Below are 72,089 nucleotides of genomic sequence, written 5' to 3'. Positions count from 1 at the left end.
GGGATACAGAAAATCTGACTGCTGTTGTGGACACAGGTGGAATCTGAGCCTCAGAGTTAAGTAACTTTTGAAGGTCAATGTTAGTTTAGAATTCAGGCCCAGATTAATCTGGAAACATGCACATTTACATTATGGTGACCAATTGGGGCAGGGGGCAGGGTGTGGAATGTGCTTTGGGATAGATGGAGAAAGCCAGGTAAAACTCATCTCAATAAAAATAGGATCCTCTAACAGCTTCTTTGAAGGGAAGAGATTCTTACTGTCAGAGATTCAGTTCTGAGGCTGAAATAATTTTTTATTCGTTTTGAAATTCCATTATTCATTTTAATGGAACACTTATTATGTAGGAGGCATATGCTAGAGGCCAGCAATACAGAATAGAACAAGCACTATTCCTAACCCTGAAAAGATCATATTCTAGTTGGAGACATTACTAGGTTTGTGCATATTGGTTGGTATGATTTCAACCAGTTATTCGATTGTTGTGGTTCAAAGGTCTCTTGGAAGAAGTATGTAAGGTTCAAGTAACTCTGGGAGAGGTAGGGAGTCTTCACAGATATGATAAGATTATGATTTTCAAGTATGAGCAAATGGGCTTCATATAAAAAAGGGAAAAATATTCCAGGCAGAGGGAATAATATGAATAAAAACGCACAGGGAGACATTTAACTGCTTAAACGTAATTTACATCTGCTCTAAATAGGTAAGATTTTTTTCCCCCATGATTTTTCTCCAGAAAGAAAAAACTAATCCGTATGTGGCTGTTTAGATACATTTTTAAAATCTTTAAGATGACTCAGTTTTAAATGATTAAACATAACAGGAAGGGAAAAATTGTTGGGGACACTATACGAGACTGCAGGAAACTAATCTAGAATAAAATCAAGCTGATGAGTCCTCTTGTAGAATAAATTATGATTTTATCCTATAAGTATATAAAATACTATCCATGTATGGAAATCTCTCCTATATATATGGAAAAAAGGTCACTGGTGCATTTATAGCACAATCATTTAAATTATATTTATTACAACTGTTTTGTATGTTTCATAATTAAACTTGGCTGTCAATAAAAGCCACAATTAATCTAAAAGCAATATGGGTGGGAAAGTCTAGGTTCCATGATTGAGTGAAGTATGTAATCAAAGAAGATCAGTATAAATGTAAATTTCACTATTTAACTGATTACAGTGTCTCTGGTTTATGGTTGCAGCAGGAAACTTTACATATTTTATGTTATCTACTTTAAGATTTTGAAAAATCAAAGAGCAAATCACTGTTTTTGCAAATCTATAGCTTGTTAGGAGGAAAATAGCTGCTCCACTTTGCATAAACTCCAGGTTGGCTTCTCATCTGAAATGCTGATAGCTACTTTCTGTGAGAATTTGCTCAGAAAGTTTGTTAACAGGCTAGTATCAGACCAGAAGCTCTTTCCGATGGGAGGATGTGGAAGATGAAGCAGAAGAATCACAGCAGGATGAGAAAAGTAAAAACAAACAAACAAATAAAAACCTATATTTTTTGGTTGCAAAGGAATAGTCGTAATCATAATCGTAGTAGGAGATTGGAAGCAATTTTACAATCCATGCTCTCAGATCCCAAGAACTCCAATATGGGATAAAACAGGAAGACAAGATCACCTTAAATTTTTTTAAAGGATGATGATGTAATTCTTCAAAAATTAAAGAAGAATCCACTGATTTGCATTATTATAACAGACTGTTTCCTTTAACTTGTTTTTTTAAAAGATGTATTTATTCTTTATTTGGGGGGAAGGAGGAGGAGCAGAGAGAGAGGGGAGAGAAAATCTCAAGCAGATTCCCCACTGAGTGCAGAGCCCGATGTGGGGCTCTATCTCAGGACTCTTTGATCACCACCTGAGTTGAAATCATGAGTCAGATGCTTAACAGACTGAGCCACCCAGGGGCCCCTCTTTTGACTTGTTCCTGAGAACAAGAGACCTGAGAGGAGATCAAGAGTCGGACATTCAACCAACTGAGCCACCAAACTACCCCTGGTCAAGTTAAGATTTTGCTAATAATTCCAGTGAATGAATAGATAAATTTGAGAAGATTTGCCATCATCATGAAACTAGGTCATCTTATGAATGAGGCAAATCATTCTATTTATTTTGATCTTTCCTTACGGCTTCCAATAATTGTTTATTATACTCTCTGTAGACTAATGGCATCATTCTTCTTAGGTAGCCTTTAATTTTGTTATTATAAATGTCTTTTTAAAAATTCATCTTTAATAGTCATTTGTGGTATATAGGAACATAATTGATTCCTGTAGACTGATTTTAAATCAAATAAACTTGTACTCCTGTATTAGCTCTCATAGTTTTCCTATATATTTGATTGGATTTTCTGTATTGACAATGATATCGTATGTGAGTAGTGGAAGTTGTAATCTTTAGAACTTATTTATTTTGTTTTACTATATGGTCTAGGACCTTAAGAACATTTTGAACACACACAGTCATAAAACCCATTCTAGAAATACCCCTGATTATTTTTTTCCCTTACTCTAAAGCCAAGTTTGATACTAATTTAACTTACACAGCTTATTTGTAATTGTCCTGACCTAGGTTTTCTTTTCCTTTCTTTCTTTGACTTTTAATCTTTGGTATCCTTATATACCCTTACATGTGTTTCTTGTTAATAACGTATATCTGGAGTATGTTCTTTATCCAATTTGATTAATCACTGTCTTTTTTAAAGTTTTCTTGAGATATAATTTATATAACCATAAAATGCACCTCTTTAGGTGTACACCTCATTTTTTTGTCGTGAATATATAGAATTATGTAAGCATCCCCAAAGTCTTAGTTTTAGAGCATTTTCTTTCGCCCTAAAAGATCCCCATCAGCTGTTACTGGTAGTGCTGCAATGTACACTCACCTACAAAGCTTCTGTGGACATAGCTTTCGTTTCTTAGGAAAATGCAGAACAGTACAATTGCTGGGTCTGATGGCAAATTTGTTTCACTTTTTGAGAAACTGCAAATTGTCTTTTTTTTTTTAAGTGTCTTCTATTTCACTGTATTTTTTTTACCTTGCCACAATGGTAGAAAAATCTTTTGCTGAAATGATTTTGATGATTTTTGTTCTATCTTGTTTATAAAAGGAAAAGAAATATACATATTTCGAATTTTGTGACTTTGTGACGTTTCCTTTAAGATGTGCATTCCTTCCTGCTTGCTCTAGTAAATGTTTTACTACTGGGACCTGCGGATTGTTTGTCATTTGTGCTTCACAGTGAGTACATATTAAATATACAGTGCAGCACATGGTGTGAACACCCAAATGTCTTGAGTTAACACTCAGTGGGAACTAAAATGTCAGAAAAGACATTACCCTGGTTTTATTAAGATAACAGAAGGTCTTCCCCCTGCAGGGAAGACCCAAGAGGCCCACTTGCCCCAGAGTAGAGTGAATGCCACCCCAACACCGACCTTCCCATTAGGACTTACAAAAAGGTTTGTTTGACTGTTCTAGTCCTCCACAATCCTACTGGAAGAGCTCGGGGGTCTGTTACAGCACCAACAGGAGATGTCCGAGGCCTTGCTTCAGGCAGGCGAACATCTTCCCTTACCACTCAGGACCTCCATGAGCTTTTTACGCGCTGCCCCTGTCTTTCCAGCAGACTGATGCAAGCAAGTCTGTAGCTGGTAGTGGGAGGCCAGAATCACATCTCCGTGTCCTCACACGGTCTCCTCAGAGGCCCTTGGTGGCTCTGCTCACTTCCGTCTGTGTTTTTTCTTCTGTTCTCTCCTTTGCTGTGCTCTTTGGACCCTCTTCATCCTTGAGTCCACCACCTTGAAATGACCTCTGACCCCAGCTGGCCTGCGCACTTTGTGACCCATGCCTTTTTGGCTACTACATAGGTGACTTGGCGGAGCAACTGCAAATTGTCTTATGAAGTGACTGCCCTGAATTCCATTCCCACCAGCAACATAAGGTCTCCTTCTCCACGTTCTCCAACATTTGTTATTGTCTGCTTTGTGAATATAGCCATTCACCTATTTGTGAAATAATAACTCACTGTGGTTTTAACTGGAATTTCTCAGATGACTCATAATAGTGAACATCTTTTCATGTTTATTTACCATTCATATACCTTTGCTGGGATGTCTATTCAAATATATTCCCCATTTTAAAAATTGGTTTGTCTTATTTTGAGTTGTTAGTGTTTTATGTTTTAAAATAAGTCCTTTGTAGGGATCCCTGGGTGGCGCAGTGGTTTGGCGCCTGCCTTTGGCCCAGGGCGCGATCCTGGAGACCCGGGATCGAATCTCACATCGGGCTCCCGGTGCATGGAGCCTGCTTCTCCCTCTGCCTGTGTCTCTGCCTCTCTCTCTCTCTCTGTGACTATCATGAATAAATAAATAAAATCTTAAAAAAAAAAAAAAATAAGTCCTTTGTAAATTATATGATTTGCAAATATTTTATCAGAGTAGGTGGCTTTTTTTTTTTCATCTTAATGGTGCCTTTTGAAGAATATTGTACTTTTAATGTTATATATTCAAGAGCTCTTTGCCTAACTGAAGGTCACACAAGGTTCCAGAAGGTCCTATGTATTCCATTCCCTCTCTTTGGCTGATGACTTTAGTCCATATGTTTTTGTTTTTTCATGGTCAGATTAGTTTTTAGATCTACCTTTATCTTTTTTGTTCTTTAGTATCACCTTGTCAGCAGTGAGAGGATTCATGAGTTGAAAGGATGTTCATAATATTTTAAGAGGACAATAATACTATAGAAGGATAATAACATTATCCTTTTCCCTCTTGTTCTCTCACAAGTGGGCAGCGTGGGTTTTTCAGAGACCACATAACTGGCAACAAAGGCAGAACAAAATGTGAGGATCCATTTCTCTTAAATCTTTTTAAGGAGGTTTGTAGAAATGTGAAACAACGGCACTCTTAGTGGTTTTGGAAAATATATTTATTTTTCATATGAATGTTTGTGTTAATATGGACGAGGCTTATTTTATTTTCTCCAGGGAATTATAACACTGCAGAGTACTGAGGCCGAGGTGTTTGAGAATTGCTGCTCTGTATGGTGTTTGGTGCATCGTGGGCTGTGTGTGTGTATGTGTGTGTATGTGTGCACGGGTGTGCGTGTGTGTGTGTGTGTGTGTGTGTGTGTGTATTTGAGTTCTGCTCAGGACTACATGTTCCTTGGTATGAGGGCTCAGAGCTTCCTTCCCTTTCTGGAACATCAGCCATGGTCTCTTCCAATAGTGTCTTCGCCTTTCTCTTCATTCTAGTCTCCTGGCCTGTTTCCTAGACATATTTAAACTCTCACAAGCTATTGTTGGTACCTCTTTATCTCTGCTGTAGTTTTCACTTCTGGGTCTGTGTAACACATCTGGAGTGATTTCTTCACATCTGTTTTGAAATTTGTTAACTTATTTGTTTTTTTCATCATTTTTCTATCTTTGTTGAGGTATATTGGACAAATTAAAAAAGTGTATGTAGGGCGTATGCAGGATGGTTTGATATACATATACATCGTGAAAGAATTACCACAATCAAATCAATCCATCCATCACCTCACATAGTTATCTTTTATGTGTCCGTGTTGGGGGAGAATCACTCATCATTAGCAGAACTGTATTATCTATGCTGTTTAATTTTTTCCTCTTGATTTTTAATGACTGTAGATTCATTTCTAGAAATAATATTTGGTTCTAATGGAAATCTGGTTGTTTTGGTAGTGTCCTTTTTCGCCAATTATAAAAAGAACTATTGAGTGACTATCCCTCCTTTAAAAAGCTTTAATATTTTAATTATTAAAATTCTCAGAATATAATCTTTTAATATGTTGTATCTATAGATTGCCATTCATGATGGGCTGTTCCCTCACATTTGTTGCAATTTGAAACTGAGGCTCATCTTCCCTGGGACTTAATTTGGGAATATTGCATAGCTGGAATGAGGATTTAATTTGGGGGATGTGCTTCTGAATGAGGCTGTCTCCATCATTAGGAGCTTTGCATTTGCTTCTGTCAAGTCCTTTCCAGTTACATCCTTGTCTGAGGATTTCTACTGTAAACTTTTTGTGTGTATGTTTATTGCTGTCAAGTGAATTCATATCCTAGACCAAAACATAGTTAGGACTGTGGTTCTGAGTAAAAATCAGACATGCACACTCCTCTTGAGATGAGGGGAGAGCTTCTCCAGGCCATCTGAAAGTCAGTTTTATCTCCACAAGGTCTCTCTTTCCTTTGGTTCCTGGAAGGTTCTCTTACTTTTATATGAGCTCATATCCAATTAAAGGTATGATTGTTGTATTTTATCCAGAATTTGTAGGTGATTTTTAATAGAAGATTTTCTAGGTTGTCTTGATGTTTCTTAAATCAATAGTCCTCCATTACTCTTAATAATGGGAGTGACCTACAATTCATTGAGTTTACTATAACCCCAGTGGTCTGCAACTCTTCTGAATCTGCACACTTTTTTAAAGATTTTATTTTATTTTTAAAAGATTTTATTTATTTATTTATTGAGAAACAGAGAGAGAGAGAGAAAGAGACAGAGACAGAGGGAGAAGCAGGCTCCATGCAGGGAGCCTGATGTGGGACTCAATCCCAGGTCTCCGGGATCAGGCCCTGGGCTGAAGGCGGCACTAAACTGCTGAGCCACCCGGGCTGCCCTTAAGATTTTATTTTTAAGTAATCTCTACACCCAATATGGGGCTCGAACTCAGAACCCTGAGATCAAGAGGTGCATGCTCTACTGACAGAACTAGCCAGGCGCCCCTGAATCTGCACTCCTTCCTATGTGTCTCATCTCTTCAAGGTTACTAGATCCTGTTTCTTACACTTCAGGCCACCGGCTGGATTGCTACATAAAAGGACTGTTTGCCATCTTACCTCATCTATTTTGCTCAACTTCCTGTTATTAGATCTTCTCCCAATTATGCCTGTTTCCTAGAACAGCTCCATTAGTGCTACTTCTTGACTCCTGCAGTCTCTTGCCTTCACAGGCCACCACTGCTGATATTCTATTGATTGAGTACACTTTATAACAGAGAATTTAAAAATTAAAGTTTCCCTGAAAACAAAGAACATATTTTGATCTATTTTTTTTCTGTATGAAACAAACATTTTTCCTCAGTCGTTTATCTTGTTGGAATTAAAAGTACTACTAACAAAGAGAGATCCCTCCACATAAATATGGAAATAAAACTGATTTCTTATTGAATAAGCATAAGAGAGAACATGCATGTAGGTAGGCCATAAAGACTATAGAACTGGGATAAAATTCTACGCAATTTATATGGCAAAGCAGGTACAAAATTCACTTGGGAATTGAGATAGCTATTTGTTTAGTTAATTGACCTCCTCCAAAAGAATAATAAAACTTCTTTTATCTTTCTAAGAAATTAATGGTTATACCTGGCAATGTGCATCTAAATGATCAGAGGAGGGAATGAATAGCAACATTTTTTCATACACTTTCCTTATCATGCCTGAACCTCCCAATTACCCAGGCAAGGAGGAAATAACCACAGTTCACAGACTGTATAGACCCCAAAAGGTTGAAGTAACATGTTCCAGAATATGCAGTCACTTGGTATAGTACTATGACTCCTTTCCTTTCCTTCCTTCCTCCCTTCTTTTCCCCTTCCTTCCTTCCTTCAATTTTTTAAAGATTTTATTAATTTTTTAGAGAGAGAGAGAGAAACAGAGCACAAGCAGGGGAAACTGCTGGCAGAGGGAGAGGGAGAAGCAGGGTCCAGCTGAGCAGGGAGCCCAACAGGGGCTTCAGTCTCAGGACTCTGGGATCATGAGCGGAGGCAAAGGCAGATGTTAAACCCACTGAGAACCTAGGTGCCCCTCTTCTTTTCTTTTTAAACAATAAGTTGGAGTTTATTTTTTTCACAGCAAAGTAGCACATAGGGATGTAAGATTGTTAAAATATTGCATCTGGGCACTCTTCCACTCTTCAGTTCTCTTTTATATCTTTGTTCTCATTTTTATTCTATATAGTTGTTAAGTTCATTATAATGTTCTATACATGACTAAGCTTTTAAATTACTGCAACATTTTCAAGTCTTTCTCTCATTATTGGGGAATTTTCCCTTAGGGGAAATTATAATTAACTTGATTACCTTTTATCCAGAAAATAAAAGAAAATAATAGAGACTTGCTTTCTAAGTAAGATTTTTTTAAATAAAACTTTCCCACAATTGATTAAAGTAAGTGAGATGAAAAGTGTGCTTTGAGCTCTATATTACTTTTAGAAATATTCAAAATTGTTTGCTTTATGAATTTATCAGGATTTTTTGGGTGCTCATTGATTATTTACTTATCCTATTCTATGCATTATATACACACACATACATGTTGTATGCATTACATATACATATAATCTGGAATATGCCAAGCAGGGATTTTGAGTAATAAGGCTACAGCAACAAATAAAAGAAAGCTCGGCTTTCAAAAAACTTATATTTCTTTGGGGGAGGGAGATAGTAGTGCAATTAAATATATAATATTTTAGGTAGAATACTCTGCAGTGGTAACAAAGAAGAGTAAGCTACAGCTGTGCAACATTAAGAAAAATTTAGATAAATTCTCAAGTTTTGCACAACATTGCTGTAGGCATATTGGCTTATCACTCTTAAGAGAACCTGCAATGGAGTCCAGGACCTTCTCTAATAATAGCAATTATTAAGTGCTTTTTCTTATTACCACACACACTTGCAACTCTGAGAACTTGGAAACACCAATCTAATAATATCAATACCACCATAGACTCCACAATGGCTTCTTATATCCTAGAAAACTCTTAACAAGCATTTCCACCAAAGTACTTCAGTGAGTAAAGGATGCGATGAAGGGTACAATAACCAAGGCTCAGATGATTGTCAAAGACTGTCAAAGTGCTTAAACCTTGCATTTTGACAAAAATATACCAACATATTTATACTCTACATGTAATATGCTTACTTAAAAATAACATTTTATTTATAATTATATATTATATGGAGAAAACTTGCTGCCATCTCATTGATTTGTGGATGCAATACTGGTGAATTTCACCTATTCGTTTTAGAAAATGGAATGAGAAGTTGACATTTTATTTTCATTTCAGTTTAATTTTCTCAGATTTTGTATTGCAATATTGTATTACTCTTTATTATCCATATTGAGTAACATACATGATAAAGGAAGATATGTGTGACAAAGTGATCCTTCCAAATACCAACGTTTTACTTTATCCCCTTTCAGTTCTTAGCTGTTAGAAAAAAGACCTTCAAGATAATTTATATTTCTTTAGCATAGCGGTGTTGTTTGAACTAGCTTAGTAATAAAAAGGTAAAGAAAGAAAGGGGGTTGGAATAATACTGGAATAGTTCACAAAAGAAAGTGTTCTAGGAAACAGGGCCACTCTGCTGCTGAATGAAGTGGGGAGACACTGGGGCTGTGGGGCTGAGACCCAGCCAGACCCAAAAGAGTCACTGAAGGTTCTTGGTCTTGTCATGAGAAGGAATTCAAGAACAGACATGCAGCACAGCTAATGAATAACAGAAGCAAGAATGTTTATTAAAGCAAAAAATAAACTCTCAAAATAGGACAGCAGTGAGCTCAAGACTATGAGTGAGATGTACACCCTAAGGGTCAGGTTTCTTTTATTGACAGTTGGGCGTGGAATATTCATTACTTGGGGTAGGAAAACATTTTCGAGCTTTTCCTTCTTAATTTGGTCAGGGGTTTCTGGTCATGCCACCAGCCATCTTGGACCTGTCTGGTTTGATCCAGCTTCTTGTGGTGTGCTGCCAGGATAGGCCTTGGATTTTCCAGTAGCTGGCCATGACTTTCTCATTGCTGACCCTTGGGGTGTCTTGTTAGACCCTAACAAATTGCTTATACTAACAGTTCTAGAGTCCCTCAAGAAACTGAACTAGAGATTGGCTGGATCCAGAATTTGGTTTTTATGCCTGTTTTTTTACATTCCCTGATAATCAGTTTCATTCACTCTGTGGCAGAGAAAAAAGTTACCAGCAGTCTGGGGTCAGACACTGATATGTTAGTGAAGCAAAGAGGTCTTCAGCAGCTGCTTCAATTAGAAAATTCTTGGGGAAGAGCTCTGACTGTTCTAGCTTGGGTTACATGCTCAACCCTGGATGAATGATAATAGTCATAGGATGTGTGATTGATTGAGTCTTAGGGGATATGATTGGCCCTTCAGGACCTATGTGTTTGACATGAAGTGGAACAAAATATACCATCCCCAAATATGCCTCTTTTGTATACTGACTTTTTGAGGTTGATTATTTTTAAGGATGGGCAAACTCAGGAGAAGCTCTGAAAACTGGATAGAAGTTACTCTTTTGTAAAAGACATTTTATGTATAATGGATATCTCCATTTATAAAGGTGTCTCCATCTCTGTACCAGAAAAGGAAAGTGACTAAATCTTTAGGAACTCTTATCAATAAAGAAGGCAATGACTTAATCTGCATAACAACCGTAACTTTGCTTATTGTGCTTCCCTGGCAACCCCCGCATAACTGGTCTTAGCTCCCTGTACCCTCTAACATTTTCTTCTGTCTTTAGCTGGAGATGGTATTTGAGGTGATGAATTGGACCATTTGGGGGAACTACTCAGTTTCTCCTGGATAGCTCCCATTGTATATAGGGATATTATTAAACTTTTCATTTTTCTCCTATTAAGCTGTCTTTTATTATGAAAGTCTCAGCCAAGAACCTAGAAAGGAAGAGGGAATATTATTATTCCTCCCTGACTGATGCATCAATAAATGTCCTATGACTCAATCAATGCAGAAATATAAGTAACACTCACTGGCTATGGTTCGTAGGATTAGAAGAAAACAAGAGCAAAAAGAAGAAATTCAGTAAGGAAGCTACTGAGATATTGTTGGCAATTTAGAAGATGAATGAGGCAAAGATGTAATTAAAAGTTGACTCCTCAAAGTGAACCTTGATATGGCACATGCTGTTTCAATTCTAGGTCACATCTCTAGCACCTCATCTCTCTTAACAACTAATATTTAGTAATTAGGACTTTGATATAATTTAGAGGAAAAAAATCAAATACTATATTTAGTATTTATCCCAAGAGTTAAGAACATAGGTCTTATATTTTTTCTTTTGTAATAGAAAATATGGTATTCTTTCATTCTTATTCAATAATAATACAAAATATGAAGACGGTACTCTTGACACTTAACTTTCCCTGAATCAGGTTTATTTTTTGGTCGTCACACCAGAAGATCCAAGCTGAGCTGAAAGAACTTGATGAGGTTATTTAATTCACTTTAGTTAATACAAAATAACCATCTACTAAGTTCTGTACTGTGCACTAATCAATACAGACAGAGCTGAGTAAGACACAACGTGAAGAAGACACAATGCTAGTTTACTTCAAGGAACTGATAATGTAGTCAATGATGTAAAGTGTATATAAATAATTACAGTCCAAGATACTTGATAAGCACTTTAAAGTAAAAACAGAATAAAACTTAAAATAATCTATGTTTCTTTTTTTTTAAGATTTTATTTATTTATTCATGACAGACAGAGAGAGAGAGAGAGAGAGAGAGAGAGAGGCAGAGACACAGGCAGAGGGAGAAGCAGGCTCCATGCAGGGAGCCCGACATGGGACTCGATCCTGGGTCTCCAGGATCACACCCCAGGCCGAAGGCAGTGCTAAACTGCTGGGCCACCTGGGCTGCCCAAAATACTCTATGTTAATACTGAGGAAACAAATTTATTTCGCCTTAAGGTATTAAGAAGGACATATAGGAGTCCTGTAAAAATAAATAGGATTCAAATAATAAAGGAAATTTGGGGAAGGCATGCAAAACTGAGTCAGCAGTTGTAACAGATCTTAATCTTTAATTCATGCAAGTAAAGTTTCACAAGGAAGTAAATATATTTTGGACATATACACAAAACCCTATCATCTAGTATATATAGATCATGCAGCACACTAAGTGAATGAGGGTGAATTGGGTAGATAGAACTCTACCTCACTCCCAGAAAACTAGAGAGATGAGAGATAAATGTACTATCTTCTGCTCTTTCCTAGTGAATCATCACCATCTATATCAGTTTTAAAGTTTTCTAATGTGTAAACAAGACTCAAAATAATATCTCATTTTCAAATGGTGTTCAATTATGTAAATCTCTATCTTTCATCTTTGCTTTTATTAGCATAGCAGTGTCCAGTGATTATAATGAGAGCATTTTTTTCAACTATTCAAATGTCATTTATTTAAGGAGCAAAATTTTTGCATAATACACCTACAAAAGATCAAATAGATAAATAATTCAAGGAATATTTATGAGTCTATTCATTTGTTTTGCAAGCCTTCTATCTCAGTAGATGAATTAATGTGCAAATTAAATATTCATGAGCCAATTTGTGTTATTGGTTTATTTTGTGATATCCAGATGTTATTTTTTCCCTCTTTGCATTTAGTAATTATCATTTGAGATTCAAATGCAAACACTAGGCATAGTTGTCATACCTATACATCATTAAAAATGAATAATAAGGCACCATAAGATAAAGCATTTTGCTTATTGCTTTCTTTTCAGTAAGACAATACCATTGGGAATCTTATTTTCTACTTCAAAATAATTTTGTACCTACAACATCTCTGCTTATGAGAGTAGCATTTTATAATGTGGTAGTTTTAAAATTTTTTCTTCTCAGAATCCTTTTATATGCTTAAAATTATTGACAACCTCAAAGAAAACCAAAAGAGTTGTTTTTTGTCTGGGGTATAACTAGTAATTTTGGCTGTATTAGAAATATTATAAATTAAAATTGGTAAATTTAAAAATAATTTATCAATTTATTTTAAAATAATAGTTATATATTAACAATCATATATATTAACATTAATAACATTGTTTTATAAAATTAATTCTATTTTCAAAGACAAAAATAAAAATCATACCACCATTTGCTTGTCAAACCACCAGACTGGCTTCCATTCTTAATATTTCATTACAACTTGTTTTGGCAAGGACAACCAATATTCTGTATACTGCCAAATCCAGCAAGTACTCCTTGCCTTTATATTTTTATATTACTGGTTTTCTCTGTTGCATCTGAGGGGAAACAAAACAACAACAAAAACAACATATACATATGCTTTAAATAATGAATTGTTTTTTAAAAACCTTAAAATAAGAAAAATACTCTTACTCACACATTTATCATTTCCAACATTCTTCACTCCTTTGTGTAAAGCCAAATTTTTTTTAAAGCCAAATTTTTAAAAAACTTTTTATCATTTTTTTTAGCCCAGAGAACATCCTTAATGTGTCTTGTAATACTATCAACAAAGTCCTCTTTGTTTATGATGGAGAATACGACACAAAATTCTAGATAATGTTCACTTAGTGTCTGCTTGTTTTCTTTCAGTACTTTAAAGAAGTCTTATTTATTTATTTATTTATTTATTTATTTATTTATTTATTTAGAGTGCAAGTGTGGGGAGGGACAGAAGGGGAGAGAGAGAAAGAGAGAATCTCAAGCAGTCTCTGCTGCTCGAGGAGCCCGAACACAGAGCTCCATCTCACAGCCCAGAGATCATGACCTGAGCTGAAATCAAGAATCAGATCCTAAATGACTGAGCCACCCAGGCGCCCCTAAAGAAGTCTTTTCACTGCTTTCTGACACTATTTCTGATGAGAAGTCTGGTCCTTCTTAATATCAGTCCTCTGTTCACAATGAATCTTTTCTTGGCTGTCGTAAATTTTTTTAAGTAATCACTTTTAGCCTTTCAATATATGTATTCTGGTATAGTTTTCTTTCTGTTTATTCACCTTGAAGTTTGCAGAGCATTATGAGATCTGTGGGTTTATAATGTTGTCCAAATTTGGAAATTTTTTCAACCACTATTTCTTCAAATATTTTCCTCCATCTCTTCTCTTTCTGAAACTCCAGTTAAAGATATATTAAATTGCTTTATTTTGCTGCATGTATCACTAGATTCTGGTCAGATTGTTTTCAGCATCTTGTATCCTTGTGCTTCAGTTTGGATATTTTTTATTGCCCTTTCTTCAAATTCATTAGGCTTATCTTTTTTTCCTATAACTTCTAATCTCCTATTAGGCCAACCTAGTGAATTTTTCATTTCATAATTTTTTTTCAGCCCTAGAAATTCTATTTAATCTAGCTTTATTGCTTCTGTTTATCTTTTTTATTATATGCATATCTTCTTTAAATCCTTGAACATATTTGTAGCAGATGTTTCTTAAAGTCCTTACCTGCTAATTTCATCACTTCTGTCATTTCTGGTTCCTTTTCTATTTACTGATATTTTTCCTGGTTGCAAGTCACGTTTTTCCTACTTCTTTTTATATTTTGTAATTTTTATTGGATGGTGGACACTGTGAATTTTTTGTCACTTTGTATTTAGATGTCATCCCTCAGACAGTATTGAGTTTTGGTAGGTAGTTAACTTACTTGTGGGTCAGCCTTATCCTTTCAAGTCTTGTTTTTAAGAAGCATTGTTAGGTCTAAAGTAGCCTTTTATCCTAGGACTATTTTTTAAGTAAGTAAATCATTCTCTTTGTCCAATCTAATAAGCAACAATTTTATACTGTTAATTTTTAAAATACTAATGATGCATTATCTATTAATTTGTGAATTATTAAAATTTAAAGAATTTATTAAAGCCACATTTACATGCCATTCCCTGATTTCTTTTGAAACTGCCTCTTTTGAGTCTGCCTCTCTGCTTCTCCCTCTACTCCTCCCCCCACTCGTGTATACTCTCTGTGAAATACACAAATAAATCTTAAGAAAAATAATTCTTCATAATGCAGACTTTGAGGAAATGTGGGAACTTTTGAGAAAAATATTAATTACATGTATCAAGAAATAGAATGTGGAGATATAAATGACAATTCAATTCCCTCAATGTAGATATCCATTTAGAAATGCCTCAACTAACACAGATAAATGGAGAATTAATGTTGAAAATGAAGAAGCAATATTGCTTTACACATTAATAGTTTATGTTCAAGTAAAAACCTACATTACCTGAAAACAATTTCAAATTTTGGTAAGATCATAGGACCTATTTACTTAGTCACTAGATGGGCAGGAATAGTTAATATGTTATGTTGTTTTCATAAAATGAAGCGATTAAGGTTAGAAGATCTAGTTTTTGGTAGGGGATCAAAACTCTGCCCTGACAGTGGCTACTTGTACTTTGTTGAGCAACCTCTCTTAAATTTTATGAAGGTTTCTACACTGTGGATATTTGGTTAGAAATATATATCTATATAATGAATTATATATTTATATAATGCCAGTGGTGATTTACAAAAGCAAAACTGTTTTTCAACTTCAAAGATCAAGCTAATAAAAGAAAGATATCTTGTAGTTATCCACAATGAGTACAAAGAACAATATATGGTTTCAAGTATATTGTATAATTGTGATCTTTTCTCCTCTCAATATGCATAAACAATAAGTTTGCCAGTGCTTATGGGAAAATTAACGTGAAATGAAAGATGAAAGAATTACATGAATGTAAAAGACCAGAAAAAAGTATGAGTGATTTTCTCTGTCCTTTGTGTATTTAGAATATCATGCTTCATGGTATTGTCAAAAACAATATTTAAGAGATGAAAAGAAATGTTCCCAAAAGAGATCAGCGACTTACAAAAACAGATGAAGTCAAATCTTACAAAGTAAACACGTATCAATATATCTCTCGGTGTTTATTGAGTTATCGTGTCTTTTTGTTCCACAGCTTTAGCTGTTTACTCTATCTTCAAATTTATCTTTCTCTTTGAACCCATATAATCAGAAATTATACGGAAAGAAAGCTACTAAAGATGACCTAGGTGAACGGAATGATTTAACCCTTCTTTGAATTTTACAGTGTGACTACACATTATATAATTGTGTAAAACACTGAATAATATAAAGCACCATGAAAGTAGAATTCAAAGAAATTGAATTATACTTTTTCTCATTTTCAAATTTTATACATAAAATATCTACAGTATCAGCATAGGTAGGTTAAAAAATAATAAAATATTAGGTAACAATTGTCTCTAACTTACATGCTTAACATGTCAAAATTCCAAACATTTTTTATATCATGGTCCAAATATAATTGTTTTCAACTTTAATAGAATATATGCATAAATGTGGGCAAGGCACACATTTGTGCTTCCTTTTCCTTATCTGAAAATTAGTGCTACAGTATCTGCATGTGCCATAGATTGTCAGTGCTTCCTAATATCGATCTCATCTTTGTCTTAGTAATGGTAAACTTCCTCTTCTCTGCCTACTTCTTTACAAAGTGTTAGCAGGGAAGATGTCCATCCAGCAGAAGACTATGATTTCTATCCTAACCTCCTAGCAGCCCTATATGGCCCTGTCAACTCTCTGGTCACATGACTGAGTCCTGGCCATAAGGACGAGCACAAGGTCTAGATCACACCTTAAGCAATAGTCGAATTTCTCGTAATTACCTTTCCCTCATTGGTTTAGAATCTAGATACAGTGCTAACAGGCTAGCCTTGTGGATGAAAAGTGAGTGAGAGCAACAATTTTGACCTGTGCTGTCCAGATCAGTGGCTACCAGCTGCATGGGGCTGTTCAGTCCTTAAAATGTGGTTACCATGACTGATGAAATGAATTTTAAATTTATTTGGTTTTATTTATTTATTTTTTTAATGTTTTTTTTTTTAAAGATTTATTTATTTACTTATGATAGACAAAGAGAGAGAGAAAGGCAGAGACACAGGCAGAGGGAGAAGCAGGCTCCATGCTGGGAGCCCGAAGTGGGATTCAATCCTGGAACTCCAGGATCACATCCTGGGCCAAAGGCAGGCACCAAACTGCTGAGCCACCCAGGGATCCCCAATTTATTTGGTTTTAATTAATTTAAATTTAAAAATTGATACTCTGGTTATCAAAGAATTTTTAAGTATTTTTGAAACATACATAAATTAATCTATTTTTTAACTGAGACTTTTATGAAATCTAAAAATGGAACAAGTATTTCCCAATTAACATGTAATTAATTAAGCATCCACTTAACATCTAACTGAATTTTTTTTTTTTTCTAACTGAAATTCAATGCATGTTTGAATTATAACATTTTGGACATAATAGGATACGTTGAATCGATTTTAAAGTTAATATCATCTGTTTCTTTTTATTTTTTAAATGTGATTAATAGAATATTAAAAATTACATGTGTGCCTCACACATTTTTCTCAGAGAGCACTGGTCTAAGGGATGGAATGGACCACAAGACAGAAAGACCCCAGTCTTTGACCTCCTGGACAGAATAATACAACAGCCCTGAGCTATTTACCTGCTTAGATTTTTATGTAGGAGAGCAATAAAACTTCTAATTGTCTTAAGTCACCATTATTTTGGCTTCTGTTAAAGCAGCATATACTGTTTTAACTAATAAACTACTTCACAGAGTTTGGGGAAGACTAAATGAGTTAAGGCTCATTAAAGTTTAGAACAGATCATGCCTAAGACTATAGGCTCAATGCCTATAAATTATTATCATTATTATGTCTCTCAGTTTCAATGTAATTTTTTACCCCCTTATAATTCTATGTCATTTTATATATTTGTATAATATAATGCCATCATCTTTCAATCTCATGCATTTAAATTGGAACTCACTGTGGAAAATTCGTCAGAAGGGGTATGTTCATATTCTATAATTGTTAACCTCAAAGATGATAAGCAACTCTTGCTCAGAGTTTTACTAATATATTTATTACATTCAACCACCACCCCTTCACCATTGTTTCTACAACCATAAGGAAACCACAGTCCTATCACTGTGCATCTCAAACCCTTCTCTGGTTTTCTATTGCTCTACAAATAAGCACCAAACACATTAATGTGTCCTTCCCACCTCCCTAGGATTACTTCTCCCCGTTGGTTTCCTGGGATGTCCCATACTCTGGTTTTCTCTTATTTCTTCAATTGGCATCTCAACATCTTGTGTATTTGTTTCATTCTTCCTTGAATATGTTCTCTTCCCTCAACATGCAGGTAAGTGATACTTATCCTTCATTTAAGCTGACATATTGTCCTCTTCAGAAAGGCCTTCCCTGCTAGTCTCCTGCTTCATGTTTGCAGAGCACCTTTTCTGTACCATCCTGTCCCATGTCTCTTCTAGAATCTATGAATATCATCCTTATTATAGATGCAGCACATTTCCCATTATTAAAATGTGACACTGTTTTCTGTCCATTATTCACTTTTCTGCTAAGCCATAACTTCCTTAAGGGCAATATTGAATGTATACTTTGACTTCCCCTCCCACATCAAGACAGAGCTTTTTTTCTCTCTTTCTCTCTCTTTTTTTTTTTCTTTACTGTAAGCTCTATGCCCAACATGGGGTTTGAACTCACAACCCGGGAATCAAGAGTTGTATGCTCTACTGACTGAGCCAGCCGGGTGCCCCAAGACACAACTTCTAATAAATGCATCGAACTACCAAATAAACTATACAAAAATTGACTGATATTTGATGTGATACTTTAGAGAAAAATAAGGAACACGTCATCTCAGTGATGGAGATGAGAAAATATTTATAGAGCTACTAAGATGTGAGTTGGACCTTCTAAGATAGAATTCAGGATGGGTTAAGAGAGTGGATTCTGGAACCAGAATGGCTAGGGATTGAATCCTGGATCTTCCAGTTAGTAGCTATATGATTCTTGGCAAATAACATGAATCCTTGGTGCTTTAGCTTCTTCATCTGTAAAATAGAGAAAACAAACAGCTGTGTCATAAGCTTGCAGGGAGAATGAAATGAATTAATACAGATTTAGCGTGGAAGAGTGGCACACAGGAAGTACTTGATATATGTGTTAAATGTGACCTTTGGGGTGGGAGAAAGGAGGAAGGAAGGCATTTAAAATAGATGAAATTGGGGATCCCTGGGTGGCTCAGCGGTTTGGTGCCTGCCTTTGGCCCAGGGTTCAATCCTGGGGTCCCGGGATGGAGTCCCACGTCGGGCTCCCAGCATGGAGCCTGCTTCTCTCTCTGCCTCTCTTTCTCTCTCTCTCTTTCTATCATGAATAAATAAATAAATAAATCTTAAAAAAATAAAATAGATGAAATTTCACAAAATATAATGAGGGGAAGTAATAAAAAGAGTGAATGAACTTACTTTTGAGATGCAGAAAATGTCTGTAAATGAGTGGTAGGTGGTAACACAAGGAAATGGTCAATAAAAGACTTCATCATATAGTTGTTGGGAAGTCAGTGTAAACTTTTGGTCAGAGCAAGTGGCATTCTCAAAATATTTTTTGTTTTTGTCTGTCAGGATTGCTAAGGGGGAAAATAGTGACATAGAGAATTACTTGTTAAGGCATTTAAGAGGCATTTTCTCTTTTGATAACACAAAGCCATGAGTAGGTATTACTAAAATGCCCGCTTTATTGATAGTGGAACGGAAGTAAGGAGAGATGTGAAACAAAAAGACAATGATAATACCAAAATAATAGAACTTCTAAGAGGATTCAAGGTATGAAAAAATATTTAGCACTGTATGCAATACAGCAAGGGTTCAGTAAAAGAAATCCATAGGCGTTAATGTTAGTATTACTATCCATCATAAGAGGGGAGTATTATCCTTTTATCCCCCTTTTTAATCCTATATAATGTAGTAAAATATAAGAAAGCTTTCACATGCTTTGTAGAGACAAATGGTGAGTTTTAATTTCTAATTTATATGTGTTTTACAAATGCATAAAATTAGGGTAAGGTGAAACAACAATATTAATTTCTCCTTGGGCTGAGGAGGGTCAGTTCTGTCCTGAGCATGTCTATAAATACAGATCTAATTGCCCACAGAGAGGACATGAAAGGAAAAAAATGAGTGATAGCTACAGGGTACTTCACGGCTCCAAATCCATTTCCTCAGAATTGAGATTGTTTGAATCTTTTTGAACAGAGTGCTGGTGGTTATTATGTGTGAGAAAGAAAGGGGCTTCAGGGGGATGAACTTGGCATGTGAGGGATGACTCATGGCACAAGCAGTGGGTGAACGTGGGTGGGCTTATTGACAGATGAGAGGGAGTCTAGTAGACATGGGAAGGGTTCAACTTTACAGAATGAAGATAATAGGACAATCTTCCTTAGTGGATGTCACGACACTATTAGAGTAAAGAAGTTCTGCTGATTGTTGAAAGAAATGGAAAGACAGCTGTGGACTCCTTGGAGTTCATTTATTCTATTTTCCCACTTTTCTGCTACTTCTATCATATCAGTCAATCCCAATGAAAGCAATGAAAGGGGGAAATGATTTTCAAATCATTAAATATATATATTTTTGTTTGTTATGGGCTCTAAGTGAACTCCTTAATGAAGAAGTTGAAGTAACTGTCTCAAATTGGGTTGGAAGTTGTAAATGGCTTTTGGTAAACCACAATGTTTTTTCCATTATTATTAGAATGAATTAAGAGTTACTTAATCTTTTTGTAAATTGCACCCAAATGCCTAGAATAGTGGATAATGTATTCCAGGTGATTTTATGATGTGAATCATCAGTGTTTTCCTGCTCGTTCATTAACATGCTTAAACTTGCTTAATAAAGAAAAATAACGTTGACAGCACATTATTCAATAGCTGTAAATCCCAAGGGATAAGTGGACATTTGATTAATTCTGGAGAAAATGGGTAGTTGGAAATGAGGCTCAGAAGTGATGACCATTATGTATTTTCAAATTATTTAAAATGTTAAGGGTTTTCAATCCAAAGGCAAAAAGTAATAACTGTTACAAAGGTGTGAATTGTATCATTAACCTGCCCCCGTGCATTTTTTTCATATCTACGCTAGAATGTTAAGTACCTAACACTTCACCCTGCAGATAAGAGTTGTAACTGTCAAAAGGGAAGTTGAAACCCATTCGTTTTTCGACATGAAGTCATACTTTTAAAAATCCATAACGTTTAAATACAAATACATTACAATCATCTTTCATTTAATTCTCTAAACAAATAAAAGTATCCCTGCCCTTTTTACAAATAATGGAATTGCTTCAGATTTCTGTGCCACCAATCAAAAGGACTTTGAGAGTCTATGTCATAAGTTACAGCAGCTACACACCTTTCCTGGTCAGGTTCTTTTCCATTACATAAAAGCACACCCTGGCTCTGGGTCTTCTTTTAAAGCAGATACTACTTTTTCACAGAACATGGATGTCAAGGAGTGTGGATACAGCCTGGCAAGTAAGTTGAAATTCTGTGAGAAGAAGTGGGATTTTGAGTATCACTTGTCAAAAAGTACAGAATGTCAAAAAGTCTTATTTTATGTGATTATTAATCACATATATTTATCATATATCACATATTTTGGCAAAAACATATTAATAATCTTTGTCTTATATATTTAAAACAATAATTTTGTTATTAAATATAAATGTAATATAGTTTTAGGTTGTAGGTTCAATGTGTAGTTGAACTGTTAATGGAGGATAATTCTTATGCCAATATATCAAATCTTTTGGTTTTTATATAATTTCTTCATCAACATTTATAATAGTGTTCCATGTGTAGGATTTTTTAAATTTTATTTTTTCTTGTAATTGTTGTGTCCACTAATTATTTAAAACAAGTTTTGCTTCTAAAATTTGTTACTTTAGCATTTATTTACATTATTAATTATTCTTCATTGTGTATAGCAGTGAAACTTTAAAAAGCAATTTCCCTTGAGAAAAAAAAGATGTTTAGGGATCCCTGGGTGGCGCAGCGGTTTGGCGCCTGCCTTTGGCCCAGGGCGCGATCCTGGAGACCCGGGATCGAATCCCACGTCGGGCTCCTGGTGCATGGAGCCTGCTTCTCCCTCTGCCTGTGTCTCTGCCTCTCTCTCTCTGTGACTATCATGAATAAGTAAATAAAATCTTAAAAAAAAAAAAAAAAGATGTTTAAAGAATTAAGCTAATATATGTCTATTGGGTCAACATGTAATATGGTAACTTGTTTTTCAGTACACTGCATGCTTTGCAAATTATCTCACATTTCTATAATTTCTGTCTTATATAGTTTTTTTCATGCATCAGGTTTTTATTTATGGAAAAAGCTCTAATATAACATTTTTATCTCTTACATAAACACTTAAAATGCTTAAGCATTGTATCAAAACTAAACCAAATTAACTCTGCTATAATCTAAAAATGCAGTCTGAAATATATAGGGAATGACTTATTTTATTTTAAGAAAAATCCATTAAAACTGGAAGCAATTAATACCACTAACCTCATAAAGTCAAAACAATAAAATTTAGCTAGAAATTATTTTCTGATTACTTCATATTTTATCCCGTCTAGCTATAGGTAAACACCTTGATGTTATGAATTATGTTTATACTTCCTTTTTCCCCCTACATTGCCCAGAACATTAAAAGATACTTAAGAATGACTTATTTGCTGGATTATTTGCTGGATGTTTAGTTTAATATTTTTATTGAAGGGGATCTCATTACTTACTATTTTTAAATGCTGATTTTTAAACTTAATGGTCTTTGGATTCAAACATCCATCTATAAATCCTAGTTCCACCATATAAACTATTTTTATTAATAATAATAGCATCTATTCCATAGCCATGTGTTATGAGGACTGAGTAGAGCAATACATGTGAGATTTTAGAAGAGTGTCTAAGCCATCATATGAGCTCAAAAAGTATTAATTTTTGACTTCTTTAACTTTATTTCTTCATCTGCATACTGGGAAAAATGGGATTATATTGTAGTATTATTGTGAGGATGAAAGTGTGCAAGAAACTTAAGACTCTTAATATGTTGTAGAAATTATTATATATAGTTAAATGTTAATAGCAGGATCTTATTATGAAGTAGGCATTGTTATTTGTATTTGAACATTATAGGTCTTAATTACTGAATTCCCAATCCTGTACACTAAACTGACATGAAACAAACAATCACAAATTGTATCATTTGTTCTCTATATGGTTATAAAAAAGCCTTACATAATTTCAGTAATTTTAATATTTCTCTCTCGTGTATACCTACCCACCAGAGATAGCATGTGGATGAATACAAATAAGAATTTCAATCATTATGAATTTCTTGAAAGCATCTATTTAATTTCAGATAAAAGCACTAAATACATATTATCAGCATGTTTTAATAATGACAAAATACTGCCTTTTTAACTTAGATAAGGAACAGATGAAAAAAAAATCTGATCATACTTTTCAATCAACTGAGAAAAATGTGACAAAAGATGCTCAGACTGAGAATGTGTTGACTGATTTATCAAATGCTTATGCTTCAGGTATGGATGTTAGTAACAAATGTTATTTGTTTCATTCTTTTTTATAAAACTTTGTCATCTACATATTTATTGAAGAAATTGTAATTTCATTAGGATGATGCTTTAGCATTTGTTTTGTTTTGTTCTGTTTTGTTTTGTTTAAGAGAGAGAGAGAGATAAAGTTTATGGAGGAATAGAGGGAGAGAGAGAAAATCTCAAGCAGTCTCCAGTCCTAGCAGATCAGGAGATCACTTGAGCCAAAATCAAGAAACAGAAACTTAAAACTATCTGAGCCACCCAGGCACCCCTCACTGCTTTAATTTACTTTTAAAAGTACAATTACCAGCTCATTTTTTGACAAGACAGTATAATAAGGTCCAGTTGGGAATCTTAAAGTTTTAATTACTCCAGTGGCATTAAACTAAAATGGCTTTTTTTTTTCCTTTGATGAAAATTTTTATACAATGTGACTTTGAATGAAGATTATGAGAAAGATTTGGGAAAATTCTGCTTGTTAATTGACATAACCTTTTAATAACTTTAATTTCCAATGATCAAAACTCTATCCCCATGGTCATTTTCTTTGATACTCTAGTTACTTGACCTGGCTGTTTATCTCTTTTTTTTTTTTTTCCCTCTAGATTTGTTGCCATCCAAGGACAGTAAAGATTTAACAAAATGTTTTTTGCTACAAGTGGCATATATCCTTCTTCATTACATCAAAAAAACTTTTGATGTTAAAACTAAAATACTGGACTTTCATCATCCTCATCAACTTCTTGAAGGTTTGGATGGGTTTAACTTAGAACTGTCTGACCACCCTGAATCTTTGGAGCAGTTACTTGTTGACTGCACAGATACCTTAAAATATGGAGTAAAAACAGGTATTCAAATTGATGCATCTGAAATGGAAACTGATTGAATAGTCTTGAGTTTATGTGTATGTTGAAAATGGTCGTTTTACTCATTTTTGCTTAAAACATTTGTCTAGTTTATTTTCAAATTGGTGTTATCACGTATGAATTTTTTATTAATTAACAAAGAGAAGTAAATAAAATAGTTTGGGTTTGGGAGGTTATATCCCAATGGCAACTAATTATAATTTTAACTTACTTATTTCCATTTATCTATTTTATTTGGTCATACTCATTTTTTAAAAATCATTTTATTTATTCATGAGAGACACAGAGAGAGAGGCAGAGACACAGGCAGAGGGAGAAGCAGGCTCCATGCAGGGAGCCCTGACGTGGGACTCCGGGACTCCAGGATCAGGCTGTGGGCTGAAGGTGGTGCTAAACTGCTGAGCCACCCGGGGCTTCTCCTGATTATCCTTTTACATCAATAAAATATATAGACATAAAATTATATGTATAATTATGTATATGTACATAATTTTAGAAATTGTATTTTCTGATTAATTGTATCATAACTTTATTCTTAACCACTTAAAGCAGTGATACTTCCAGGAGCTAATACTGCTTGAATAGACTCTATCGACCCTTTTCCCAAAATCAAATGTATACTTACATCTGGAACATGTAATGTTCCATATGTAAAACATAATCTTTGGAAAGAGGTATACAAAAAAGAGTTCAAATACAATCTATATCCAGTTTATTATTCATTTCTTATTATGTGATTTGTGAAAATATTTCATGTATATTTTAATAACTGGAAATCATTTGTATATGATGACTTGCCTTGTATTTGATAGACATCCAATAGACAATGTATTTTTGACATCCCAGAAACTTTAAGCGTCACAAATATTTTATCTTCAGATCAAACATCAACAAGCCAACAAACAAAAATGACTTCTATTAAAGAATGCTCATTTTTGCATTAATTTTAATAACAAGAACCAAAAAAAGTATACTCATTTTGATATTTATCTTATATAAACTGGATATCCTTGAGAGGATACTCTGCAATGCTATCATTTAAAGTCCTAAGGAATTTTTCACAGAATTTTAATCATTATAAAAATCATTATTATAATCATTTTAATCATTATAAAAATCATTATAAAAAAATTTAATCATTATAAAATCATGATTTTGTAATCATACTACAAAATAACATGCTCAATATGATATCAATTATATTTAACTATATTTTAAACTCTGAAAGTGTATATATGTACATGCACAAATATAAAACTACCTATTTATAATTAATATGTTCTTAAATTATATCTTCCAAATGTATTTATTATAAATATTTGGATAACTATGTAGATACTTTCTCTACATATATGCATAAAAATTACTGTTCTGTGTATATCATCTTCTATTCAGGCACTTCTGTAACATGTAGTATATTTACAACTAGAAAAATATTGAATAAGACAAAAAGTCTCACAGGATTCCGAAATAGAAGGCATGTTTCAAGACTAAATTCAACCATAGAAAGAGAATGTGAAGTTGAAGTAAGTTTTAGTCGGAAATAAAATAGCAAAAGGAAGTTCTGAAAAACAGCATTGCAATTGGGAAGGACTCTGACAGATGTAAATCAAGTTCTTTATCCTTCCCTTAGTCAGCATTGCAAATGTAGGCCAATCTCTAGGGACCCATTCCCTCCATTTGCATTTCCCAGTACTAAGCACAGAGGGGAAAAAGCAAAGATGCTGAGAAAGCGAAAAGTAAATGATAGAAAGAAGCATTTCTAACAACCCACAACTTCCAGACATGCCATTCCTCCCGATTTAATGAACATTAACTGAGCCCCTACTCATTAAAAACTATGCATGTGCTATGGGAGGAGTGGTGCTGCAAACAGGGGTAAGTGACCAGAGGGAAAAGAGGTTTGCAAAGAATTGTGATGCAAGTCATCATTAGGATAGGTCCTAAAATGGGGCACCTGGGTAGCTCTCGGTGGCTCAGTGATTGAGCTTCTGCGTTTGGCTCAGGTCAGGATCATGGGGTCCTGGGATCAAGTTCCTCATTGGCCTCCCCTTAGGGAGCCATCTTCTCCCTCTGTCCATGTCTCTGCCGCTCTCTGTGTCTCTCATGAATAAATAAATTAAATCTTAAAAAAAAAAGAAATAGGTATTAAAAGAAGTGCGAAGAACAATCTGTTAGGGAGTTAAGGAGAGAACTAATTTCTCAACTCAGTGACTTCTCACAAGCTACTCCTCATAACCATGATGCATCTCCTCTACTCTCTGGCTGGAAGCAAATTTTAGATCTTACCTGAAAGATCACATCCTACAAGAAACCTTCTCTAAAGATTGCTTCTCCTGCTCCCCAGACTGCCTTAGGACTCAGAGGAATGGCCTTACTGACATCCTGATCTTTTCCTTTGTGGTGCTTTTCAGAATTGCAATTGAACACATGTGTGTCATTATTTAATACCTTTTTCTTCCACTGGTCAGTAAGATTCACACAGTAGTGGCTCTGTCTGTCTTGTTTACTACTATGTCCCCAGTGTTGAGCACTGTCCCTCCATACGTTAGCTCTCAGTAATGTCTATTGAATGAAAAAATTAGTTTATGTGTGATTGATCCCTGAATACCTGATAACAAAAAAACTGCTAATCAAATTAAACCATGTTTTAGCCCTGTTTTTATTTTGGCTCATTTGCAATTTTGTTTTTTTTTTTTTTTCTAGGACATCCTCGCTTTTTTAACCAGCTCTCCAGTGGGCTAGATGTGGTTGGACTTGCTGGGGAATGGTTGACCGCCACCGCCAATACCAACATGTGAGTATCTTCCTGGGCCAAGGAGGGTGAGCCTCATAGACACCCGTAAACAAGAGTAGAGATGTAGTTTGTTTTTTTTTGTTGTTTATTTTTATTTTTATTTTTTTAGAGGTGTAGTTTGTATATTTTTGCTTGCTGTATCAAAAAGAAGTAGTCTATACCCTGAGAGAAATGCAAAGAATCTGCTGCATGTTCCCTGGGTGACATGTTTGAGGTTTATCCCTTCTTCTGGACCATCTCTAGAAACTTCCAAGATCAGAATTCCCCAGTCAGTAGTAATAGTCAGTTGATTAGTCTGAATTACTAATGTGCAAACTGTGAGTCCAGTTCCAGTGTTGGAATCTTTTAAACACTACTCCATGGAGCCCATTGCACACAATAGCCTGAAACCCACACACAAGTGTATAGGAAGTTGCCTGAATATAAATTAGAACCTAAATCTAATCAGAGGTGAAGAAAGTAAACTTTTAAAGGAAATCTAAATCCAACTCCAATGTGATTCTTTAAAAATTTGACCTTTGCCACAGCAAAACTGTTGTCATACGAAAATTAGATCTACTGCTGCAGTGTTTGGAAGTAAAGTTAATTTGGGGGCACTATTTTTCAAGGTTAAAAGGACAGAGAAAGAAATGATTAGGTGTGAAATTGAGAGGAACAGTCTGTGTCAAATGTTAATATAATTTAACTAGCAATCAAAAGAGAGAGCTGGTAGGAATTTAAACTTTAAAACCAACGACTAAATGTTTATGAGGAGAGACTATTTTGCTGTGTGGAAAAACTAAGGCTTACTTTAACTGTTTAGTTATCATTGGGGTTTTAATGATGCATGGTACGTGGTAGTGATCAGCATTTTGTAGGTACGAAATGCAAACATAAATGGCTTACACAACCCACTATTTTTAATTTTTTTTAAAATTTTATTGCTTGATTATGGCCCTTAAAATAGGCATAGAGCAATGTGTTACTTGAAAAAAAACTTTATCTTTTGAGAGAATATGTTTCTTTGCTATATAAATGGATTACAGAAAACTCAATTTATAAATCTTATTCCATTGTTTAGAATCCCATTGTTATGAGACTTAATCATTCTCTATGTGAGGAAAATACAGATTCTTTGCTTAAGCAGAAATAGAGTGAAAAGAACACATGGGAGATGCAGAGAGAAGGGACTTCAGAGTCTTCTTTACCTTCAGTTTCTTCCTTTTTAATGAAAGGAGATCTCTTACCATAATCTGAGCTAGTGGGAACATGCGGAGTGGAAATAACCGGATTCCAGTTCTAATTCTACAGTGCTGGCAAGTTTAGTAAGTCTCTGTTGTCTGAAAATGATAATACCTACCCCATGGAACTGGGAGAGGATCAGAAAGGTAGTGTAGACCTTGAAACTGGCACAGCATGTGCTGGCAGAAATGAGCCTGATTGAAATATCAGCATTATAAGGCTTGCTGCTTACTTTGTTCCTCTTAGAACTAGAATCTTAATTCTTGTATGGAATGGATTTCCTCACTGGATCTCGGTGCGGAGCTCTGGAGCAAGAGGACATATGTTACTACGGTAATAGGCCATGGCATTCTGAAGAACAGGGTTGAGGATAGGTGAAGGGGGTCAGGACAGGGAAGAAGAGCAACATGAGACTAGACCTGGAGACCATTAGGATAAGCAGAAGCAAAGGCTTCATCTTCTGGGATGCTGTGCCCTCCTATAAACAATTGCTTCAAAGGGCAGTCCACTCGTTTCCCACCAGGTCTTTTATGGCCAAAGGACTGCACTATGGGATGTTAACTTCCCCAGGGCTGGGGACTTTTCTGGCACTCCCAGCAGATTCCATGGCTTGTCCTGCCTGGATGCAAAAAGAGACCCCTAGGCTGGAGGTCAGTGCCTGCCTTGTAGGTGGGAGGCGATTCTCTGTTGGGTTGTGGGTATGTCTGAGTGAAAGTGCTCACAGCAATGGCTGGGACTGAATAGTATCCACAGGCTTTAGAGACAGAGCAAGCTGAGAGCATCTAAAGTAGCACACAACTGGTGTCTGATACTGACATCTTTATACGAGAACATGTACAGGGTTCTTTAAAAAGGTTTTTGAGGACAAATAAAAGAATTTCTTGAAAATAACTGAACCAACTCTGATTTCAGAATGTACTGTTAAATACTTCATTGCTTATTGTACCTGGTATGTATAGACAAAGGTGTTTAGCCTTCTTTTTAACCTTAGCTGCTTCATTTTGTGGAAGGGACTCTAATCTCACAGTTTGACTCAAAGGAGAGTCCCCATTGCCATGCTTTCAATTCTTGTTCATGAGTCTTATACGGATCTTGCTTTGTACCACCTACTTGCTTTGAGCTACTACTGGAAAACATAATAGTTTTAAGGTTTTTTTTTTTTGGTTGTTTGCCCAAAGTAGAATCTTTAGGTAGAAAATCTTTATCAATTGATTTTGAGAAAAAGCTTTTTCTACTTATTTCATGTTCTGCGAAACATTGTCTGTAGCTGTATATATGGCAAGTTAGAAAGAGTTCTAGAACTACAGACAATGTTCTGCAGAACATATTTATATATATACACACACACACACATAACTGGGCATTTTCTTGTCATAACAGTATTGTGTATGTACTGAGGGGCTAAGGCTTGCTTTCAGAATTCCTTTCGGTGGGAAAGAAATTCCCAGTTACTGCACAGTACATCGGAGTCCATGATACATGATACTTTCTTTATAGAACGAATATATTCTTAATCTGGAAGGGGTGATTTGGAGCATATAAGTTTTAACTCTTTCTTGTACAATCTTCTATAGAATACAAAAAATGTATAACCTTATCTAGCATATGATTTTATTTATCCTTTTCCAATTTATATGATTCACAGTGGAAATCTATGTATGTAATATAGGTTTACCTACGAAATAGCTCCTGTATTTACTGTCATGGAAACAATTCTTCTTAAGAAAATGTATGAAATCATTGGCTGGGGAGAAACAGAAGCAGATGGAATATTTGCACCTGGTAAGAAAAAGCAAGAAATAATTTCTCTAAACTAAATGCAATATATAGTAGGAGACACTCAAAGCGTGTTTCAACAAATGATATTATTTTTAGGAGATAGATGTTCATAGGCCATTGTGTTAGTTATAAACAAAATTTCCTATAAATCTAAAAGTTATGATTCGTGTTGTTTGGTATTTCTCTCAACACTTTCAAGGAAAGACATTTAAAAATAAAAATAAAGTTGGTGATTTGGCACCATTTTAGTTTCAGAAAGCTCTCAAATTGTCATGATTTCAATAAATATTTCTGATTTTTGAAATTAGGTTAACAGTCACTATTTCTCTTGTGTAGGTGGAAGTATATCCAATCTCTATGGTATACTAGTTGCTCGTTATAAACACTATCCAGAGATAAAAAGACAAGGCATGACTGCACTTCCGTGTATTGTGTTATTTGTTTCTGAACAAGTAAGTATCGAGTCTAGAGTTTTCCAACTTTTAAGAACCTTCTAAGATAAACTGTAAGGTAATTGTAAGTCTGAGAACATTAGCTTTACTCTAACAATATATATATATATTCAGTAATCTCTGTGTCTAGGTCTGCATATTGATATGAGAAAGAGAAAAAACAACTTTCCAGTCAATATAGGCCCCAGAGATTAGCAATACAGATGATTCAGGATTAAAATTTAATTCCAAAATATGAGAAACTAACAAAAAATGTGATTATAAATATAAAGCCTTATATCTTTACCAAAAATATCATAGTATAAAAATTTTAAACTCTTAATTTAACGATTCTCTTTATCATTGAATGAGGAGAAGAATGTGATTAATATTTTATTTTTCCAGTGAGGATCAAAAGAATCAGTTAAAAAGAAAAGGCTTATTTTTATAGACTATGTTCTGGCCAAATGTTTCTGATATTGAGACTGTATCCACTGATGTCTCCTTTTGTTTTAATGCTCCAACCTTGTGCACAGCATCAATGCTTTTTTAAAAAAAAAATTGATTTGTCCCTATAATAAGTCTGGTCACTCTTTTTCTTTTCTCCTCAGCAACAATTGTAATATTAAAACATTTGTAATGGTAGTCCCAGTTTGAAAATTCTACCTTAAATTGCCTGCCAACACCAGGTTTTCTTTGAAATGTCCCTGTGTTGGCAGTATGTTTCCATGACCAAGCTCAAATTAGCGTTATATATATGCACATTATCAAGTTGGAGACCACTGCTGCATGTTTAATGTCATTTGCTATAACATTTAACATAACTTAAGATGCTTACTTTGTTAGAAATGTCATTTTTATCTTTTGACATATAATTTTTTTGCATATAATGAGCAAATATGCTGAAATTCTATAATGTAGATAAAAAATCATGTCCTATTTAATTGGTGCATTCTTCATTGAAATGGAGCATAGTTAGGGTTTACATTTCTGCATTTTTTCTTTCATTTATCTGATTTTCTCTTGGAAACTAAAAATAACTAGGTCCAAGTTCATATCTTGACCTGGTTAATACCTCCATCTCACTGATATTATTTACACCAGGTAGCATGACACAAGGAAATAGCTATCTAGAAGGCAAGAAATCAAGGTTGGTATCAAAGTCAAAATTAAGAATTGCAGGCATCAGAAGAATCAATTCATTTCTCCAAGCCTCATGGTTTAAAAAAATACATATCTGTAATGCAAGAGTTACAGCTATCTGGAACCTGCAAGGATTTTATCACTGGGGAATCTTGTTGCTAGATTTATAAGTGACATAACTTTCTATGTACATGGAGAACTAGGGTATTCAAACTCTTACTGCATGCAAAGAGTTGTGTGACAGTGTCTTCTAAAAGAGGTGTCACAACCTTCTTCATCTGAACAAATGTCATGATGAGGGTCTAGAAATATGCCTTGAGACCCGTACATGTGTATATACATTTATACATGCACAAACCCATTCAAAACTATGTGTATGTATGTCCAAATGAACTCGTGTAAATGATCATTGATTTCAGAGAATTTAATGCCTTGCCTATTTTCATTTTTGCCCAAGGGTCATTATTCAGTAAAAAAAGCTGCAGCGATACTTGGTATTGGAACTGACAATGTAATTGAGGTAAAATGTGATGAAAGGTATGTTTCTAACACATTCTCAAAAATTGTTATTATCATTATGCTTCATAGATTAAAATCCTATTTCCTATTCCAATTTTTAGAAGGAATACTTTCCCCGTTTCATTAAATTTTAGCTGGTGTAATTAAGAAGCGCCAAAGTTTTCCTATTCTACTCTTAAAATTTCTTTGCTAAATCGGACTGTCACGTATCTTCCCTATTTTAAATATATTGAATTACATATAATATAAATAAATATAAAAATATAATAATATCAACTGCTTTATCACTCTACAAAGTAAAAATATTTTTCTATTTTCCTTGAATATCATGCTTTAGAAATAAGTAAGATTACAAATATTACATATAGTCAGAAGATCATTTCTATGCATATCAAACTTATTCACACATCAGTTCTGTGCTGTATTCTATAATTTGCTTTCATAAGCTTTTTGGTTTTATTTATTTATTTATTTTTTTAGCTTTTTGGTTTTAGAATATGTTTTAGAAATCTTATCCCATGAATTATAAGACTTTCTTTATTCTTTTTAATTACTTCAGAGTTTTCCTTTTATAAATGTAGCAGAATTTCACAAATCTTATTTTAAAGGACACTTAAGGGTTTCCTCCTAGATGTTAGTATTTAATAGCAGTGATTAAATGCATATAATTGTATAAAAACATTTGAGAGTCTATGTTTGAATATCTCACATGAATTCCTAGAAACTAGATTATTGATTCAAAGAATGTCTGGATTTGCAGTATCATAAAGTTTTTTTATTTGCCTTTCAAACATTTTTAAGTTAATTGATGCTCTTCAATAGAATGCTAAACCTGAATATTATCAATACCTTTATAATTGAAAATTCTGATCAGCCAATTGTACATTACCGTGATTTATCTGTTCATGTTCTTTGCCTACTTTTTGTTGGTTGTTTATTATTTGTTATTGGCTTGTAAGACATCTTTATATATTTAGAAATTCTGAAATATAAAGTAAATGAATATAAAATATCTTACAAATTTTTATGTTTATTATTCAGTACTTTCTCACAAGTTGTTTGATTTTCTTTATATATTCTGCGTGCATCTCCTGAGAATCATCCCTGTCCAAGATACTTTACATCTTTTTTATTATTATGAATGGGATATTCTATTATTTATTCACAACAATTAGTTTTTAAAAATAGGAACATGACTTAATTTTGTAAGCACCCAGTTGCTAAGCATTCTTATTATTTTCAAAAGCTTTTTAATGCATAAATTTAGGTATTCTAGGTATGCAGTCATAGATACTTCCATTAGGGTCTTTTCCTCTTTTCTTTTTTCTTCCCTTTTTTCCTTTTCTTTTCTTTCTTTCTATCATACGTTTAAATAATAATTTCTTCAGAAGAATACTATAACACTGATGGTAGTGAGCATCCTTATCTTATTCCTGACATTAGTAGGAATGCTTCCAGTGAATCATCTGTAGGCATACTAGGTTGCAATCTGATACCCAGATGGAGTAAAAAAGTGTTGACTTTTTTTTTCTCAGATATTTGCTATGAAGAAATGTGAAGGCCATCTGAAATTTGCCACCCTTTTTCCTCCCTCATCAAGTGGATTCCTGATTTTTATTCCTTGATGTCAGGAAGCTTTTACTTTTTTTGAAAGTTTCTATTTAAATTCTCGTTAGTTAATATACAATATAATATTAGTTTCATGTGTACAACACAGTGATTCAACACTTCCATACATCACCTGGTTCTTATTACAACTAGGGCCGTCCCCATCACCTGTTTCACTCATCCCTCCACCTATCTCCTCTCTGGTGACCATGTTTGTCTCTAAAGTTGGAAGTCTGTTTCATGGTTTGCCTCCTCCCCATTTGTTCATATGTTTTGTCTCCTAAATTCCACATATGAGTGAAATCATACGATATTTGTCTTTCTCTGACTGACTTATTTTGCTTAGCATAATACCCTCTAGCTCTATCCATGTCCTTGCAAATGGCAAGATTTCAGTGTTTTGTTTTGTTTTTTTTTTTATGGCTGAGTAATAATTCATAGTGTATATATACTACATCTTTCTTTTTTTTTGTCCTTTCCTAGATCTTGGGCTAGGTTTAAGGTTAGATCTAGGGTTAGGTGAGGGTATCTGCCAGAGAAGAGATTTTTACTTTAAAATGAAGTTTAATAACTTGAGAGATTATCCCTCTGCATCTTTCTTAGAAAAGTAATACAAATTTTAAGATGACTGAATAGCACACTAAGGATTCTTTAATTCAACGTGATATTTACCATTGGTTTTGGGGACCTGAACATTTACCTAATATCTGTTTACTGAACATTACCTAATAACTAAATATTTAACTAAGAAATACATTAGGGAGAAACTAAAAACTATTTTTTTTTTAGTTTTACATATCATCTATTCCTCTCATTGGTAGAATTGGTATGTATATTTTTAAAGTAATTAATTTGTTGTATTTTTAAGGGGAAGGATGATTCCAGCTGAGTTAGAGAAAAATATATTAGAAGCTAAAAGAAAGGTATGTTCTGTAACTCCATACTTAAAATGCAGATTCATTTTTATTTTCTTTACTTATTTTCACTAGTGGGAAACAACTGTTAAGGTAATTTCTAAGAGAAATAAAGTAATCCCTAAATGTGGGAAATTCCTCATAAAATTAAAGTGAAAGAATTAAGTTAATGCTGCAGTATTTCTTTAATAATTTTCTGTCAAATAACAAATGAACACTTATCAGCACATGGATTAAACAAAGGAATTTGGTCATTTCCATTTTTGTGGTATTATTTTGCAAAAATAAATCTGGAGAGAACTATAATAAATGAAACTCAGAGACAGTGATACGAGTTCATCTTATGGTTACACTACTCTCCCCAGTCCTGGAGGTACCTCAGAATATATGAAGTTCTTAGGTATTTAAGGTTCTTATCCAAGTCATGCAGGTTCCTGATGCCCAGAAGTAATGGTGAAGTGACAATAGTCTTCCCATGGGACCTCCTGAGGTTCTACTGACGATTCAGCTTGTGTCATCATCAGGGCCAGACTCCTTTTTGCGTTGTAGCCACAGCTGGCAGCACAGTATTTGGGGCCTTTGACCCTCTCCACGCCATTGCGGATATTTGTGAGACACACAGACTCTGGATGCATGTGGATGTAAGTCACATCCTTTAGTCTAACTCCTAATTTCCCCTTTAAAAAAATGTATCCCATGAACAATCCATAAAATTACTTAATTGGTATTGTAGGCCAGATGAAAGTTTCTCTGGAAACTAATTTTTATAATGAATAGAATTGACTCAATATATTAGCCTGGAAAGAGCTATAAATGTATCAAGGGGTTTAAAATAGTCTAAACCTCTATTCAACTAAGAATTTAGAAAATCGATTTGAAGAAATAGTTATACTCTATTTTAATTAATTAATTGATTGATTTTTATTTATTTGGGAAATGGAATGCATGCACGTGGGGTGGGGGTGGAGAGGGGAGGTCAGGCAGGGGAGGGGCAAGATGGAGAGAGAGAGAATCTCAAGCCCACTCCACACTGAGAGTGGACCCCAACTCAGGGCTCAATCCCATGACCTTGAAATCATGACCTGAGCCAAAATCAAGAGTCGGTGCTTCATGAACTAAGCCACCCAGGTGCCCCTTCAAACTGATTTTAAATCAAAAGATTTAGCCCACTACTCTAATGAAAATTTTAAAATTAATACCTATTAAGGAAATCATAATTTTTGATACTATTAATTTACTACAGTGACCTTGGGCAAAACTTTCTTCAGCTTTGGTAAAAGTTGGATAAATTTAAAGTTATACAATATGGTAGATATGTTAATTTCTCTGTGGTATTGCCAAATCTGATGCCAACTTTTTCATCTGTCCCTGGAAATTATACAGAAGGTGTTTGAATTAATTAGAAACCTAAAACTTTACTGTGTCATGAATAGGCAATAAGAATTCATAGGAAGAAATTTTAAAATGCATTGTTCTTATAAGTAGTATAATGATAGCCAAGTTTATAATTATGTAGCACAGCAATTAAAGCTTCATCAATGTTTGAAATAAATTTAACATGGGAAAAAGTCGCCTCTGCTACTTAAAAAGAAAGAATAGAAGAACACGTATCTTTTGTACCTGTAGGCAGCCTGGGGAGGTGGATTGTTGCTGTCCAGAAACTACTCCTCTAAACTCAGTGGCATTGAAAGGTAAGATCTGCACCATTGCTGGTGAAAGCAAAATAACCTGTTTGGGTTTCTATTCTCTTTTATTAGACTGTGAGCACTAATTGGAGCTGTTTTATCATCTAGAGCCAACTCTGTGACCTGGAATCCACATAAACTCATGGGTGTCCCCCTTCAGTGCTCTGCTATCCTGATCCGTGAAAAAGTAAATGATTTCTATTTTTAAGTAGTGCCATGATGGATGTCTTGGTAATGACTAGTTTCATTGTGAATATTTAAAACCAATATAATTATGGCCTCATTGAATTAGCATAGTGCAGCACAGTTTGCCCTATTACACAGAACCTTCTCTCTTGATCTTTAAGTAGCAGCCACTGGGTCATTGAGGTGCCACAAAACCAAATGACTGTAAGCACAAGTGGTAACTCAATGTATGGATAAGACCTGGGATGACACAATGGGCAGTGATGAGATCAATAGAAAACCTGACCGTTCATGCCCCACTCATTAAAAACACCACGAAAAAACAAAATGTCTCTTAGGGATCAAATTTGGTCCACTGACCCATTTGTTATCTCAGAGCGTAGGGCCAAAAATATTGCTCATTTTAAATGTAGATAAGTCTGAGTAACTGCAATATATTTTAAGCATAGAAAGCACAAATTTATGGATTGTATGAAATTATTTTCTTCTTATATGTTTTTGTATTTTATCTCCAACAATAGTAAATGCAACGTTACATAAGGAGATAAGGCCATGGTCTTCTCCAAGGAGAAATATAATGATGAACTTTAGCTTAAGAATTCTTATCTCCATGTTTGTCAGAAATGCAAATGAATTTTATGTAGTATCATTTATAGCTTTGTTTTCCTTCTCTCTTACAAGCAATCCAAAGAGTTTGGATATAAAAATAAAGTGTCTGTGCTCTTACTACAAACTGCTTTAACTGGCACTCTACTTACTCTTTTTTTTTTTTAAATTTACTTTTATTTAAATTCCAGCTAGCTAACATTCAGTGTAATATTAGTTTCAGGTGGATGATGTAGTGATTCAACACTTCCATACCACAACTGGTGCTCATCACAAGTGCATTCCATAATCCCCATCACCTAATTCACTAATCCCCCTACCTTCCACCCTCTGGTAACCATCAGTTTGTTCTCTAGAGTTGAGGGTGTTCTTGATTTCCCTCCCTCTCTCAGGCATAAAAAAAGAATGAAATCTGCCATTTGCAACAACATGGATGAAGCTAGAGGGTATCATGCTAAGCAAAATAAGTCAGAAAAAGATAAATACCATATGATCTCACTCATATGTGGAATTTAGGAAACTCATTTACTCTTGAGTGCTCACTCAGTGACCACTTTATCTCTTTTTAGAGGGCCTTTATTCTCCCTAGCCTAGGCAATTCTCAGCAACACAAGCTGGAACACTTCTTAGCTCTGCTTCAGATTCTATTCTTTGGTCACATGGCAGCCATATTCCTTCAATATCCAATAAAATATTCAATAAAATGGCAGCCACCTTGTGTTTGAAGCCTGCAGGCTAACAGGTCCCCCCTTCCTGTCCACTCCTGCATGTCCAATACCCGGAAACTATAATTTGGCTAACATTTGTTTTCTTTAAGAAGCTTCTGAGTTTGCTCTCTCTTCCTATTGCTAACAGGTCTGTCTTCAACATTCAGATTTCTGATACCTTTATGTTTAGGACTCAAATACAATTTTTTTTTTTTTTTTGCAGTCTTCCTTGATTTCTTCACCCATAGTGAGTATGTTGAAATAGCACATTTTATTCTATTATCACATATCATGTGTTCCTCCAAGAAGTTTCTGTTTTCTTGTTTTATACTTTTTTTTTGTATAAAAAAGACATATAGATGGTCAATGGTGGTAGAACAGAACCCTCAAACTACTAAGCTTTCACTAATTTGAAGGTCATCTCTGGAAAATAAGCCTGTTTGGGTGTGGCCTTAAATTAAGAGGAACATTTGGTTCTATCTATTAAACCACTTGAGTGTCTAAGGTTGCCCATTAGACCATTTTGACTCATGCCTTAATGAGCAGTATAAACCAAGTATGTTAAGTATTGAATGAATATATTTTATGATGCTAAAAAAACACATTAGGCACTATATATATAGATGTGTGTGTGTGTGTGTGTGTGTGTGTGTGTGTATTGCTGCAATTGTACACAAAATACAATTAAAACTAATTTTAGGGATCCCTGGGTGAGGCAGCGGTTTAGTGCCTGCCTTTGGCCCAGGGCGTGATCCTGGAGACCTGGGATCGAATTCCACGTCAGGCTCCCGGTGCATGGAGCCTGCTTCTCCCTCTGCCTATGTCTCTGCCTCTCTCTCTTTCTCTGTGTGACTATCATAAATAAACAAAAATAAAAATAAATAAAATTAATTTTAAATGTCTTTCATTTGATCTTTTAAAGGAAAGGAAATACCATGTGTTTTTGAGGTGAAGTGCTAATCATGTTAATCTCTTTCATCCAGAAGGATTTTTTCATAATGCAAAATTGAAACCCATTCAGTGGCTTCTTGTTGCTTTTAGGATGGGGATTAAAATCCCTGACATCGCCTACAAAGCCTGGGAGGTACAGCCCATACCCTCCTCTGCTCTCCTATTCACCATTTGCTTCCTTTTGCTTTCTTCCCTTGACATCCCTTGACCTGCTCTTATTTCCCAGAAGAAGCAGTGCAGCTCATCCCCTATGACTTTGGCAGGAGTTTCTCCTTCTGCCTATGAGGGTCTGGCTCCACTTTGTCCCCCACACCCTCCCCCAACATCTTTCTAGTTTAGATCCTACTGAACTTGAAAATGACTTTTACCCAGAAGCCTTCCTAGACCTTCAGACTAAGTGAAATCTTTGATCTTAGAGCACAATATTCCAACACTGTGAAACTCCTCCACAGAGTTTATCTTGGGTACAATTTCACACTCATATGCCGTATTTTGTTTAGTGTCTAACCCACCTAACCTCCTGTAACCCAGATTGTAAAGTCAGTAGGGCAGAGCATTTCCACCCTTGCTTGCCACAAATCCACTGCCTGGGCACGATGTGTGACAGATTGTGGGTAAATGTGACTAGCTTAATCATCACATCAGAAGAGTAGATATAACCTATACTAATTATAACTCTGTCTAACATAACAGAAGGGGAATTTAGGGGGTGGCTGGGTGGCTCAGTAGTTGATCCCAGGGTCCTGGGATCGAGTCCTGCATTGGGCTCCCTGCATGGAGCCTGCTTCTCCCTGTGCCTGTGTCTCTGCCTCTCTCTCACTGTGTGTCTCTCATGAATAAATAAATAAAATCTTAAAAAAAAAATAAAGAAGGGGAGTTTGGAGTAAACTAAAGAGAAAATATTTACACGTAGAAATAGGATTCCTAAGATATAGATACATAAAGTACTCATTTCAATGTATCATTTCTATTCCTTTCTCCCTAAATACTTCAATTCTTACCACCACATTGCACTTTTAAGCCTAGATCTACAAGCCTTTCTTAAAAAAAAAAAAAAAAAGAGTGTGATTTTTTTTTTCCCTTGAAATGGGGTTTCCACAAACTCCAGGCCAAACTGCCCCTCTGTCGGATCCCAGATTCGTCACTGGTTGGTTGTGTGCCCTTGAAAATTGCTCAGTATGTTAAAGTATCCATTTCCTCAATTTACAAACATGATACAACAATAGTACCTATGCTATGAGTTTTCTGTGAGGCTCAAATGATATACTACTTGTGAAGGGGCCAGTTGATAAAAAATACATAGTAAACATATAGTTATTTGCTTCTTGTGCAACAGTTATGCTTGGTGTGTATTTAAACGGTACCCCGTCAGTGCACGCACATTTGGCCTTGCTTGTGTTCTCTTGGCACACATCCTTTGAGAAAATCTTCTCTTTAACTTGGTGAAACACTTCTTTTCTCTAGCGATTACTTCTTAACCATCCAAAGCAAATGCTTCTCCATTCTTCAACACTTAAGAGGAACGTTTTCAACATCTTTTATGTGAGAAACACAAAATTAAATGAACTGGTTACTTTATTCTCTACCTACTGTGACTCCCAGAGTACTTTGCTGACTGGCACCCAAAAGGCTGATTCATAGGATAGTTTAGTTTAAGCGAACGAGGCCCTCAGTTCTCATTAACTTCAATACATAGTAGCAAATGATTTCAAAAGAGCAGCAAAACTTCAAGGACTTTGAGAAAAGTTAAGGAAAAATAGAGAAATCGTGTTAATCCAATTACACCATCTGTTGTCCCAGATAAACCCAAAGGACAACTGGATATACAAAAATCCTAGAAAGGTAACATGTGTTTATATAAAATAAACAAAATTCTCTTTAAAAGTGCATGGACTGAGAAATGTATAGAATTGTTGAATCACTATATTGTACGCTTGAAACCAATATAACACTGTATGTTAGCTATATCGGAATTAAAATACAAAACTTCATAAAATTAAAAAAAAATAAATAAATGAAGGTAACAAAAAAGTGCATATAAAATAGAAATGCTAAGTTAATTGAAATAAATAATGGTGGTTTCTTATTGAAATGTATATAACCTACATGTAGATATATTCTTGCTTCTTTAGGGTCTTCTGGAAGCATGCAACCAGATGAGAGCTGGGTATCTTTTCCAGCCGGATAAACTCTACAATGTGGACTTTGATACAGGGGATAAAACTATTCAGTGTGGCCGCCATGTTGATGTCTTTAAGCTATGGTTAATGTGGAAAGCAAAGGTAGGAATGTATCATTCCTTTTATTAGGCCCTCTTTGTCTGGATCAAGAATATATAGATTGTTCCATTTTCTTTAGAGTTCTATCTGGGTGTCTTTTCCAAAGTTTTTGTCTCACTATTTTCCTAAATATCTCTCAAGAAAACTATATTTCTAACTACAGATAACAACGGTATTGTTGTTATCTAACTGCTATATTTCTAACTACAGATGACAACCTTGGCTTCTCAGGTCTAAATTCCAACTGGGGTGGAAAAAAAAAAATCTGGCATGTTCCACTGTTACTATATACTCTACCAAACTGTAAGACTAAAAATCTGTTAAGAAAATAAGCTAGTCTGCAACTTTTTAAAAAACTGGTTTTTTTTCCTCTACTAATTAGAATTGTTAATAGTCAAGTAGACTTGAAGTTGATAGAGATTCTCAGATGTGAACCCTTATTTGTTACATGGATGTGCAATCTACTTTTGCGTCTAAGGTCAGCAGATGGTCTCTCCAAAGATTATGACAACATAAAACATGTTCTGTACCCTTTGCCTGCCCCTTATTTATAAGTTTCTATTACTTCATTTCCAGTCCTCTATAAAAAGATGGACATTGGGTTCTGTGCCGATGAAAGCTATGACATGAACTAACACCATCTATAATGTATTACTGACCCTGCTATTTAATTTGAAGTCTTTTGTTGTTGTTAGAAATCTATTACCACAAAACCAGAGACACCACTTGTCATCAAAGTCACCTAGCAACATCCTGTCATATAGTCAACACTCTGATAAAAGAACATTGGTGACTCAGGAAGATAATCAGCCATTATTTAGTTCATTGTGAAGTTTCATTGATAATTTTCTTCATTCAAAGATAGGCATTCTCTAAGTTCTTTTCCGGGAGGTTTTTAAATATCCAGTTTGGAAATTTTGTTAAGCTTGCTTTAAAACTATTCAAAGTTCCAATTTTTGCAAACACGAAGCTCAAAATTTTGTGCAGATCTCTCAGACACCTATAATCCAAATATCTCTCAGTGTGATTCTGTATTGATTTTATTTATGTAAATATTCTCAGGGACCTCCTGAACTCTGTAAGAGGTTGTTAGTTCTACCAAAGTTGAGCTGCCAGTCACAGCATATACCTACCTCGATTTACCTTACATGAGTATTTACACCTAGATACTTGTTGACAGGGGGCATCCTTGAACTCACAAATGCTCAATATGTATCAAAACATTTTTAAAAATTATATATATGTATATATATATAAAAGATTATGTAAAGGATCACATAGTTCATCTATTCCTTTATATAATAAAGGGGTGACATTTAAACTTTTTAACACAAAGAAATACATTTTATGCTGTGGCCCAGTAATACATACACACACGTAATTAAAACAAAAGTTTTAGGAAAAGATCTTATAATGTGAAATTCTCTAATATTTTCTTTTCTGCTCTTTTCTTTGAAAGAAAAGCTGATCTGACCCACTTCACTGGCTCTATTACTCGCTAATGACCTATCAACTGCAGGTCAAAAGATACAGATAAGCACATTTGGCCTGGATTAAGCCAGACCATCGGAGAAACACTTTGTTTGGCCTTCTATAAAGCAGATGTGACCAATGAATATTTCGTATCTATATTTATTTACTTTGTCCTTCCTGTAAACATGAGGTTTCCAAATCAGAGGAAGATCAACTATTTACTTAGAGAACATCTCTGGTGTCAGTTTCTCCTTCCCCTACTCCCCATTCGGGCAACTTAGCAAGGCCACATCACAGCACCCTCCATGTGCAAAGGAGATTTCTATCACAGGACAGGGACCCTGCAATTAGGAAACAGGAATCTTATACCAGCTGGCACACCCACCCTGAGAGAGAGGGAGGGAAGGAGAGAGAGCTTACGTTGACTCCTGAATGCTAAGGAATCCTCTTTGGGTGGAGAAAAGGAAGTCTCTATCCCATTCTACCCCAGAATGAAAATCACTTGACTCCTGGGGAGATAAGGAATATTTTATTACCCTTTCAATGGGCGCAGATGATTACATAAAAACTTAGTATACACTGGCATGGAAATGCTTTTCCCATAAAAAAAACATGTCTTACACTGGAAATCAAATTCAGGAAATATCCATGGCAGGTTCGACAGGGAGGTTTTGACTTCCAAGATTGAAAAATTCTATTTAGTCCTCCTTTGCTCTAATTACACAATGAAAACTTCATTGATGATAGAAAGAGGAGCCATTGTTAATGAAATTCATATTACTTATAAATATAATCAATTACATAAAATACTGTGTATTTTATAAAGAAGAAGAAGAAAAATCATATAATAGTATAAGATGCTACGAGCATTGACTATATATGCAAAAGCAAATATAATACAGAACCTTCCTTTTATGTAGATTGTCTACATGGGTTGGACTGGTTGTGGATTCATAATATGAATCTGTTTTGGCCATGAGAATGCTATAGGGAGTTTAATTGTCCAAAAACCCCATCTGCTTTTCTTAACTTCATAATTGCATTTGTCCCGGGGCTGTTTCCCAAAGTTTTCTCCCAGCCAATGACTGAGCCTGTCAGGGATTCTAAAGCATCCCCACTCTTGAGAGGCATAAGGCTCTTCTGACAGCTGACTTGGTGTGAGGTCTCCTCAGTGACCTTTCTGAATTTTCCTTGGACTTCTTGGTAGTCTAGGAAGTTTCCACCCCACTTAGCCTCCCTTTCTCTTTCACTTAGGCTCAGAGTCATTTACAGTCTGATACTTCTCCCACTCTAACCAGCTCCTCCTTCCACCCAGGTACTTCCACTAATAAAATCCTGGCACCTTTAATCACATTGTGATGTTTGCTTTTTTGAAAAGCATGAACAGAGTCCACTAAAGCTTAAACTAGAAGTGCCATTGTCTTTAATATTCAATCTTTGTAGATTCTTTTCACAGAACTTAAAGATTCATTTGCAATATAGACACATACCTTGATATTTTTAAATGCCAATTCAATATGCATGAATGCCATTAAAAGTTCTATATGGAAAATTCCTGGGAAGTAGTAAGCTCTATGGCAATCACTTCAATGATCCTTGGCCTCATTTCTCTGGAATCAAAAATAGGATCATTCATCAATAATTTCTATTAACTTTTCCACAAGCCTTTCTCCTTCCTCTTTTAACTGTTTATAGCTTCTTCCAAACCAGACTGCCTTCAAAGAGAAACTTCTGGCATATCAGATGATAACGTGGTTATCACAAGAAATTAGTCCATCATTCCAATTCTTAAGCATTTCAAATACTAACAATGCCTTTTCCAAATGAATGTTTGTTCAAAATTGTGAGAGTTGTTGGTTCTAGCCATGTATTCATATAATCGTTTTTTCAAATATATGTGTATATATAAAATATACATATTATAAACATAACACATACTATATATGTTAATTTCCTGTAGAGAAAGACATTGAAGGCATTGAAAAGGATAAGGAGTGAAGGAAACAAATTCTGTTGGAAACAAGTTCTGATTTGAGATAAAGTCCCCTTTAGGGCTCTTAGCACCCTTTTTACTCAGTTGTGTTCACCCGTATTGTATTGAGAATCCCAGAGCTCCCACATATCATAGGGGCCGTGAAATTCTGTGCTCACTGAACATTGCAAATGCTGTGCGTAAATAGGGTGGCAAGACATGCAAGTTGCATATACCTCCTTAGCTCACATGTCTCATTAGGGACACTTTACTTACTTGACTCACAAACACAAGTCCAAAGCAAAATTTTAAAGAATTTCAGGATAGCAATGGCAGAGAATAAATTAAGCAGAAAACTCTTCTGAGTATAGGGCCCATGTGATTGTGCAGGTTGTATGCTCATGAAGCCAACTCTAATTACAAAGGCTTATGTACTGAGAATCCACTAAAGTACGATTGTGAAGCCTAGAATAACTGTGAATGCATACCCTCAGCTTGGGCTCTGGGTGCATGGACATAAGCAAAGAGATCAGTGGGGAAGCAATTTTAATAATGTGGGAGAGAGTGATTAGGCCAGCAGAGTGGCAGTGGATATAGGCTAAGGTATATTAGAGTCTAATTACATTTTGAAGATAACCATAATGAAATTTACCAAAGTATTAGATGTGGACTATGAAAAAAAGAAGATCAAGAATATGAGAGCTTTAAAGTTTCGGGATTTAGCAACTAGAGGATCAAATCGATACATTATTGAGATTGGAAAGACTGTGGCAGAAATAAGTTTGTGTAGAGAGATCAGGAGTTGAGTCTTGAACATGTCATTTTGAGATGTTCATTAGTCATCTCAGTGGAGATTTGAGTGAGCAGTTGAGTATATAAGTCTGAGATTCAAAGAGAAGTTCTCAGATGAAAATATAAGTGGGAGGGTCACCCCGTGTAGTGCTTAATAGCACGAGACAAGCAGAAATCACCATGGGAAAGAAGGTGGGTGGAAACAAAGACTGGGCAATGCTTCTGTGCCTCGGTTGCCCACCTTATAGGGTTCTTCTAAGAGAAATTAAACCAAGTGTATACAGTACGGAACTACATGCCTGTGGTGGAGCAGAATTTCAATGGTTGTTAATGTTTAAATACATTCTGGGAATCCCTGGATGGCTCAGTCGTTGAGCGCCTGCCTTTGGCCCAGGGCATGGTCCTAGGGTCTCCAGATCGAGTCCCACATCAGGCTCCCTGCATGGAGCCTGCTTCTCCCTCTGCCTGTGTCTCTGCTTCTCTCTCTCTCTCTCTCTCTCTCTGTGTGTCTCTCATGAATAAATAAATAAAATCTTAAAAATAAATTAATTAATTAGTAAAAAATTACATTCTGCCTGCGAGCATGCCAAGGGCTTTATTTATAGTATTTCTCTCATTCCTTGTAACATTATATGTAACTTTTAAAAATTTGCTCTACGTACTAGACAGATGAGAATCACATGTCAATATATTTAGCAAATGTGTGTAAATCTAGGCACTCAAGTGCAGGAGGCCAAGAAATCGGCCTTACATTCACAGACAGTAGGGATCAAAGTGGGATGAGGATCTAGAAATAATAAAGTGATAATGGATAACACCTACTAGTGGTAAGATAATAATCACATTATTTATTTATATAAGTACATTTAAATAATTTTAATCAATTTCAGGAACTTGTTCGATATAATTTAAAGGAACTTACTTTTGAATGGAAACTTTGATTTTTTTTTTTTTTTGATTACAGGGAACCTGTGGCTTTGAGGCACAGATCGACAGATATATGGAACTTGCAAAATACTTCTATAAGGTTCTGAAGAAAAAAGATAACTTTAAGCTCGTGTTTGATGCAGAGGTAAAGATGTCTTTCTTTCTTTTTTTTTTTTTATAATTTAATGAATTTATACTTTGCTGAGTATTCTTACCTGAGAGAATTTTAAAAGTATGCTTAGGGGGCAGCCCCGGTGGCGCAACGGTTTAGCACCGCCTGCAGCCTGGGGTGTGATCCTGGAGACCCAGGATCAAGTCCCACATCGGACTCCTTGCATGGAGCCTGCTTCTCCCTCTGCCTGTCTCTCTCTCTCTCTCTCTCTCTCTCTGTCTGTCTGTCTCTCATGAATAAATAAATAAATAAAATCTAAAAAAAAAAAAAAAACCTTTCCTTTAAAAAAAAAAAGTATGCTTAGCAATTCTCATAAATAGTTTATCTTATCTAAATGCAAATCATCCAGGTTTTAAAATCTGTTTTAAGTTCTGTGTCTTACAAGCCAAGGGTCCAAAAGACTTTTAATTGATAATGATTTTCAATATTTTCCTTTTTAGGACAGTTAGAACTATTTGGTTAAATTGCTTTTCTGATTTCTCTGGCACAGAATAAGAGTAATTTAATTGTTCCTAGCTTTTTTTCTTGTATGTTATAATATGTAGCTGGGTTTCTGGACAGCAGATCATAAGAGAAGGTAGACTTAAAATTACCATAATCTTTGGTAGATTGTTATTAACCCACTAAGTAGGTATTAGTGAAAAAATTGAGATTTTTGCCAGCATTATGTCAATTTTCCGCTCCAAGTCCCAGTCAACCATCCAATGGCATGAAGCCATGCTAATAAGAACAATTGTTAGCAAAAAAATGTGCTTCGTCTGTCTTCGAAATTGTCTTCCTCTGACGACATTATTGTCTTAATTTTGGTGAGTCTCGCAGTTTTAAATGGAAAATTGTAGTAAATTTAAATTTTAATTTAATTTTTAATTTTTTTTTTAAGAGAGAGAGAGAGAGAGGAAGGGGAAGGATAGAGGGAGAGAGAGAGATAATCTTAAGCAGACTCCATGCCCAGTGTGGAGCTCCAGATGAGGCTAGATCTTATGACTGTGAGATCAACACCTGAACTGAAATAGAGAGTCAGACACTTAACTGAGCTACTCAGGTGCCCCAAAGTCTGTTTTTAAAACTATACATCTTCTACTAGTTTATTTTCCTCCCTGAAATCAAATTTATGTAAAATTTTCTTGTATTTTTTATCTATGTGGAGAACAGCCAGTCACTGAAACCAGAAAACTTGAATTCATCTTGAAAGACCAGCAGAGGTTAATTATATCTGTTGAAATTTTGGAGATGTAAACCCTCTTATCTGTACCCACAGCCACTGCTTTAGCGAAGTCATCTCTGTTCTCTCCTGACTTACTATGATAGCCTAATACTAATATCTAATATTCTTCTCTATTCATTTGTTCTCTCCTCTAAGCCATTGTCCATATTGCAACCCAAATGATCTTTCTCAAATATGAAACTGGAACTAGCATTATTGTTTAAAATATTTTGAGGAATGGTCATGGAATGGATAGCTGAAGATCTCTGAAGGAAATTGAGAGAACAGAGCACGGCAAGGATGACTTACATAGATATGAACATCATTAAGAATTGTGGTAGGAGAAGTTAAGAAAGACAGCAAAAGCCGTGCCAGACTGGAAACTCTGTAAGGACAATGATGATTTCTGTTGTGTCCGTTTCTAGAGTCTGACACGTATTATACCCTTAAAAGCTATTTTTAAATATGTTAAAAGTGGGGGCGTCTAGGTGGTTCAGTTGGCTAAGCATCTGACTTCCACTCAAGTCTTGATCTCAGAGTCCTAGAATTGATCTCTACAGGGGGCTCCCTGTACAGTCGGGAGTCTGCTTCTCCCTCTCCCTCTGCTCCTCCCCCTGCTTGTGTGAGCTCATTCTCTCTCAAATATATATATATACACATAGAGAGAGAAAGATTAAAATATATAGAATATATCTTAATATATTTAATATTAAATATATTTATATTTATAAGTATATTATAAATATATATTATACATAAATGTAATATGTTAAATATAAAATCATTAAAATACCTCTGAAATGCTTAAGAAATTAGGTAGAGTTTTAAAGATATTTGTAAAATTTTTATGCTCAATTTAGCCTGAGTTCACCAATGTCTGCTTCTGGTATTTCCCACCAAGACTTAAACATATCCCAAAAGGTTGTGAAAGAGATCAAGAACTCCAAAAGGTAAGTGTGTGTGTGTGCGTGTATGTGTGTGTGTGTGTGTGTGTGTGCGCGCACGCTGTTTTTAACATCGCCTTTTAAATAATGTATCTGTCTGGTTAGTTTGATTTGTTAGGACATGGTACTCACGTGGTCCCAAGCCATTGATTCAATACTTTAATATAGAGATGAACTCAATCTCAACATGTCAGTCATTTTTCAAATTAATCCAGTCATAATATATGTAATTGAAAAATATTTATTGAGTGCTTAATATACATTATGCTGAGTTTCCTACTCTTTGCTTAATCCATTCATCAGTTAATACATATTAGGTATTCCAGTAGAAGTTCGAGGTATAAAATGAATTAGAATCCAAGTCGTAAGTTGGCTAAGAATGCTGAGTAGGAGAGAAGACAAAAATATGAATACTCACAATTGCTAACAACAATACAAGAGGTAGTTGTAGAACTGTTACAAAATTTGAAATACTTACCAAAAGATCACCTGAGCATGGATATGGGCTTTTATTAGAGAACAAAGAACAATATACTGGAAAAAATTCCAAATGAATTTCATAACAAGGGGGATAGCTCATATTTCATTGTTAAAGAAGATCACTACCGTCATATGCAATTTATCACATATATTTATCATAAGTTTTTAACCAGTATTAAGCAAGCATCACATATACACATTTTACTTTGAGTTATGCCAACATCACAACCACTTATGTTGGTGCCCTTATGAGGTACCCTGGCATACACTGAGTACTAACCATCTGATATCGATGTTTAAGAGCTTTAACTTTTTGTATCACCAAAATTTCACTGGGCTTGTAAGTCCTAAGTGAAAAATAAAGATTTTTTTGTTTTGTCTTTTGCTTCTCACAATACCACTTGTTTAAATATTTTGTGGTTTGAGGCAAGTATTAAGTGAAACTCTTTACATTTTTTTAAGTATATGTGTGATCTTCCACTAGGGCAATTACTACGGTTGAGAGCTAGTGAGGCACATGTTTTTATGCAGACTTGCAAGCTGGCTCCTGAGGTGCACACAGCGCATTTACCAGAGAGCTGTCCCTCTTAGGGACATGTTCTTGGATAGAAGGCAAGGGGGAGACCATCAAACAGTTCTTTAAAAACACCGCAGGCAATAATTAATATCTATTGTTTTATGATCATCTTGATTAACTAAAATATTAAATAGGGAAGGACATTACATGAAGTGTCTTTAAGGTAGATAAATATATCTATTTGCTTCTACACTGCCATCATATAAGATTTATGGGGAAATTAAGTAATGGATAGCATATGCAGCATTTTAGAAGTAAACTGTGTGCAGAAGCAAAAGTTTCAAGAAGCGCAGCAGGTTGAGTAGTTATAGAATGCCCTCCTCTGGCTTTCCCTAATGCCTGTGCCTCTTTGCCCTATAATAATAACCCAAGAATGTATTAATGTGATCTGGTCCCACATATATGCTGTCATTTACACATACAGGATTTGTTTCTGAGAAACTCACAAAGAAACTATGTTTTGCTGCAAAACAGTGACCTAGTAGAAAAACTTAAGGTGTAGTACAATAATTTAAACAATGAAAGTTATGATGCCAAATTGCGCTACTATTTTTCCATTGCCTATTTCCCTTTACCTCTTTCTCAGATGCTTCTATTTGAATTGGCATATAAATATAAGCAAAATGTCATACAACCTTCTTTAATGCATTCTAGCACATTCATATTATTTTGAGTTGGGTCATTGTGAATCATGAAGTAACAAGAGCTACAGTATGAATACAGAACATGCTGGGTATATATTTTTTTCCTGTACTAAACATCTTAAAAATTATCCCTGATAGTTTTAAATTGCTTGCTATTTTTACTCTGTACTAATGATAGCTATGTAGCCATCTAGAGTGTGGGAGAGCACAGGCTTGTAAAATTACCTTTTAATAATATTTACATTTGCACACAGATTGCTCCAAAGATTAAAGCACAGATGATAGAGGAAGGCACAGCCATGATAAGCTACCAGCCATGTGGGGACAAAGTAAATTTTTTTCGAATGGTCTTTTCTAACCCTGCCACAAGACGAGCAGATGTTGACTATCTCATCGATGAAATTGAAAGGCTTGGAAAGGATTTATGAGACTTCAATATGAGCTTGAATACAAGTGTGAATAGCAACTTAAAAAATCTGCTGCTGAAGATAAGAGAGGAATACTATAAGCAGTTTCCTCTCTTTCAGGACTTATGATTCTCTTTTATCCTTTGCTATCTAAGATGATGAAAGGGAAGCCAATTCACCAAAGATAAATAGATTAAATTCAAGTTCCTTCATGTATTTATTATTTTCATTAATTTGATCAAAATTATTGAAAATCTGCTTGCTAAATGTCAGCTACTTGTTTTGGTATATTCAGAGTACATCAGTAAATAAGAAAGACAAAAATCCCTCCTCTTGTAAAGGAGGAAGCTCCATTGTGGGCATTGAGTAACTTAGCATATATTTACATGTTGGAATTAACTGAATAAAGATTTCCTGAATTGAAATAATTTTCGATATCACATGGTAGTATTGTCTCTGTCAAAAATAAAATCATACGTAGCATGTTTCTCTTTTTCTTTTTTGGTTGTTTCTCTTTTTCAAACAGTCAGATGAATAAAGTGTTCTGTATTTTAGAGCAGAGAGTCAGGAATGGCAGCAGCTGACCTATTTCCCCTTTGATCCTTGTCTTTTTATTTAGAAGGGACTGTGGGCCTACTATGTTTCTATGAAATAATTTAATTCATTTTTTTCCTGCAACACCATTTTTAATGTCTCTAAAGATCCACTGCAGTGACATCTTTTACAGTTCTCCAAAAGTGTATCAGCCATATTTCATAAAATGGAATCAGGCCGTTCTATATTGATGGTGTCATTAGCGTTTTTTCAGCTCCATTTTGGAGATAATAATAACTAGCATTAATTGAGCACTTACTGTACATCAAATGGTATGCTAAGCATTTCACCTTGCATGGTCTCATTTAGTTCTCTATTAATGCTATGATTCAAGTGATCTATTATCTCCATTTCACGAATGAGAAGGCGAAGATTTAAAGAATTTAAATAATGTGTTTAACATCATGCTGCTGGTAAGTAATGAAACCAAAATTTGAAGCTAGGTAGGTTTCTTCTCAAGTGTGCATGACGATGAATCCACCCAATACCTTGCTGCAATTAACATTCACTACCTGCCACTTGAGACGTTTGTCAAATGACTTGACTTAAGCAGTTCTCTTTGCTCTTCTCTGAAATAGGAATAATAATGGTGCCTTTGCTACACCACAGGTTTTTGTTGGAATAAATAGTTTTGTTAAATATTTTTAAAAATTGTGTTAGTTTTCTCCTTTTACAATGTATACATATACCAAACCATCATGATGGACACTTTACGTATCTTACAATTTAATTGGTCAATTATACCACAATCAAGCATGGAAAAATTAAGATATTTTCTCAATAAAGAAAAAAAATCAAATGATTCAGTAACTTCAAAGGAAGCTGAAAATTTAAAACAATATCACATACTGAGGAAAATGAAGGGAAATATGGTATTGAATCTACAGAAAAATATAAAGAGGGAAAAAGTGTAATGTAGTGTACATGTAACTTCTTCTTTATAGTCTGACAATTTACCTTTCCCCCACAGACAAAGAAGAAGATAGACCCAGTAAGAGACCTATAGCATGCCTGTTATAGGCTTGGCACATAATTAATGTCAGTATTGCATATTTCATTTTTAGTATGTCAAATAGAGCCAGAGACTTAAAAAATATACTAAGTAAAAATCAAGTTCTGTAACATTGGTTTTATCTTTATTGTAATCATTCAGGGTTACAATCAAATATTGTCACGTTTCTTTATGATAGAGGGCATTGTACCTTTCTGTTTTCCAAACTGGGTTGCATTTGTTCAAGTTAAAGTGTAAGAACTTCTGTATTTAATGAAGAAAAACACATGAATTGGGATAGAGATTCTTTTCAATTGTTTTTCTACCAAATATATAAGACATTTCAGATCCAAAGTTTTCCTCAGAGGAAACATAAAATTGATTATACTACAGACTTTGATAGGCTGTGTCTTTGTGAGATATAGGGAATGGCAGTTTAATTATCTAAGTGCAATGTATCCCTTGATAAGAATTACTGCTCTAGACAGGAGGGTTTGTTCCAAATGTTATCGGGTTTGTCAGGCTCAGAAACATAAATCTGTTTCTTCCCTATGCATTATGCATGATCGCCTATCATTACATAAAGGTTATCAAAGAGAGATTAAACATTTCCTTTTCAAGAGTGCACCCCAAGTTTCTTTGTCCCTATATTTACAATTGTAGGTACTGGCTTTATTGCTTAATAAATACTTGGAAAAAGAATAAAGTAAATCATAACTGTTTCAATATAATGTGCATGTTGTGTGGGTTAAATAAACAAGTTAGAACAGTGCTTTCTTCTAATATCAATTCTATGGATTAAGCAAATATTTCTGTAGCATTTCTAGAGATTCACAATCTGATTTTTTCAGTAGTGCCCTGTTAATAACAACTAACTTAATATGAAGTGTTCTCTATTGTTTTGAGGTATGTGACATTTTCAATGGTTCAGATACCTATTTTATGCAGTGTTGGAAATTTGTGACATTTAAATTAAAGGACAGTAGTCATTAACATATGTCATGCCTTACCTCCTTGACCTTGGATTATTTTTTATTTCAAAGTCAATCAAAATTATTTTAGCCACAGAACACTTACCCACTTTCCCCATGGCTATGTTCTCTCAAGCATCCGACATTAGGCTTGAATTACATGAAATAATGTGTGAGTTTGCCTTCTACAACTTACAGAAATTCTAAAGAAAGGGCCCTTTTTTGCTGCTAAGTGATTTAACTTAACATGAAATTCTTAAAAGAATTTTAACAAGTTGATTTTTTTGGAGCTTTTACCAAACATAATATGTTTTTAACACAATGAATGTCATTCATTTGAACCAACAGAGATGACTACCAAAGAGACTATATCTCCAGAATTTAGGGTACAGTGGGGTAGACCAACAAAAGAAGTTAATGCATCTCTTAAAATTGTAGTTTTGATTCAAGGTGCTGCTATAGAATCATGCACAACCTATAGGCATTTATTCTGATGGCAGTTTCAAGGATGTGTTAGAGGAGGCACAAGCCTTGAACTCAGAACCCTCGTTTTAGAGGCTATTGCAATAATCCAAGGAAGGATAAGGGTCTAACAGTGTGAACCAATAGGGAATTGAAAGCTATTTAGGAAGTAAATTACCAAAATGTATTGGGAAGAGAAAAATTCAAAAAGCCTTCAATTTCGTTTCTAGCTTAAGAGACTGCTTAGGTCTTAGTAGCACAGAAATCCAAAAGGCAGAGCCTTATTATTATTAGCACAATGTCATTGGTCTATTTAGCTTGCATACAGTAAATAACCTTAATTTATGGATTTAGAGGACTAAGCTCTTTAGAAAATATCACATAAACTATGTAACTATCTGAGTATACAGTGGAGATATTTCATGATTGACTAAGTTCCCCTCTACGTAATTAATGGAGAAGCATACATTACTTAGAGACTTTATATGTTAATGCAAGTCACAGAGCATCCTGAAGCAGCACAAAAGAATCTGAGAATCCTCTGGATAATTCCATACCTCTCCCTACTTTGTGCTTCATTAATTACTTCTGTCCTCCAGATTCTTAGTAAGGCTTTGTACTGGACAGAATCTTTGGCTCGTCTGAGTCTGATCTGACAATCAGATCCTTTGTATTATCTCAGTGATTATCAGACCCAAGAGACTGAGAAGGAATATTTGAAGACTCTGGTCTAGTTAGCTCTTAAATATTTCCAGCACAGTGATGCAGGGGTGGGCCTGGAATAGAGAAAAGCCGCAGAGGCCCTACATTAATTAGAAACAACTTCTCTTTTGCTGAATCATGTTTTTCTAGATGCTTGCACTCCTCAGTTTTCTGTCTGGCTTTAGTTTCAGCTCAGCTGGTCATTTAACTCCTTTGAGTGAAGGGTCAAAGTTTGAGGGATTCCCCTCCCCCCGCCAAAATCTGACTTTGACATTTGTCCTCTCTCTAGGTTCACAGCTTTTAGTGTTCATTCTGACCAAACAATCAGCCCCTTGCTTTTCCTCATGGCCCGTTTGTCAGACTCTTAACCTTCAGCCCACATCAAAGGTCAGGAATACCAATCCTCACTTGTCACCTTCATCGTTCATGTTCATTTCAATGGTATTAGATTCTCTCCATCCCAAGTGTACCAACTTGAATGGTTCAACCCTAGGTATCTCCTCCTGCATCTTTTTCCTAGTCCAAACCCCACTCAAATGGGAATGTGAGCACAACTTCAACAGGTATTTTACAAGAATATTGAAACTTATTCCTCCAGTCTCATGTGAGATGCAAATATAGTAGTTGATGGACATTAAATTTTTCTGATCTTCACTCCTAACATGGAATGTACTCTCACCAATAAAACATTTTTTAAGAAGTTTCCTTGATAAAGTATTGATAGCAGCTATGTCGATGTTATTATATATAAGAATAATAGATATCTCATTCAGCCACATCCACATACTCTCAAATTAATGAACCATTTATAACAAGCACAGACATGCCTTCAATTCTGCACCACATTGGATATTTCAGTCTTATCTCTCAACTTCCCCTCAGTATTCTGAAATTTCCTGTTAAAAACAACTTTATATTTTCCTGAAAAAGGAAAAAAACATGTTTTTAATTGTAAAATAATTAAATTAGCTTTGGTCTATACATTCTAGCAGAACTGTTCCTTGAAAGGCATGATGTGACCATCAGTGAAACAGAAAGGCAACCTACTGAATGAATGGGAGAATATTTGCAAGTGATATATCTGATAAGGAGTTACTATTCAAAACATATAAGGAACTTATACAACTCAACACACACACACACACAAAAAAAAAACAAATAATCCAATTCAAAAATGAGCAGAAGACCTGAATAGACATTTTTCTAAAGAAGACATATAGATGGCCAGCAGATGCATGAAAAGATGCTCAACATTATTCATTGTCAGGGAAATGCAAATCAAAACTATAATGAAATATCACCTTCCACTTGTCAGAATAGGTAAAACCAAAGATAAGCAACAACAAGTGTTGGCAAGCATGTAGAGGAAAAGGAACCCCACTGGTGGGAATGTAAATTGGTACAGTCACTGTGGAAAAAGGTATGGAGCTTACTTAAAAAAAGGTAAAAGTAGAAAGATCATATGAACTAATAATGACACTACTGGCTGTTTACCCAAAGAAACTGAATTCACTAATTTCAAAAGATATATGCACCCCTATATTTACTGCAGCATATTTACAGTCTCTAAGATACGGAAGCAATATAAGTGTCCACCAATAGGTGAATGGATAAGGGAGATGTGGTGTATAATCACAGTGGAATATTATGTAGCCATAAAAGAATGAGACTGTGCCATTTGAGACAACATGGGGCATAGAGGGTACCATGCTAAGTGAAATAAGTCACACTGAGAAAACAAATACCATGTGGTTTCACTAATATGTGGAATCTGCACAAAACAAAACACTGAATAGAACAAAAAGCAGAATCAGACGTATGAATACAGAAAATAAACTGGGAGTTGCCAGAGAGATCAGGGCTAAGGGTTGGGCAAAATTCATGAAGAGAGAGGCTTCCAGTTAGGGAATGCATAAGTCATGGGAATGAAGAGCACAGCATAAGGAATATAGTCAATGATACTGTGCTAGCGATGTAGGCCATATGGGGACAGATGGTAGCTACACTTGTGATGAACAGAGCATAACATGAACGTACGGAATCACTAAGTTGTACGCTTGACACTGACGTAACACCGTGTATCAACTATGTGCAAATAAAAAAAGAATATCCCTTGTGAACATTTGTTGAAAATGTGATAATAGGTAATAATAATAATACCTGATCTTTGACAGCCATTTTCCAGTTTAAAATCACCTTGGGATAACTATTTTTAGCTGATTGTGTTTTCTAAGGAAGGCATGGTCACAAACTGTGAAAATAAAAGAGTATAACAAAGAGGTTAAGAGCTGGGATGCTGGAACCAAGATTCCTGGGATCAAACCCTAGCTCTGACCCTTAAGAGCGAGGCAAATCAGGCAAGTTCTCTGCCCTCTGTATTCATTTTTCCCCTCTCTCTGCTAAATACTAATAGTACTTCCTCACAGATCCTATGAGAATTAAATGAATTACTTTGTATATGTTACATTCTTTACACAGTGTCTGGAATGTAATAAGCCCTCAATGCATGTTAATATTGTTAATACCACAAACACAAGCTTTACCAGTATTTTTATTTATTTTTTCTTTTAGGTAGGTTTCAAACTCACTATTCTGTTTCTTCCTTTTTTTAAAGATTTTTATTTGTTTATTCATGAGAGAAACAGAGAGAGAGGCAGAGACATAAGCAGAGGGAGAAGCAGGCTCCACTCAGGGAGCCCAATGAGGGACTCAATCCCGGGACCCCGAGATCATGACCTGAGCCAAAGGCAGATGTTCAGCCACTGAGCCACCCAGGCTCCCACTATTATGTTTCAAAACTCATGCTGTTTCCAGTTTGCCATGCTGCCTTTCCATGTGCAAAAACTTGTGTCAAAGGCATGATATGGAACAAACAGTCTGTACTTGGGCCTACAAGCTTTGGTGGAACTTGGTAGATGGTACCATCAAGAAAGATATGATTTGGAACCTTCAAAAGAAGAAAGATGTAAAGATTATCAATGTTACTTAAGTGAAAGGTATTTAAAATAATTTGTCTGTCTGAGATAACAGCAAGAATAACAGCTATTTTTGAGGATCTACTCCCAATATTTACCAATATAATGAGACATATGAGGTATTTATGAGAGACTCAGGGATTTTTTTTTTATTTACCAATTTAAAGTTTTTTATTTCAATTTAAATTCTAGTAAGTTAACATACAGTGCAACTTTTCTTTCAGGAGTAAGATTCAGTGATTCATCACTTAGATAAAACATCCAGGGCTCATCATGACAGGTGCCCCCTTTAATCCCCATCACCCATCTAGCCCATCCTCCCACTCACCTCCCTCAGTTTGTTCTCTATTGTTAAAAGTCTCTTATGGTTTGCTTCTTCCTTTTCTCTCTTTTCTTTGCCCCCTTCCCATATGTTCATCTGTTTTATTTCTTAAATATAAGACATCTCCTTTATCCTTTCGTCAGTCAATGGACATTTGGGCTCTTTCCATAGTTTGGCTATTGTGGATGTTGCTGCTATAAACATTGGGGTGCATGTACCCCTTCAAATCTATATTTTTGTATCCTTTGGGTAAATATCTAGCAGTGCAATTGCTGAATTGTAAAGTAGTTCTACTTTTAACTTTTTAAAAAATATTTTATTTATTTATTCATGAGAGACACCGAGAGAGAGAGAGAGAGAGGCGGAGACACAGGAAGAGGGAGAAGCAGGCTCCATGCAGGGAGCCCAATGTGGGACTCGATCCCGGGACCTCAGGATCACGCCCTGGGCTGAAGGCAGGTGCTTGACCGCTGAGCCACCCAGATGTCCCTATTTTTAACTTCTTGAGGAACCTCCACACTGTTTTCCAGAGTGGCTGCACCAGCTTGCATTCCCACCAACAGTGCGAGAAGGTTCTCCTTTCTCAGCATCCTCGCCAATACCTGTTGTTTCTCATGTTGTTAATTTTAGCCATTCTGACAGGCATCGTAGTTTTGATTTGTATTTCTCCGATGATGAATGATGTTGAGCATCTTATCACGTGAGACCCAGGGAGTTTCAAGACAGCAAGCAACACACTTGGATCAAAACAATCAACATTACATTTGCTGAGGTTGGTCCTGTATTCCCAGGCAGACCATATAATCTTGGCTACAGAAACCTCACATGTATTTGGAGCTTGTACTTGGAACTGACTCATGGTTTCAAATTTTCTCTTGGCAACCCTGCAGTCCTGTCTGGGAGCATTTTACCACTGCAGTCCCTTGAGAATATTTCATGCCACAGTTAATCTTTCACAGATAGTAAACACAATCCAAGTCTCAGCTCCCTCATTCCCATTCGTCAAACCATTTGTAGGTAAATAGAAATAGGAGTGAAGCCATATCCAAATTATCCTTGGCTTAGTCAAGAACTGGAGGTATCATATAATTCATAGTTTATGTTAATTCCCCTTGCCCAGCTCACATATCTCAGGAAATAATTGGCATAATTAAAAGTCCAACAACCTCATTCAACATGTTAACTTTAGCATGTGCACCCTACTCCAGTGATGTAAGGATAATTTTGAAAATCAACATTACTCAGCCCCTCTCAAATCCTATGGATTGATTTTTGTATAATTATAGAAAATGCATTCAGTAGCTGTGTGATAAATTAAAATTTCCTTGGAACAGATGACTTATTATGATAATTCAACAGTTTTGGATTCTTATTATAATAACTGTATTGAAAAGCTAAATGCCCCCAGGAAGACAAAAATGTGAAAATGCCAACTATATAGAATTGTTTTATAGCTTTGTTAAATTTGGTCTCTGCTTCTTCCTTGATTTCCAAAGTGAAGAGTGTTTTGGTGGTTTTGTTTTTCTCTCATGTGAGAAGAAAAATTTTATCATTTTTCTTTTCATTTTATGCTTACCTTTCACCTCCTAACTCCAGGGCCATCAATGATGGAGAATTCCTGGTTGAGTATTGTGAGACAGCACTTAGGCTAGGACAAGTTTTCCTTCTGCTTTAATTTGTTCTGGGAGTGATCTTAATTAGGAGTGGAAATATTATATCCACTCCTATCCGCTGCTATGGGAGGATGATTGACCTGCTGTACTCTAGACTCTGCTCGTTCCATTTGATCTGCCTTCCTTTCTCTTGCATTGGCAAGTAAGGTTAATGCCCTTATCCTGACATGACTTCAGTTATTGATAAGTCCATAATTCTGTATTCTTATATCCATCCAGCACCTACGCAGAACTCTTAGGACTTGGGAAATTTCAGCTGCTTTTTCCCATACCATGTCAAGGATGCTGGACTCCCTAGGAGAATTGAAACATAACAAGATATGCCACAACTTTTGTTTTTGGCCTTTTCCCTAAGCCTGTTTGGGATTTTCTAGCTTTCTGGATTACCATCCTACATTTGCAAGACAAGGATGTAGACAGACTGTAACTTTCAGAGATTGTTCTGGGAATGCAAAATAGTGCAAGCATGTTGGAAAACACTGACTCTTTTGTATAAACTGAAACATAGACTCACATAACACCTAGCAAATTCCACTGCTAGGTATTTATCTCACAGGCATAAAAACTGGTTTTCTTATAAATCCTGCATGCAAATGTTTATTTATAGCAGGTTTATTTCTTTTTTTCACCAAAAACTAGAAACAACCCAAATTCCCTTCAACCAATAGATGGACAAACTGTGGTACATATTCCATTGTACCCTCTCAGTGAAAAAGATATGTTAATAACACAGATGACTCTCAAATCCATTTACTAAGTGAAAGAAGTTTTATACGAATTGTAGAAAAAAGCAGAATTATGGAGACAGAGATGAGATAAGTAGTTCCCAGAAGCTGAAGGCTGGAGGAGGGCTTGTATCTAAAGAGGCAGTATGAGAGAATTTGGAGGTGATGGAACTGTTCTGTATTGTGGCTATGGTGGTGGACACATTACTCCATGCCTTTGTCAAAACCCACAGAACTGTATGACACAAAAAAATATAATTTAAAGGAGCCTATATTTTACAACCAGAGCCACATGAAAAATTTCTACTTTGGCAGAAGATCTGAACATCTACTTTAACAGATGATCTGAAGTATGAAAATAACATGAAAATAACAGTGAGTCATAAGAAGTTGGGAGAAATCGAAGTTGAAAAGGATCCCATGTAATGGGCTTCTGAGTAATTCTGCTTGGGCAAAGGAAAATAGAGAAGTTTATATCAAGTTTCTCTCCTTAATTTCAAATGAGTGATCCTTGATCCCTCAGTGGGGTTTTTACATTTGTTGCCATGACAACAGAGATGTGGTAAAAGAGCCACTCACGATGGCTCTTTAGAAATTACATGTTTGATAGGATGATGTAACTAACAAGGAATGATAGTGCAAAATACTGCTCCATAGGCTCAATCTGGTTCTCTTTAGGTGCAAGCTGTCTTCCTAACCATCTCATCAATTTTTATGATTTTAAAGCCTGGTGATTAATTTGCCCTTAATCCAGTGATCCTCACAGACTATGATTTCTTCAGACCACAAAGATTATCATGTGGTCCACATGTGGTCCACATGATTATCAATCAGACCACATTCAGTCTCTTCCACTGAAGAAGCTACTCTTGTGCCCTGTACACAATTTTTATGAGTTTCATGGTTTTCCTGAAGCTTATTCATTTGCAGGAGAAGAGAAAGGCCTTGCTCAACTGGCCTGTGGGGTCAGTCTGCTGAGTTATGACTTCCAACAATGTCTTTACAGATATATCCCCCGCCCCCGCAGGTGTTGATGACTCGTAGGACATGTTTCCCAAATAATGACTCATTTAATAATAGATACTTCTTATATTCAGTTATATTATTAGCTCTACAAGGACAGGGACTATCTCTTGAATACCATTTTGTAACCGGTGCTAATGACGTAAATTCCAAAATACAATTAATGTATGTTTACCGACTGCTAACACTGAATACATTACATTGAAACAATATGCTTGGCAAACTGGCTCTCTCACTGGGTCTTAAACTGGCTCTCTCGCAGAAGAAGCAACCTCTTCTGTATCAGGGATGATGTCCTGATCTAGTCCTGGGAAATAATGGGAATACGTTGATGCCTAGTTTATCAAGAGTGTCATGCACACAGATACAAAAGAAATGCTTCAGGATTTTGATGATACTAGAGGATGGTGGGATTTGAGTTACTTTATTTCTTTAAACAACATGTGTCATTACTCATCCCCTGTTTACTGTAGAGAAATGATAGAGGAATGTAGAATAATTTAATGTGTAGAGCATATATGACATCAACTACGGATATAAAAAAATTGCATAAAAGCAGGAGTTAACTCTCTCATTAATTGGATATGGCCCCAAACAAGTCATGTAATATCCTGAATTCTAAGGTTTTGGGTGTGTGTATCATAGGGAAGCAAAATCAGAATTTGTAAATATAATGACTTTATCTGATTATTTGCCACACGTTATCTTGCCAAGGTTGTTATGGCATTCTCCCAACCCTTAAGCAGGTTTCTACACTGCCCTTTTAGAGAAAGATTACTTGGCTGGAATTCAGTCTTTTGGCTGTTTGAACCTTGTATTGTTTCTTATAGTTCTTTTACTCTGGGTAAAACATGACCCCTGCATGTTTGTCCAATCCAGTGATTTTCCAGAGGAGCTTTTTAAAATAATAAAAATGCATGGATCTACTTCACATGAACTAAATCAGTATTTCTGAGGTCATGATCAGAATATTGGTTGTTGTTGTTGTGTTGTTGTTTTTTTTTAAAGCATCCCTAGTGATTCTAAAATGCAGTTAAAGTTGAATCACTGGTCTTTAAACCAATTAAATTAAATAGGAAAATCTGACCTCACTGAGTTCTAGTCCCAGAATAGCCACCAAAAAATTGGCTAGTTGCTTGAGAGAATGAATTTACACATTTATCTTATCCAGTATCTTGCTCTACCACAACATTTGATGAAAGATCAAATATTTACTTTGAGCTTAAATATAGTATCCAATTAACCAAAGTGCTCATTATCTAAGCATTTCATATGTTAATACTACGATCTGATGTGTGGATATAGGTTTTAGGTGGAAAAATATATGATTGGTCAAGAGGTCTTATGATATTGAGAGAAGTTACTCATTCTGGAATACAAGTAGCAGAATTATTTCGATCACATCTTTCCCTAAATCAAAAAGAAGCATGTCATTTGTAAAACAATAGAATACAAGCAAAAATTATTTTAAGGATACTGAAAGGTCTAATATAAATGACTTGTAGGTCAGTAAGAGGGATCGCAGCCTGTTTTGTTTCTCGATATCTTACGTGTATCCACTAAACTGAGAAGACTTAAAACCAGTTACTTAAAAGAAATAAAAAAAAGATTGATTTATTTAAGTGCAGGAAAAGAATAAGAAAGGGATGGCACTCCTTGTCCTTTCTATAACTCCATTCACCCACCAGGTAAGGTTGCCTCAGGGTTGTTTTATCTCTCCCTCTGGAGGAAGAGCAAGCAACAAAAGAAGAGCTAATGACTCCTCCTAGACTACAGCTCAGCTATAAGGGGTTGACCTTGCTAGTCTGGGAAGAGCTGAAGGAATGGTGTGGGGTCTCCTGGGATTATCCAACAGAAAATATGGCATTGCTGTCCTCAGTACTTGGTACTTGGTGTTCTGGCTACAACTGAAAGCATTTTTTAAACGGCTTAAAGACCACTTACTGCTCTTCTTAGAAACAAGAGCATCTTGTTACTCATGGACTCATTTTATCCATTAGATGGCACTGGCTATCTGTGGCAGAGTGGGAGTGACAGCTGTTTTCAGAGGCTTAGCTTACCTCTGGATCAAGTGCTGTACATTACTTAGAAAAATAACTGTATAATTTAAAAGAACACAATTTTTGTGGGTTTTTCATTCTGCCCCATATAAAAGTTAATGTGAGTCTCTAAGTGATTTGCATAAAAATATACTTGGTATCTTAATGCAAATATTTTTATTTTACTAGTTTTGGACTACTTGCCTTTACCATTAGTCTGGAAGTTTCCTTCATAGAGGCTAAGAGCTGTTCTTTTCTCTCATCTTCCATGGCAGGAGTCTTTGCAATACCTCCATAAAAATGTTAATAAGCAAGTAATTTAATTTTCATAAACTCAAATTTTGGATGTACATTAAAAATATGCAATATTTTAACACAGTTATTAAGAATTTAAATTTGTCCTTTTCTGAACTTTCTTCTCAGAAAGTGCTGATTCTTGGAGTTTTATATCTTCAATTAGAGGATGTATCTTGTCAAATTATCCTTTATATTAATCAGGATAGATAGTAAATAACCTCAAAATCTTAGTGGCTTTATTTCTTGTTCACGCCACATGTCCATTGCAGATTATCAGGGTAACTGGTCTCCAGTGTCTTATTCTAGGCCTAGGCTGACAGAACAACCACTGTCTCTAATGTCACTGGTCACTACGGTAGCAGAAAAGAGATAAGTCATGCACTGGTCCTTAAAGTTCCCTGGAGTTGTACATTGCTTAAGTTCCTATTTGCAGACTGAAACAGGTTATGTGGTTATGCCTCATCTTAAAAAGGGCAGCTAAATATAAAATTAACATGTATCTGGAAAGAAAAGACCCAGAGATATTTGGTCAATATCACTAATTACTACCACATCTGACCTTTTCATCACCAAACTAGACTCTATCTCCTTTCTTTGAACAAGATATGCTCACCCTATCTCCAAGAAGTTAAGCAACAACATCAAAACCCAGTTTCATTACAGGATCAAGATCAAAGTTCAGGATTGTTGAAGAAAGTGTGGCAATTTGTACTCGAAGGAGTGATAAGCCATAGTCTATAAATAAGAACCAGATATGGCATGTCTTAACTCAAAGACTGATAAAATCAAAAGACCAATTATGTGTCCTGAACAAACCCAATACACAATGATGGAACAGACAGGATTACCACTGTGAACACTCCCTTTCAGAAAGAGGACAAGGAGACACTTAGCTGTTATTAGTACATAGCAATTCCAAAATTTCACTGTGAAAATGTCAGGAGCAACTTCTACCATGAGGGCAGGGAATATCCTTTGATTTGGTCCCCCTTTGATTCATCACTCTGACTCCCCAACCTACTGTTCTCAAGAGTTCCTGGCTCTGCCAATTGGAGGCTTTTATCTTTCCATTCCCTACCTTGCCACAGCTGAACCACAAATTGCAGACTATGATTTCCTTGCAGATGAATGGTTTTCTCAGACCATTTCCTGTCTACAGATGCCAGAGCACCCAAGGCTAATTTAATTGCCAGGTAGTCACATGTTGTCTGTAATGCAAGTTGGCTCTTCCTTTGTCAGTATACCTCTTAAAAACTTAGTAAGCTCCTCATAAATTCTATTTCAACAGTTCACTGTAAGTAGCTTCATCCACAGATCATCTCCAGGCATGTATCTTAGAATTGATATATTTCTTTGTATTCTCACCTCAGTGCGTCCCCTAGATAGGTGTTTGTCTCTCTCTTTTGACTTAGCTGTGGGTACCTGAGAGCTGTTCACTCTTCCATGAGACAGCTGTCTATCCCTTCAGTCTCTTACCCCTGAGCCATTTTGACCAGTTGAAAGAATTGAGTGGAAACTACTTTAATTCATTCTTTGATTTCGACTAAATACAGTTAGAGGAGCTTATTAGAAAAACATCCTTTTATTTTCAAAACATAAGAAATGAGTCTAACTTGGAGAAAATAGAAATTTGTGTAATCTGCCTCCATCAAAAGGTCAAAACTCAAAAATCAGACTTTGATAAAGGAAATATTTACATGAAAATTTTGACCTCCAAAACTACTCAACTTCCAGTACTGTTGCTGTACTGGAAGTACTCAACCTCAGTACTGCTGCTGACACGTTGAATATTTATTTCCAAAAATGAAATTCTCGAGTCAAATAAAATATCCTCCAGATATAAGTAGGTAAAACAAACGTCAGGCAAAATAATCAATAAAACACAGAAGAATGAGTCAACACTGGGCATGAAGTAGGGCCTCTAATATAGATTCTACAGAGATTTTTAAAAAGCCATAATAAAATTCAAAGGAAAACCCCTATGCTAGCAATTTTGAAAGATATATTACCATAATTCTCTCAAGAAGAAATAGAATCATAGAAGAAAGTGAAAACATTAAGGAATTGATTTAATAACTGCTGCACTATGAATAGAGACACATCAGGACCTGGTGGTTTTATGGATGGGTTTACACCTTCAAGGAACAGAGAATTCTGACTTTATACAAACTACTTTATCACAGAATGAGAAAAAAGGGCAGTTCTCAATCTACCTTACATGTGTATTCTAATGATTTTAATAAAACCAGAAGAAAACAGTATAATAAGATCACATTTGATGCCAAGCTCCTTTGTGAACACCGACACGAATATCCTAAACAAAATACTCTTAAATCATATTTTGCAGTGTATGTACATCTAAAAAAAGACTCCACATCTTAAAATAGAATGCTCTGTTAATCTTTAAGATCAAAGCAATTTTGATCAGCTTCTCGACAGGTGTTTTTTTGCATCCTTTTCAAAACACCACAGCCTGATTTCAAACTGCTCACAGGAATAAAGAGCCAAGAATAATCAAAGGCAGTCTGAGGTGTAAGGAAGAGCTTTCCCTACCAAACTTTCTGCAAACCTGGAGTAATTCAGACACTGGGGTGCTGGCACGGGGGCGGATCAATGAAGCCCGAGGTGACTAGAACTGAAAGTGAGAGTTCACACATCATGTAAGAAAAAAGGGAAAACTTGAGCAAGCTGGATACATACAGATTTCAGAATTAATAATTTCCTTCTTGAGAGAGAGGGTGAGCAGTGAGATGGGAAAGAGTTAAAATGGCCATCCAACAAGATATGGACAGTCACATTTCTTGAAGTATTCTCAAGCAAATGCAAACAAAATAGAAAGTTCGTTTATCTACATGATGGGTGAATGAATATTTGTGAAATCATCTATACGACTGAAACATTTCATAACTTCAGTTAAAAATCCACTTTGACGTAGTTGACGGCGTTAAGCTGAGAGTGAGAAAACCTGACTTAATCATCCCTCCTCAGCGTATAATTGTCTCTATAACTTAGCAGTCAAAATTTCAGGTTTTGGGGCACCTGGGTGGCTCAGTGGTATAGCATCTGCTCTTGGCTCAGGTCATGATCCCAGGGTCCTAGGATCAAGTCCCAAACAAGGCTCCCAGTGGGAGCCTCTTTCTCCCTCTGCCTATGTCTCTACCTCTCTCTCTGTGTCTCTCATGAAAAAATAAATAAAATCTTTAAATATATATAATATATATTGTATATTATGAATAAAAATATTACAAATATTTAAATATATTATATATTAGTATTAATATTATACATTATATATATAGCCACCAGAATAGATATGTGGTTTCAGGTCAGGCACACAGCCTGTGCCCCTCGGTGCCCAGTGGTAATGTCCCTGGCCACTCCAACCTGGGTAATTCCCAGCAAGTTCAATGTGCTTTACATTTTTGCTGGATTTATCAGTTAGCCTGTGTTTGTCATGTAGGTGACTACAGCTCCCACCCACTCCTGCTCATCCCCCAAAGAGGCAATTGTGATGGTATCACCAGTGGAATGTGCTAACTAGCTCTTCATGTTTATCATTTCCAATCCAACCTCACTCACTTATGGTAAATGCCCATCAATTCCAACATCCCTGTGGGAAAACAGTACATGTGTCCTGGGTTCCATTCAACAGAAGGCAAACCAAGCTTGGACAGACTCCAGGTTTTTCCTTTTGTTTTTTAGGATTTTATTTATTTATTCATGAGAGACACAGAGAGAGAGGCAGAGACAAGGCAGAGAGAGAAGCAGGCTCCCTGCAAAGAGCCCGATGTGGGACTGGATCCCAGGACCCCGGGATCACAACCTGAGCCAAAGGCAGATGCTCAACCACTATACCACCCAGGTGCCCTGGTGCTGCCCCATTTGATAGTTAAATATGACCTTAGGGTGAGCTCAGTACCAGTTACCCAGTCAGGCCTGATGATAGAGGCCTGTATTTTTTCTGGGATGACTTTAAAAGAAGTCAAATCAATATATTTTCATAAAAGTGCCAGCAGATGTCAGCAAAAGGCAAGGTAGTGATAAATGCATTTTGTATTGGGAGGTCAAATATTTAAGTATCAAAATCAGAGTTAGGTCAAACACCTCAATTGTCTAAATATAATGACTCCATGTATAATTTCCTTTTGTTGGGCAGGGGCGTCGGGTGGGTAGGTAGTGCTCCTGTGGCTGGAGTACTCCTAACCACTTCTGGTTTGGCACTGTCCAATTGCAGTGGGGTTTTCCTCAGGTCAACTCTTAAAAATGTTAACATTTTTAACAGTTTATCTTTTAATACACCCTAATACCCAGTTTTAATCAAAGCCCCCCCAATCAGCATCTGGAGATACTAGCTAGCTACCATGGACCTCTGCCTTTGTTAGTATCACTGGTTTGTTTAAACAGCCCATATGTTATTTTATTCTTTGGCTGTTCTTCATTCACTCATTCATTTTAAATGATCAGTTTGGGGGATTTTTAGATTATCAGACCCTCAAAGCTGTCCTTCCATCTGAAACACATTTTCTTCTCTGGAGTTCATCAGCATCAACACCAACACTTCCATTTATTATATGCACACATATAGGACAAAGCTTTATTTATTTATTTATTTAAAGATTTTATGTTTTTATTTGAGAGAGAGAGAGAGCAAGCATGAGAAAGGGGAGGGACAAAGAGAGAGGGGGGAGCAGACTACCCACTGAGCAGGGAGTCTGATGCAGGGCTGGATCCCAGGACCCTGAGAACATGACCTGAGCAGAGGGCAGACACTTAACCAACTGAGCCACCCAGGCATCCTTAAGACAAAACTTTATATGAGGTACAATTTGCTTTCCAAATTTTGCACTGATAAAAATGGCAACCTCTGACTCCATTATAGGCAAATTTTTTTGCTATCTTTTGTGTATGTTATATAGGTTTCAATCTTATATCTGTAAATTTTCAAATCTCTCTGTGTTGACTTCTCACATGAAGAAAGTGGATGGAGCTGTTCTCAAGGTATTTTTCTGCCTTTGAGTTAATTAAAAGGTTACTGATGGCAGTTGTGATGACTGTGACATTTAGAGAAACCTTGTGAAATTCATTGGTAACATAGAGGTGGACACCCACTCAACAAAGAGTCCAGTTTAATTCATACTAACAATGTTCATTGTATGCCACATTGCCTAAATTTCTCTGATATCTCTAGTAGAGCACAGGATAATCATCTTAGGTGAGAGCATTTTGACATCTCAGCCTCAGTTGACCTCTCCCCACAAGGGGCTATGACTTATTTTTTAATCTTATGTTTTTGCTTTTCCTACACAAATGGCATAGGTTTCTTGAGGATTTCATTTAAAGGATCCAATAACAAACTGTTAAAATGTCACAAGATCTATCTCTTAACATGGAGGATGGATATAAGCTTGTGTTCCATTCTTGGTAATTCATTAAATTATAAACTTAACATTGTGCGCATTTTCTGTATGAAAGTTTGCCTCTATTTTTAAAAAGTTAAAGAAAAAACACCACCACGTTAAGCTACTATGTGGTAGTTTATACCAGACTAATATTCTTGAACACCTACCAAAACCAACTAAAAACCATGGATAGATTACAACGAAGCATTCTCCTTGGAAGCACTGACGAGCTGCTGAGGTAGCCAGGACCTGAGGAATCTCACTGATGTGAGAGCAAAATGAGGATTTCACTTCTGTCTGAGGAGCATTTGATGATTCTTGGAATAGGTGGGGGCAGCTAAGAAGTCATCAGACTTTTGAGCAATCACACTGAGCTAACACATAAAAGCTGGAGTTTGGTATTGTCATGGCTTATGTCCATATCAGAAGAGTCAAGCTTCTGGAGAAAAGGCAGGCACAAAGAAATGCCCCAGACACTGGGAGGTTTTCTCCTCAGGGCAGTTGCTCTTCAGGGAATAGGTTAAAAAAAAAAAAAAAACAGCAGACAGTGGGGAAACAGCAGGAGACATATGTGCATTTCTAGTACTGTCTGCTGAGAAGGTCTAGAAAAATGATAACCCATTAGCACTGGGTACACCTACCACCAGGTCTTGATATCTAAATATCATTCTGCAATAAAAGGAAGTAGGGGGATTCTTGGAAAAGTGGAGTTCTAGGGTGTGGGCAGGGAAAATATAATAGGAACCTGGGACATCTTGTGGTGCTGGAGACTAAAAATAGATTTAAAAACAAACAAAAAACAGTGCATGTCTTTAGAAAGGGCACAAGACCATGGCAACTCACTTGAAGGGCCTCCCAGCGGCCAAAGCCAAGGGAATCTGAACAATAAAATAAGTAATGACAGTATTAATTTTTAGCCTATAGAATAAAATAAATCTGCACGAAGCTCTTCTGGTCTAAGTGGATAACTGAATGAAAATTAAGTGGGGAAAGACATTACTTATACTAGAAAAAAATGAAGAAAATAGAAGATCATCAGTAAACAAACACTGCAATAACAGTTCTTGCACACAATGTCAAAGGGTGCTCCAATCAGTGCACAAAAGTATGATGAATAATAGAATACTTCCATAGTCTTGAATTATTTTCCCCATGTTCTCATTAATTATGAAGAAATACATATGAAGAAACCCGGCAGAGAGCACTGTAATCATGTGATCGAAGTGAAAATCACCCAGTCATCAGATATACCAATAATACTGATGCACTGAAAAGGCACATCACACAGTCTTCAGATGTGCCCAGGAAATGAAAGATGAAGGACTGAACATCTGCCAAATATTGAAGGAAACTGAGGAATCGTGACACAATGCAATGAGGGATCTGATCCTAGACATTACTGAAAAAGTGGAAAAATTTTATTAAGGTCTCTGTAGGTGGGTTAACAGTTTTGTACCAATGTTAATTTCATGGTTTTGATAATTATGTCTATGTAAGATATTAACATTGGGGGAGCTTGGAGCAACAGGAAAACTCTGTATCATTTTTGCAATCTTTCTGTAAGTCTAAAACTATTTTCAAATAAAGATTTAAAAAAATAATGTCACAGGATATATCATCCAGTAATTTATGCATGAGGTTTTGATGCTTATGTTTAGAAACGTCTTATAGCTCTAGTGTTCTAAATCAAAAGTTAGCCAGACTTTCTTGTAAAGGGCTCCATGGTAAATATTTTAGGCCTTGAAGACCATGTGGTCTCTGTCACAAATACTCCACTGTGCTGTTGCAATGTGAAATTAGCCATAGATAATATGCAAACAAATGGGCATAGCTATGTTCCAATAAATATTTATTTACAAAAACAAGTAGTTGCTGGATTTGGTCCAGGGGTCAGTTTGCCAATCTCTTTTTTTTTTTTTACTAGGATCAGGATGTGTTATTTGATTAACAGTTTACCAGAGTCATCTCAATGTGGTATGGACATTTCTTCTCCTAAACCCAAGGGCACTCATTAATAACCAACTGCTCTAATTGTTGATTTTAAGTGTAAAATGAGAATTTAATATCTATTTTATATCTATTTTAATATCTATTTTAATATCTATTTTAATATAGTTAAAAATGAATTCTCCAGTCTTTCCAACTGGTTTCCTACTTTATATTATGCTATTTTATATCTTATCTTATTTAAATTACTGTGTCTAATATTATAATCCCTTATGTCCTTTCATGGTAAATTAAATTATAGCATAAGAGATAAATTGGATTATGCTTGTGTATCCTTGGAAAAGTATAAGGTATGACACATTTTATTATATTTTAATATTATAATAACAAAAACATTAATTTAGTTTATGTTGCTTTTCTTTCCAAGAAAATGAAAGTAAAAAGTGTATCAATTATTTACAGTAGAGGATTTATTTAGAGTGCCTAAGGGTACTATAATAAGGATATTTAATTCATATTTTAACAGTTTTGAAGAGTGATCTAAAGATCTGAGAAGACCCATGTTTGAACTATACAAGCATAAATACTTTTAAAGCCATTCAGGCAGCACTATACAGCGTATAATTTATGTTTGCTGTATGCACAACAAATCAGGCTCCAACAGCAGGGTAAAGCCCACAGGCAAAGAGATGCAGGTGGTGGCGACCAGGAGTTGGGCCAGGGCATGCTGAAGCAGTACATATGAGGAGCGCTTATTTGGACATTGACAACATCTACTTTTATGTTTAACTGATGAGTCTATACCAGCTTTTTAGAAAATTTTCAATGTTATTTTTTCTACTCTTTTGCTCTTTGGGCAGGATAGAGGGCAAGTTTGTCAAGTAGAATATTTTTATTTCCTCCTCCTCCTCCTCCTCTTACATCTTCTCCCTCTTCCCCTTCTTCCTCTTCACCTTCCTCTTCTCCTACCCTTCTTCTTCTTTTTAGTTCATGTAAATTTAATGATTGGAAAAGTTGATCACATAGTGGCAAAGGGACACATTTTCCATTGGATGTGATGTGGCTTCACCACTTGCAGCTCATCTCCAAAGCTTCATATCTTTTCTTAGTTGGGAAAGTGCTTTTTTGCTGGAAAAGACTGCCCGAGTTAATTACACGAGGCTATACATTTATGTAGCAAAATGCTGAGGAGTCTTTCAGAGCTGACCTGAAGGGAACACATCTTACAGGAACCTGAAAGCTGACGGAGAGGTGATCTTCAGCAGCACAGACTCCAGGCTGTGGTCTGAACCTGAACCCACGAGCCCTGCTCTCTGGAGCTCAGCAGTATTTGTTGTTGTTAATGATTTGGTAGAACACAGTTTGTTTTGGATG

The 72,089-nt window shown here is 35.6% G+C and overlaps 1 protein-coding gene across 1 annotated transcript; it reads left to right on the top strand.

The window, feature by feature from the left end:
* The first annotated feature begins 18,035 nt into the window (after positions 1-18,035).
* Positions 18,036-51,071, top strand: LOC112643429 (glutamate decarboxylase 1-like). The gene is made up of 16 exons (XM_035699188.2): positions 18,036-18,041; positions 21,286-21,316; positions 23,231-23,296; positions 23,917-24,159; positions 26,884-26,974; positions 29,865-29,977; positions 30,311-30,426; positions 32,006-32,085; positions 34,544-34,598; positions 35,114-35,230; positions 36,216-36,280; positions 36,383-36,461; positions 40,857-41,006; positions 46,205-46,312; positions 48,404-48,493; positions 50,443-51,071. The coding sequence occupies exons 1-16, from the start codon at positions 18,036-18,038 to the stop codon at positions 50,614-50,616; spliced, it is 1,584 nt and encodes a 527-aa protein (XP_035555081.2). The 3' UTR covers positions 50,617-51,071.
* Positions 51,072-72,089: the final 21,018 nt, after the last annotated feature.

Source organism: Canis lupus, chromosome 1, assembly GCF_003254725.2.
Source record: "Canis lupus dingo isolate Sandy chromosome 1, ASM325472v2, whole genome shotgun sequence".
Taxonomy (NCBI): domain Eukaryota; kingdom Metazoa; phylum Chordata; class Mammalia; order Carnivora; family Canidae; genus Canis; species Canis lupus.
This window is presented reverse-complemented; position numbering and strand designations above follow the sequence as displayed.

Coding starts and splice junctions, on each gene's coding strand:
- LOC112643429 (XM_035699188.2), top strand. Junction 34,599..35,113: donor TATTAGAAGCTAAAAGAAAG/GTATGTTCTGTA, acceptor TGTCATCATCAG/GGCCAGACTCCTTTTTGCGT. Junction 36,462..40,856: donor CTATCCTGATCCGTGAAAAA/GTAAATGATTTC, acceptor TTGCTTCTTTAG/GGTCTTCTGGAAGCATGCAA.